Consider the following 72,089-nt stretch of genomic DNA (forward strand, 5'->3'; position numbering starts at 1 on the left):
TCTTTCAAGAAAATGGTCCTCAATACCAGTGTTCTGGTAACCTGCTGCTGCTACCGGCGTGTTACCGGCAGAATCGTCTTATCTTTACCGGTGCCCGATATCCCTGCGTTACTGGGATATTAGGGGTGCCGGCAAAAGCAGTAAATTCCCATTTCATGGAGTCCTTTGGGACTCCATGGAATGGGCTTGCCCCTATCACTGACACCAGTAGTACCAGTGCCAGTGATAGGGGCATTCTTTGTCGGTAGGGGCCTGAACTACCAGCAGGTCAGTCCTGCTGGCAGTTCACTGCCCCTACTGGCAAACTCTGAGTGAGCCGGTCCAGAAAGAATGCTGGATCCGGTATTACCAGAACTACATACTTACTCTATCACACGAATCCTGCAACAAAAGTCCTCCACCTCTATTGGTAATACAACTAAGATTGAATCAAATTTTCCAAAGAAGACCCAACATCAAACATTAGTGAGAGAAAGCCTGCCTCCACTGTCCCACCTTTTCCAGAATGCTCTGATAGTCCATCATCAACACAGATGGCTCTGCCATGGTAGTAACCTGATCTGTACTAGGATTGGCACTTGTCAATGGGTACATGGATCTGAATATCGCCAATGCCAGCAATAGCACGCAGGCTAATAACAAGGATGAAATTAGGCAACTGAAGGTATGCCTTTTAAATACGAGATCATTGTTACGCTCACCTGGTTCCCACGGGGACGTCGATCTGGACCCACCTGGTGCCACGTAGAGCCGAGATAACTGACTGGACACCCCCACTTACTTCGTTTGTCGGTTCGTATGAATATCTTTCTGCAAAGGAGAAAGGGAATTAATCTCCCGTAATTCGAGCGTTAACCCACCTTCCACTCCCGTTGTCTGCCCACTGAGCACTCCGGATGTTCCCTCTTGTTCTCACCTGATGGTTTAGAAAGGTGGGCTCTCCCTCCTGCATCGAGCACAGGGGCGCGTAGACGACCAGTTACTTCACTGGCGTGGAGGACTTGGTGAGTTCCAGTATTGACTCTAGGATCCAATAGTTTGTAAGAGTTCAAATGTCTGATCTTCACTTTTTCCGATTCCTTGTAGGTTGCCGACTTAACCACCACGAAGAGTCCAAAGGGCAGTTGGTGAGAGTCGGGTAAGTCTATAGTGGTTTTCCCCTTAGGGGCCGGGGTACGGTGATGATGCAGAGTTAACTGCGCCGACCCGAGATGAGGTGAGTACCCCCTGTGGCAATCCGGTAAGTCTTTGGGGGTAGCTTGTTATTGCCCTTTTGCATTCCCGTGCTCACCTGGCCTTTCTTGTCCCCTTAGATATCGGAGAGCGGTTTGGAAATGCAGAGTCTGCGATGGAGTGAGGAAAAGCTGCACTGGATGGTGAGTACAGCGCGGCGCTGCGAGGTGCGTGACGATGCGCGTGCGATGACTCCTTCTTCAAGATCGATGGTGCGATGGATCAAGAATTCTGGTAAGGTTTCAAGTTTGAACCTCTTCTCCTTCTTTCTTTTCGTTTCCAGGTGGTCCAGGACTGAAGCGGGCGTGGCTGAAGACTGGAAGATGCTGGAGGCACGGTGAGCGTTACGCTGCTGAATGCAGAATAACGCGAAGCACGTGTGGCTGTCCGGGCGTGGTTTAAATAGCCTAGGGAGAAGTCCCAGGTAAGTATTCTTCCACAGCCCCCATCCGAGAAAAAAGTAGTCCCTTAGGTAAAATAGTCCCTCCTAAGCCCCATTTGGCTTGTGGCTTCGTGCAGCATGGTCTGCACCAGGTGAGTATGCAGCATGGTCTGCATTAGGTAAGTTTTCTGCAATGAGCCTGGCGGCCCATGGTGCCAGGACTGACTTTATCCTTATGATAGGACCGCACCCAAACAGCCCCTAACTGGGGTTTTTGGGCATGCTCCAAATGGCATGATGCCTGCTTCCGGGGTTGCTGGGCCTGGTCTGGCTTCCCGGGGGCAGGCATCATGACAATCGTTAACTAAACACGCCCAAGATGTGCATGATCTCATACAGGACAATAACATATTATTGCATGCCTAACAGAGACATGGTTACAGGAGCCAAAAGGGCCAACATGTTCAAGAGCAGTACCTCAGGCTACGTGATCTATCACAATGACAGGGAGTCTGCTTCGGGGGGAGGAGTGGCAATGATAGTGAGAGAAAGTATCAAACTGTTTCCTGCCACCACCACAAGTGCTGGATGTGAAATATTGCACCTCAAACACACTCCCACAGCTAACAGCTGCATCTATTTAATCTTACTATACAGTCATCTCCCATTTCAATGAGGAAATCTCTCAACAACTTAATGCATTGAAGGGTACAAATACTGCCACAGTAATCCTTGGAGATTTCAACAGATGGCGTGGGAACCCAATAGACAAAGAGGTAATCCATCTGGAGAAGATCTTAAAGAACATAGACTTCTTGGTTATTAATTCACACCCAACCATGGAAAATGGAAATCAGCTCTACTGGACAGTTACTAATAACATAGAAATAAAGGAATTCGAAACCAAGCCATGTGTCTGGTCAGACCACTCTACTGTTACATGCATGCTGACAATAAGCACCACGAAAAAGAAAAATGCAATGAACCAGAAAATGTCAGAAGTAGGAACATGCATAATAATTTAACCCGTATATTTAGAACAATGCAAAATTCTCAGTGAATCCAAGGAAGATGACTCATTTGATTTTACAATCCAGGCAAAACAATTAATAGACCTAAAAGCTCCCTTAAAAAACAAAGTAGTTAGACCCAATAACAATCACCAGAAGTTGTTCACCACAAACCTTGTTGAACTTTAAAAATGAAAAATGAAAAATAAGGACAATTGGCAGAAATATCCATCATTGGATAACAAAGCCAAGTGGAATAAAGTGAAAAATCATACAGAGAAGGCATCAGTAACGCTAAAAAGAATTTCTACAATGAACAAATTAAAACAGCTGAAAATTCAACTAGTAGACTCTTTGAAATTGTTAAAGCCATAGAAAAACCTAAGGTACTAGATCCCTTCTTTCTCTACATCTCAAGAAGACTGTGACAATGTTCAAAATGCCTTCACAGAGAAAATCAGGAAAGCCAAGGTCATCCTAAGAGAAGGCCAAAAACTCATTCCAAATCAGATAAAGCTAGACTTAGAAGCAGAACCTGTGCAACACCAGGAACCATTTCAATTCCAACAAATCACCACTGAAGAAATTATAAAAATATTAACATCAATGAAACCTACTGCTACGCTGAGAACATAATCCCATCTAAACTCATTGTAGAGAAGTAGAGAATGCAACCATCTTTGTACCATTACTCGCCAAAATGTTGAATGCCTCCTCAAGATGGATATGTTCCAACAGATATCAACACAGTCACAATCACATCTCTAGTTAAAATACCTGAACTAGATCAAAGGGACCTGAGCAATCTAAGACCTATCACAAACTGTAATTTCTTATTGAAGGTATTGGATAAGGTCGCCACTAAACAACTCCAGGCTTATGGTGAAGCCAATGAGATTCTCCATAATCAACAGTCAGGCTTTCATCTGGCACACAGCACTGAGAAGGCGTTGATCGACCTCCAGTTTCCCCTGCGGAGCATTGTTGAAGATGGGAAAGCTGGTCTACTTATTTTACTCGACCTTAGCGCAGCCTTTGCTTAGCTAGATCATAAACAACTCAAGCAAGCACTTATGAAGGGAGCAAATTGCTCCTTAGAAGCCATAGACTGGCTAACATCTTTCCTCACGAATAGTTAATCTAAGGTCCATTGGGGGACAGTTTCTCCTTTGAAGAAATAATAAGCTGTGGTGTACCTCAGGGGGCGAGTTTATCACAGTTCCTTTTCAATTTATACATCAGGTACCTCAGCCTGATCCTTGAAAAAATCGACGCATTTTTTACTAATTACACCGATGATACTGAGCTGATCATCAAGCTGAGTGGTGATTATGCCCAAGAAAGCTCCAAAGGTTAAGGAACTATATAAAATCATTAAAACTTGGATGACTAACAACTGGTTGTGTGTAAACACTTAGAAAATAGAACTGATGATCCTTGGGATCCCAAGCACAGGGCCAGTTAGAAACCACCAGGTACAAGAAAACAAATGGCCTAGGCTCAGCTTTCCATACAATAGCGCCCACCATATGGAACGATCTTCTACCGTCCATTAGGCTTGAGACCTCTTATACTACCTTTCGAAAGAAGGTCAAGACTTTTCTGTTTCCATTAAAGACTTTCTGACTAATCCTGGCCCCACTTTTGCCTGAAACCTATTAAGTGTTGTCCTGTAGCCTGTACGCTTTAGTCCCTTCTGTCCATGTTAGGCACCCTGATGCCTGTGGGCTTCGGCATGGTGTTAATAAATAAATAAAATAAATAAAATACATATCACAATTCAATCTGTGAATAATAGGAGGATTATCTTAAAGTTTAATAAAATATGAATTTAATACTCTTGTTATTCTGTTATTCACAGATTGTTTCTGTCCAATACGCATATTTTGGCTACCTATGTTATTCAGTTACAATATTCTCTTGGTTTACTGGACAATGGGCCTCATTACGAGGTTGGAGGTAGCCTTGCCGGTAAAGCCAGCAAGGCTACCTCCAAACCAGCGAGAAAATCCGGCACCCGCAAATTGGCATTTACTGGGGTATTCTGGCCCTGCTGGACCCGGTAATTGTCCTTTCGGTGGTGCCGATATATCCCCATTCCCATTTGAGCTCAATAGGGTTCAATGGGAATGGGGATGCCTGTAGCACTGGCATGGTTCATTACCATGCCGGTGCTACAGGCTTGCTGTGCTCCCGGGTGCCTGGCCTGGCGGAATGAAAGGCACCCGCGAGCACAACTCTGAGTTTGCCGGTTCAGTAACAACATTAACGGTAAACTTACCGGTACCATTGTATTTGGACCGGCAACCTTGTAATGAGGCCCATTGTGTATACACTCCACTTCAAACCCTACATTTTTCTGTTCTCGTTGCAATTTCTGCTGGACATTTTTCAGGACTGTTTGTTAGTCGGTGTACTTCTTGGTGCATAATTGGACCTGAATATTAAAATTCAATATGTGGCTACCAAGAGGATTATTTTAAAGTATTATTAACCCGTAAAAAAAGTTGTGATTTTTAGCATTTCATAAAGTTGCAATTATTGTTACTTGATAATCTCTTTTTGTATTTTTGGGGACTGTATGAATATTATCTTGTAACTTTTGATCATTGTTTTATTTTTAAATATAATATGTAAATTGCTTCAGGATCTTTTAATATGAGCAATAGTGGTTTCTCGCACGTTTCTATAACAACTACGATTAGTACCCAGGCCGTGGGAGATGGCACACTGTAGTTTCCTCGCCTAGCCGTTTTCACATCTATATATATTACTGGGCCTGCGGTAGCGGCCCTGCAGTTATGGTTAAGTTGCTCAACCCCTAGGAAGAGCCCTTTTCATGTGGCTTATATCTTTCCCCCTCTGATGAATCCACACAAAACTTTGCTAAAAAGTATATGGTATATTGCCTGACATTGATTGTGCAATGTCAGGCAAGGTTTCATGCGGGGTGGGGGGCCAAAGATATAGGGGGCATCGCAGAATTTGTGGTTTTTCCATAGATGAAAAGAAAAAAATATATTTGCTCACGTCTACAGCCCAAAACCGCTGGACGGATTTCACCAAATTTGTGGCAGGAGCGGCAGCTTGGTCATGAAAGTGTGGTTTTATAAATATGGTGTAAATCGGTCCAGTATTTTCTTTAAAATGATCAAAAGGTAGGTAAGATAAATTAGTGATATCTGGGTTTGGTCCACGGACTGACTTCCTTGTTCGGTCTGCGGACGGGCTTTCAATTAGTCCAGAGGATGACAAGATGTCAGCGGACATCAGACGTGCCCCCTGACTGAATGGTGAGAGGTGGATCAGATTTTGGAAATTCCTGCCATGTTGGATTCACGGACAGTGCCCGATGTGCATGAACATCGTGGTAAAAACATGTTAAAAAACACAACATTGAACTTTTCAAACTAATGTCTGGAGAGGTGAGGGGTAATGAGGATGGGATATGGCCTTGAAAAGCCCAAAAAACAGGTGGCTTTTCAACTCCAATGTCGCAAACAGTCGCAATGTTTGGGTACATCCATGCCTATTTCTGCAATACATGTTTGGTGAAAAGCAGTTTTTGGATGGCTTATAATTTTGGCACCACTTAATGAAACTGCATGAAATTCTGCAATTCTATTCCAGACCTGACTCTGAATGGTTCTGCAAAGTATGTCGCTGTTTTGTCAAGGGGGATCAAAATTAGAGAGGGGTCTCAAAATTTGCATTTGTGAAGTGTGTCGCCCATGCCAACGGTACAGACTTAATTTCCTGGGCCAATGATGCAGCAGACATGGCAGCAAAACAGGATGCATCTTTACCACGTGTTACAGACCCAATTTCCTTGTTTATCAATATACCACAGCAACAGGTACAACTGACCGATCCACACAATGCTTTGCCTACAGCCCAGATAACACAATTACAAGGACAGGCTCCCCAGGATGAGAAGGATTTATCGACAAAAAGGGGATGCTCCCCATACCTCACATATTTATTATCTAGACATTTCAGGAAAGCTTGTTATGCCAAAATAACTACTTTCAATTGCTCTTGATCAACTGCATTACCCCACACATGTTACTAAATAAAGCATTGCTGCAGAGATACATCCAGATTTGTTTGAATCAAATCTGCAGGAACACGTGGCAGCATTCATAACAAATTGTGTGACATGCCAACAATATATGGCGGGAAATACTTTAAAAACAATTAAGGCAACATTGCCTTGTCTTTCACACCCATTCAGGCATCTCCATATTGATTACGTTGGTCATTGGCTCTGTTTGTAGCCAGTCCTGACTCTTAGTTTCTAGTTCCTGAATTTTGAATTTAGTGTGCTAAGTAGTATTTTCAGTTTAGGAGAGGTTGTTGAAAGCTGCCAGATTTCACGTTGTCCTGTTACGCTGTAAACCTGGTGCAGCTTGACAGCCCGTAGTGTGCAACGTAGCGTTGCTAGGGCCCTTCTTCTAAGGAACTCTGAGCTTCCACCGACACAGGTGTAGCACTGTCCCATGCCGTTTGCTCGCTGCTCCGGCTTACCTGCATTTGGTGTAGGGGACCCGTGATCAGGGGTTGGGGTGGGGTGTCTGTTATCCACCTGGCGGTGGTGGAGCAACGGACAGAGGCTCCACCCAGGCACTGCAAGTAGTTGCCGACTCCAGTCGGTGTATACTGTATGTATGTTTCCCCTGATTGGGGACAGTCTTGTGTGCCGTATATTGGTATCTAGGTATGCAGGTAGCGAGGTAACTCAAGGCTTGGAAGGTGTGAGTGTGCGAGTGGTCTGCCACTCCACTATATAGAGACACAGTGACTGCAGGTCCCTCTTGTACGGCCGCTTTTGAGCTGTGCCAATTTGGTGCTTTTTATATATATATATCCTGTCAGTGCATGGAGTGTCTCAGGCATCTCTGGTGTCTCCTCTAATCTTCTAATCTCTGTGGTTGCCTGCACTTTTGCGAGAAGTGAACTCTCTCTACCAACTCCCATCTCTACTATTTCAGACGCTGGATGAGTCTGTACCTCCTACATATACCTCAGTACACACGAAGCGCGAGGAGTGTTTCAGGCATTTGAGGTGTGGGGTGAGGTTTCCCCGGACAACCGAGTTAGATTTCTAGGACCGGCTTGTCATCTTGGGTATAATATTATCTCCTGTGCTCCCCCACTTTATTGTGGTTAAGACTCTCCATCGTCTCCACAACTAGTTAACTTGTAGTAGCACACTCCGAGACCTCAGTATTGCTATCCTGCACTTTTTACTCTTTCTGCTAGTGTCCTCACTAATTGGATTATTGGATTGTTGACTTTTGGTGCCCTCTGAGACTTGCACTTTCCTTTCCTTTTAATCTTATCATCATCTCCAATATCCCACACCAGACCTTTTAGCATGTTTGGATTACAATGGCATACTCCCTGTGCACTGGTTGACACTGCAAGATGTTACCATGTTGACAAAAATGGAAAGGGTGGCTAAAGATCTGAGTAATAAGACCAGTGATTCTGAGGGAGAATTAGTGAACTTGGACAAAACTCTGATAACAATTGAAACCTGGGTTAACAAGGAAATAAAAACAACGGCCCACATCTTTTTCAGAAATAGTGTCAGGACATTCAAGCAAAGAAGGAATACCATTGTCACCATCATCCCCCAGAAAACTACTCAAAACTATTGCTGATACATGCACAGTCCGACTCGATGTGTCTACCCATAACTTCTTAGCAGCGTCTTGCTCATTGGACCATGTAGATATGGCGGATCTTATAAATCACCCCCATAAATACCGCATCACTGATATTTCTCCCATGAGCTAGCGAAATGGGTTTGGCTGTCTCTGGGTTCGGAGCGGGTTGAGTCACCAGCATGGGACAAACAAGAGAACGTTTGTCTGTTAAGAACTCCGGTAGCCATAGGGGAATCTTCCCCAAATTTGGAAAATAAGGCTCGACCTGAATGTCTAGGCTGTGTACGGCTTGGTTCCCAGTTTTCTATGCCATTCATAGTTGAGAAGAGACACAGTGGGCCTAAGACATGAATCAGTGCCACCAAAAGGTACAAGTCGCTTTGTCACCTGTGGAAGAAATTATATATGCTTTCTCACTTCCTATGCTTTCTCGTCTACTATCCTCAATGGACAGAGGCCAAGAACTGGTGCAATATGAGATGAGAGATGTCAGACACACCCTAAGATATCTTTTGACAAAAATGTGTATTGTGGAAGGGTTCATTCTTGCATCTAATTCACTGTCTAAACTACCTACCCTTGAACAGTTGCCCAAATGCCAGTGTAAAGATTTTGTCAAAAGGGGGTGCCCTCAACCTCATGTGGTGGTCCATAGGATTACAGCCTTGGGCGAGAGAAACTGTTTATCCAAGGGAACACAAACTGAAGAATTGTCTATAAAACCTCTGAATGGTATTTCTATGGCCACCCAAGTGGACGAGAGGGATTTTGATCAGAAATTAAATGAGTACCTTAGTAAAGCCCTCATTTATTTAGAGGATGGGGACCAGATGGCGGAAGAGTTGGTGTTGGACCAGAAAGTCATTATACACTAAAGTCGTTGAGGACAAGCCTACGGCTTTGCAGAAATAATAAAATAATCAGAAAAATCTTACTAGAAAATCACCCAAGGGCTCCTGTATCGTTCTGTGGAAACTTAGATTCCAGTTGTCTGTAAAAAAAGGTGAAGTGACAGAGGAAGAGACCCCTACAGGAAGCAATAATACTTTCTGCCTCATCACGAGTTTGGTGGTAACCCTTAAATGTATGCGACTGAGAGGAGTGATAACCCTGTGGTCCGAGGTCCGAGTTGAGAGTACATTTGTACCAAGAGGTGCTGGTAGGTCAGAGAGAAGTAATACTCATCCAAGGGATGTACTATCACTTAAGGTTGTACCAAAGAAAGGTGTGGAAAACGTTTTCCCTGTATTTCTATCACTAGAAGAATGTACGAGATTGATGCACAAGAAAGTCGGGTATGAGAAAATAAAAGGGGGAAATGTGACCAAAAACCTAATGGTGCTCTAGCAAAGAGAGAGATGCATGCAGCCTCTGAAATGACTCATGGGAAAGAAAAAATGAATGTGCCACTCAAAAAGTTATACTTTTTGGAAGTGGAAAGAAAATTTAAAGTGCAACTAATTTCTTCCTTTAAATAGATCTTACGGATTGGATTTATTCGTAGAAATTACAAAATTGAACCTGGTAAAATCTGGTGGTTTGGCTCAGGTTCAATTTACCTGCCCAGGGAAAATAAATATAGTGAGGCTCGTATTTAAATCAGAACAAATTAGAAATGTGGTGCTGCCTAAAAGACAGGCCTTTATAGAATTGGGATATGAGTTGTACACTTGGGACAAGGGAATGTGCGATGATGATAGTGATCATTTGAAGGAGGTTACACAACAACTACTGATGTTTAAAATTAATTGCAGAGATAAAAACCCTAGCAGGATGGCAAACTCAGTAGGCCCTAAAAGAACTATTACGCATGACTGGTCATTGATCCTGAATACTTTGCATATGAAGAGTTGTGTGTGAGATGGTAGATTCTGATGTAGCAACTTTAAAATTTCGTCATGGAATACAAGGGGCTTTGCCCTTCTGTCCTCTGCCTATTCTCTCTGTTGCTCTTCAGAGTTCATAGTGTTACAGGAAATATGGATCTCACATGAACCAAAATTAGAAGGGTGTACCGTCTGCTATGAGCCAGCACGGAAGTGGCTGACGGTGAGGCCCTTTGGAGGCCTATTGTGTGCCATTCATACTGACTGTAATTTGCTGATGGAAAAACTCCCAGAGGAGAAAAAATATATTCTAGCAGTTAATTTAATGAGGCTGCGGAGGGGCGAAGCGGCACCACATGTTTTTTTGATATTGAATGTATATTTTAACTCCAATTCTGATGATCTAATGAAAGTCTTAGCTAGAATAGACTCCATGCTGGAGTCATATCATATGGAAGATAGCAGCTGTATACTCCTAGTTGATTGAAATAGTGAATGTTTACACAGAAGTACTATCTGGGACAGTATGCAAATGTATGGGAAGCCTGGGAAAGAGGGCATGCATGGAAAGATGTTTTGGGCTCCTGGGATCTTACTTTAGCCAATGGTAATGTTAAGGGGACTGTTCCCCCTAAGATAACAAGGAGGGTGCATGGTGAGGGCTCAATCCTAGATTTTCTTTTTTACCAAAAGACCTTTTTATATCAAACTGAATCCCTTATGATTGTAGATATGGGGAAGTAATCACTGTTGTTTGACCCTTGTACTTCAATTGAGAACTGAATATATACCAACCTTTAATAACCTGTGTGTTGAAATAAATGGTAGTAATAACCAAGTTCTTTGGAGACCAGAATGTGCAGACAGGTTTAATACCATAATGGCAGAGTGCTTATTGCCAAGAAACAGAGAAATACGAACCCCATTGAGATTTGCCCCATTTATTCAAGATACCATGATGGGTTTGATTCTCTGTAACATGCTTGCTGGATGTGGGAGAAAGAATAGACATCAACATGTTTTTGATTCCAGCAGCCATAACGAAAAGAAAAATGATAGACGCACGATTAGGGCTATTAGAAAAATGGGGACTACAGGTTTCCCTCTTTTAAAAAAAGTAAAGCGTAAATACGCCACCCAGGTGAAGGCAAAGCGACACCTGAAGTATCAGCATGATACAGAGATAATGTTGGTCTCTATAAACGCTAACAATGAGGCCTCTTTATGGTGCCTAATAAAGAGGTAATTGCAGGTTAATCCTATTGCAGCTAATCCTTAGTTGACTTCTTCTCCAGACTTAATGGGGATGTTCCCCTCACAGTTGGGGGCATAGAGAGGTCTTGAGAGCGACCATAATTGATTGGGATGGCTTCAATATTACTATAGAGGAGGTTCATTCAGCTATCATGAGATCCAAGAATTCTAATGCTCCAGGACCCTATGGTCTGTCGAACCTTACTATAAAGTCTGATCCTCATCTGTGGTCTCACATACTCCTTGAGGTATTTTATAATGTGAATATAATAATTCCCCCGATGTGGAGAGAGACTATGCTAATACTTATTTTTAAGGTAGGTGACAGACGTGATCCAATTAATTTCTGGCCTATATCTTTATAGGATGGCTCATACAAGATCTTTTCCTCCCTGGTGCTGAATTACCTTCGTAGTGAAACAACAATACCAATGTGGAGCGATATTTACCAGTCATACTTCAAAAAGAATGTGAATGACTAATTGAATTGTTTTACCATCTAGCTCCTAACATCACAGGAGAAGGAGAAAGGGAGACAGATGTTCACAGCCTTTTTGGATATAAAAAGGCATTTGACTGTGTCAATAGGGGACTCTTGTGGTCCAAATTAAAGTCTCAAGGCTGTTCACCTCCTGTACTTGATATGCTGATGGCATTACACAAAGAAGTAAGACTTAGAGTAAGATTGGATGCCATTGGGTATTCATCGGGTTGGATAAAGATTGAGAGGGGCCTGCACCAAGGGCGCGTTTTGGCCCCTTTCCTATTTAATGCCTATATCGCAGACCTGTGTGGCTCCTTCATACAGGTGACCATTCATCCGCCAAAATTTGGAAACTTGGCTATACCGTACCTGTTATGCGTAGATGACCTGGTTTTCCTGGATTACGCTCAAGTAGGTCTTCTGAGAGTATTGCAAGCAGTGAATTCTTATTTTAAGAAGATGGGTTTGGAGATTAATGAGGCCAAGTCCAAAATTCTTGTCCTAAATGAATTAAGAAAAACGAAGACTAAAACTAGAGCAAGTTCAATCCATTAAATATCTGGGAGTCTCTATTGGTAGTACTATGAAACTCTATGAACAATGCTCAGTAACTATGAGAGCATAAATTCTGTGGTAACTACAGCTAAAACAACTGGACAGAAAATTCTGAAGATTCTCCCACCTCCCACTCTTAAAATTTTACAAGCAAAAGATTATTCCTGAGGCCATCCACAGTGTCGAAACAGGTCTTAAAAAGGAACAGTGGCCACTTTTCGAGGGTAAGGTTTGACATAAGGTATAATCCCTCCCTCAAGGTACCCCATTATCAGCTTTAAGGCACATATTAGGTCTTACCTCGATCCAGACGATGGTAGACTGGAGAACTCTACAATTTTGTATAAGCTTTCTGTTGCCTCCAGCTAGATCTCTGTTTTTAAAGCTACAAGATGTGCTATCTTCAGGTAGTTGTAAAGCTTTGAAATCACAATTGTACTAAAATGATGGCGCAGGGTGGCATAACTGAGGAAATGCTGTTGTGTAGACCAAACACAGCCAAGAATCACAGTGTTGCTTGTACTTAGTTACATCGGATGCACCCACCTATTGGATGGTGAAAAGCATGAAGTGCATCAGATTTTTGGAAATGCCTGCTATCTTGGATTTGCGGATATCGGCCGGTGTCCACGGACATCGCGGCAAAAACATATTAAAAAACACGACATTGCACTTGTCAAACTTATCAGATAATCTCTGGGGAGGTGACGTGTGATGAGGATGGGATGGGATGGGATATGTCTGCAAGAAGCAAAAAAACAGGTGTTTTTCACCGCGAGGGTCTGCAAACGGTTTGGATGTTCACGAACAGTCCTGAGAAATTTGTGGACACCTCAACATTACAGGGTTGGTGAAAAGCAGTTCTTGGATGGCTTATAACTTTTCCGCCACTTAATGAAAGTGCATGAAATTTGCAATTTATTCCTGACCTGATACTGAATGAGTTTGCATAGTTTGGTGGGACTTTGTCAGGAGGAGTCAAAATTAGAGGGGTGAGTCCCAAAATAATGTAAAGGCTTATAAATGTTAAATGTTAAATGTTAAAGGTATTTGTACCGCACACCGTCCCCAACGGAATCGGTCCCCAGGCGCTCAGGCGGATCTGTAAACAATAAAGGTGGGATGGGTTAGTAAGGTGAAGAAGGGCGTAGGATAGTGAGAGGAGTGGTGTTTTGTTGGCAGCATCAACTCGGTATACACCAGGTGCTGAGCTTTGGTGCGGGTATCGGATCCGAGTCAGTCCGCGTGTGCTGTTTTTTCCGGCTTATGTGTTGTTGCAGTGTTGTGAAGTGCATGCAGCTTGTTGTGCGAGAGATGGTTGTGTGAGTTTTTTGAGTGAAATAAGTATGCAGAGTTTGAGCTTATATTGGTTAGTGGGTTACCTGACCTTTACCATGCTAACATTCACAGCTCTGTCCGAGTGCGGCACCTGTCAGCCTCCACATTCCCATCCAGGCGCGGCGCAGGCCAGCGCCCAGGACTCCATCCAGGCGTGGTCATGCCAACACTCACACTCCCACCCAGACGCGGCGCAGGCCAGTGTCCAGAGATCTGTCTAGTTGTGGGCATGCTAACATTCACAACTCCATCTGAGCACAGGCCAACGCCCAGGACTCAATCCAGGCGTGGTCATGCCAACACTCACACTCCCACCCAGATGCGGCGCAGGCCAGTGTCCAGAGACCCGTCCACTTGTGGGCATGCCAACATTCACAACTCCATCCGAGCGCGACATAGGCCGCTATTCACAACTCTAGGTGTGGCACATGTTAGCATTCACGTTTCTTCTAAGTGCAGGCATGTTATCATTCAATCGATCCTATCCAGATGCGACGCAGGCCAACGTCTATCTAGATGCGTCTGTCGGTCTGGATATGTTCGTCCGGTAGGTACCAGTGGGGGAGTCAATTGGGCTTTCGTGTGGGTCTAGGTATGTGGTCAGTCTCTGCAGCCTTCCTTTGTGGCTATTTTCCATGATGTTTTATGCTCTGACGAGTGGTTGGTTCTTTGGTTTGAGTGTTTGTCCAATTTGAGAGTGGTTGAGGTTGGAGTTATTTCCATCATTGTTTTGATGTCTTGGCATTCTAGTGCGTCTCCGTTGTGGTTATGCCTTGAAGAGCCATGATTTGAGGAGTTTCCTGAATGCTAGGTGGTTTGTTGCATTCTGTATGTTCTTAGGTAGGTCATTCCAGGTTTTGGGTGCCTGGTGAGAGAAAGACGATCCTCCGAGTTTTTTTCTGTGGTAGGGTTTTGGTTCCAGGCATATGTCGGTGCTTGATCTTAGTGTTCATGTCGGTTGGTGTAGGCGTAGTTTGTCGCTTAGGAATTCTTCGCCTTGTTTGTGTATTGCTCTGTGCGTGATGCACATGGCCTTGAACTTTATTCGCTGTTTCAATGGTAGCCAGTGTAGTATTTATAGCGCTGGTGTGATGTGTTCTCTTCTGGGTAGCTTGAGGAGGAGTCTGGCTGCTGCATTTTGTATGCGTTACAGTTTTTTTAGAAGTCGTTCGGGTATGCCCAGGTATAGGCTATTGGCATAGTCCACTCTGGACATGATCAGAGTGATGATGGAAAGTGTTTTGTTGGCGAATTACAGGAACGGTAGGATTATTTTTGCTGCTCGCAGGAGGAAGAAACATTTCTTGATTACCGAGTTTACTTGTGGCTCCAGAGTGAGGTTGTTATCCATGAAAACCCCTAGGTTTTTTACAGTTGATGATGGTTCTGGTGTGCTGCCGAGCTCTCTTGGCCAGGGGATGGAGGTGATGTCTCCTCCCTTTTTTGAAACAATCATTATCTCTGTTTTGCCTGGGTTGATTTTGAGATGGTTAAGGTTCATTCAGTTGAATATGTCACAAAGGCAGTTCTCTAGTGTGGTGTTTTCTTCTCGGGTGTCTTGTATGTTGAAGATTATTTGAGTATCGTCAGCGTAGTTGTAGCATGTGAGGCCGTGCTTTTTGATGAGTTTGATTAGTAGGTACATGTAGATGTTGAATAGAAGCGGGGAGAAGGATGATCCTTGTGGTACTCCGCACGTGGAGACTCTGGGTTTGGATTTACAAGGTTTCATCCATATTGTTTCTGTTCTGTTTGTTAGGAAGGATTTGATCCATAGTAGGGCAGTGTCTGTTATCCCTAGTCCTTCTAATTTCTTTATGAGGATGGCATGGTTGACAGTGTCGAAGGCTGCAGACAGATCAAGGAGAAACAGGGCTGTGCCGTTGTCTGAGTCTGCGTTTGTTTTTAGGTCATCCCATATTGAGAGGAGAGCCGATTCTGTTCCTCTCATAGGTCTGAAGCCAACTTGTGCCTGGTCTAGTAGGCAGTGCTCTTCTATGAATTCTTTGGTTATTTGGTAGACGTACGTTTCTAGTAGTTTGGCTATGTAGGGTATGTTGGAGATGGGTCTGTAGTTAGATAAGTCTTCTACGTTTCCTGTTGTGTCTTTGAGTAGTGGTTTGATTTAAGCCGATTTTAAGGCCTGCAGTACTTTACCTGTTGAGATTGAGAGGTTGAGGAGGTTCCTGTGGTATTCCATGTGGGTTCCTTGTTTGAGAATTGTTTTGTATATGTCCGGGGACAAGGGTCTTCTGGAGAGCCCGATTTGTTGCTTTGGTTTACCAGTTTGACGAAAGCCTCAACTGATATTTCTGGGAAGTTGCGTAGCTTGTTTGCGTGTTCCTCGTCTGCATTGGTGGGGTTTGAGCTGTGAATGCTTGGTCTGTTTTGTATGGTGTGTTGGATGGAGGTTATTTTGTTTTTGAAGTGGTCTCCGAGGTCCTCGCAAAGTTTTGTCGATGGAATTGGCGTGTTGTTGTAGGCCGATGGGTTTTTTATTTCGTTTATGATTTTGAATAGTTCTTTTTGAGCGTTTGGTGCTCTGAAGATTCGGTTGTCGTAGTATTTCCTCTTTGCTTTTTGTATTTCTTTTTTATGTGCAGGATCTGTTGTAGGTATTTCAATTTGTTTGCGGTGTTGTTGTTGTTCCTCCATTCAGATTCTAGTTTTCGGTTTTTCCTTTTCAAGGCGTTGAGTAGTGGGGTGAACCATTTTGCTGTAGTTTTCATGCGTGATGGGGTGAAGGGCTTTTCTTTGGCGATGTCGTCAAGGGTTGTTGCGATCCAGATATGAAGTAGGGCAACTTTTTTGTCTAGGTCTGCTTCTTCCATGGTTGATGCTTGTGGTTTGCTGAGTTCTATTAGCTCGGTTAAATTGGAGTTTTTTATGGTTCTCCAATTTCTTTTCATCATGATGGGTTGCTTTTCTTGTTGCTTTTTTGTCGGAGCGGCCGTTGTGATTATGAACGGAATAATGAGGTGGTCGCTCCAAAGTATTTGAATTGGGGGTGCCGTGGTGATGAGATCCTTGTTGGCGAAGATTGCGTCAAGTGTGTGCCCTGCTGAGTGGGTTGCTCCCTTGACTAGTTGTTGTAGGTTCATGGCTGCTAGTTGGGCGGTTAAGGATTTTTGTGTGGTTGTGGTTTCTTCGTCGAACCAGATGTTGAAATCTCCGAGGATAATCAGGTGATTGTAGTTGATGGCTAGGGTAGTGATTGCTTCCGTGAAAGCGTCTACGAAGGTCGCATCATAGGTTGGTGGTCTGTATATCAGTATGAATTTCAGGTTGGTTTTGGGGGTTTACTGAAAGTCGTAGTATTAAGGATTCACATTTATCGATGTTTAGTGGATCTTCCATTTTGATGGCCAGTTGTTCTTTGTGGATAATCGCTAGTCCCCCCCCTCGTTTGGATTTTCTGTTTGTTTGGATGCATTTGAAGTCTTCAGGCAGGCAGTTGTTGAGGGTGATCTTGTAGTTGTCGTCTAGTCATATTTCGGTTACAAATAGGATGTCTATGCCTCCTTCTGACAGGAGGTCGTATATTTCCGTTGAGTGTTTGGACATTGACCTTGCGTTCATTAGATTACAGTGGATTCTCTAGGTGAGGTTTTGTTTTGAGGTTATTTGTTGTTTGGGTTTGTAATTGTCTGTTTGTGGAGTTTCCGCATTGATGTCGGTAGGATGAAGAACAGTGAGAGCTGCTTCTTCATTGAAGCGGTCTTGTAAGACGATAACAGGGCTGATTAGTCTTGGTGTTTCTGCTGCGAAGCTACTCGGATGAAGATCAGTGGTGGTTTCTTCATTGGGTCCGGTTGTTAGGTCGGGGGTGGCATTGCTGGTTATTGGTACTTCGCCGATTTGTGCGGGATGTAGTGGAAATCGATGTTGCCCCTCTGTTCTTGTAATGTAAGGGGTAATGGGGTCGGAGCCCTCCCACTCTCTTGTTGAGCGCCCCCCTCTTTTTTCTGCGTGTATCAGGAAATTGTTTGGATGTTTCAAGTTTTCTGTATTGGTGTGTCGGTGTACCGTGGTTGTTGCGAGGTAAGGTGTGAGGTACAAGGATTTTTCTCTTGTGGATTTTATTTCAGTTGTGGCTGTTTTAGGCGTGTTTTCTTCCAATGGGGCTGTTTCTTGTGGGTTCTGTCGGTGTTGTGTGATCGCGTCTCTTGTTGCATGGTCTTGTTCTCTTTCTCTGCGTCCTTTTGTGCTACGGGCCATTTTCCAGTTTAGGTGCAGGCGTGGTATGGTAGTTGGTCCTTTGTGCTGTGCGGTCGCAGTGGCCTCGGTTTTCCTTCTCTGGATACGCTGGGGTGTTCCCTGGCTCAGTGTTGTTTTCTGGCGGAGGGTGGGGTATGTTTCCTAAGGGCGCACTGTCGGTGGGGGGGGTTAGGGTGTTAACGGTCTGCTGGTATGGGATTTAGTTGGGTTAGGTAGTGGTGGGATTCCGGGATTGGAAGAGTATTGAACTAAGCGCAGTTAGATTATTTGAGAGATCTGTATATTGGGTGGGAGTTCTAACGGTGCAATCTAAACATCGCACAGTGCCGTTCAGAGACAAGGCCCCTGCTAAGTTTGAGAGACCTGCACAGTGGGAGAGACGTCTCCCAGCGCAGTTTAAACACCGCCCAGTGCAGTTTGGAGACGGAGCCCCTGTTAAACATGAGAGACCCGCGCAGTGGGGGAGAGGCCTGTCAGTGCAGTCTAAACATCCTACACAGCAGTTTGGGGAGAGAGCCTTGCTAAATTTGAGAGACCTGTATAGTGGGAGAGAGGGCTATCAGTGCAGCCTAGACATCATAAAATGCAAATTAGGAGGCAGAGCCCCTGCTAAGTTTGAGATACCTGTATAGTGAGAGAGAGGCCTATCATTACAACCTAGACATCATACAATGCAATTAGGAGGCAGAACTCCTGCTAAATTTGAGAGACCTGTATAGTGGGAGAGAGGCCTATCAGTGCAGCCTAGACATCATACAATGCAATTAGGAGGCAGAACCCTTGCTAAGTTTGAGATACCTGTATAGTGGGAGAGAGGCCTATCAGTGCAACCTAGACATCATACAATGCAATTAGGAGGCAGAGCCCCTGCTAAATTTGAGAGACCTGTATAGTGGGAGAGAGGCCTATCAGTGCAGCCTAGACATCATACAATGCAATTAGGAGGCAGAACCCCTGCTAAGTTTGAGATACCTGTATAGTGGGAGAGAGGCCTATCAGTGCAACCTAGACATCATACAATGCAATTAGGAGACAGAACTCCTGCTAAATTTGAGAGACCTGTATAGTGGAAGAGAGGCCTATCAGTGAAACCTAGACATCATACAATGCAATTAGGAGACAGAACTCCTGCTGAATTTGAGAGACCTGTATAGTGGGAGAGAGGCCTATCAGTGCAACCTAGACATCATACAATGCAATTAGGAGACAGAACTCCTGCTAAATTTGAGAGACCTGTATAGTGGGAGAAAGGCTTATCAGTGCAGTGTGGGGTCACACAATGTAATTTGGGTGCAGAGGCCCTGCTATTAATGCTGTTTGCGGCAGTTGGCGGTGATTACATTGATCGACATTGGTTTTGCCTAGTGTCCGGTTTCTGGGGTAGAGTTGTACCTCTCCCCAACCCAAGCCACCCTACCTTGCGGGTCCTTGTAGTTGCTGGTTGTCGGCTGGCCACTGGCTTCCCCTGCGGACACCTGCTGACACTTCCCGGAGCCGTTTCTGTTGGAGCCGCCCTTGGCCTCGGGGCCCTTAGCCGAGGGCTGCACGGGCAGAGGGCTGCCCTGGGAGGACCAGTGATAAAGGTCGAGGGGCCTATCAGAGCGGGGGTAGGCGGGGAGGGAGGTGCCATTTGACAAATCTACACTTACTTTGGCAAAATGATAATAGATCTAGATATAAATGTTTTTGCAAAGTTTGGTGGGATTTTGTGAAGAGGGGGCAAAATTAGAGAGGGGTCCCAAAATATTGTAAAGGCTTATAAATGTGGTGTCATTTGACAAATCTACACAAAGTTTTGCAAAAAGATTATAGATCTAGAGATAAATGTTTTCGTAAAGTCTGAATGGATTTTGCCAAGTGGGTGGCTTTCCATGGCAGCATGCAGAAGGCAAAAAGAGAACCCTATGACCATATTACTAGGAGCACATTTTTATTTCCTTTCAAACCTATCCCAATTTTGAATAACTTTACCACAAAGCCAGTCCCAGGTGGACATGGCCACTTTAACCCCATGTTTTGTCCCTCGTAGTCAGTACTTTTTAAAAAAATTATCAAAAAGTGGGTCTAAAAAAATGTGTGATATCTATGTCCTGGTTTTACCAGGCATTAAGGACAGGACCTGCAAATGGACTTTGGAGCTAATAACAGTACCGCAGTTAGCGGTACCGTTATTAGCGCCTTCCCCATTCCCATTGAGCCCTATGGGGGCTCAAATGGGAATGGGAAGGGCCCTGGTGAATGGGGAATTACCGCCCCCGCCAACCTTGGAATGGGGTGGTAATAGCTCCATTCACCAGGGCGGAGTCGGTATGGATTTGGAGGCAGCCATGGTGCTAATAGCGCCATGGTTACCTAAAAACTCGTAATGACCCCCGATGTGTGTTAGTTTGTTTGTTGGATTGTGTTCAGAATGTTGGTATTGAAGACTATAGGCATTTTGGTTTCTATTTATTGGTGAGGTGTTCTTTTGCATGGTTGTGTTAGGTTGCGGTGTTTGAGAGTCCAATCATTATATACTTACTGTTTCCTTTGTTGAGGCTGTATGTAGAGTTTTGGCTGGCCATGCAGTCAAGATTGTAGGGTTTGGCAACAAGCACTGCAGCATAAGATACCCATGGAACCACACATTTTGGATTGTGGTCTGTGGTCAGGTGTTTGCTTGAATGGGTGTGTTATGCTGTGGTGTTTGTGAGTCCAATCATTATATGCTTACTGTTTGACTTTGTGTGGTTGTATGCAGTTTTTTCATGACATGGGAAATTGGAGCAGACTTTCCTTTTCAATCTCTGTAATAAAAGAAAAGATCATATGTTAGTGTAGGTAGTTTATAATGAGTTATTGCATTGCATAGTAGACACTTCTGTATTTTGTCGACCCTCATGGTTAGTACTTTAGAAGTAATATAGTTCAAACCAGTGTACTTGCTCAGTTCCAGTGTTTGTTTATTAAATAATTGGGTCTGTGGGAAAAAAATCCATGCTGGATTTAAAAAAAAAAAACTTTCTATGTTGTGGTACAATATATTTCTTTCATTGATTTCAGTAGGAGAAATTGCATAGGTGTATGGTTTTTTATTTGGATGTGGTTGTAGTATTTTTGCAATTAGATAGCAGTTGGTGTATTCTATGTGCTTATTTCTTTTTCCATTTTAGTGGTATTCATCTATCTGTTGGCTTGTTGCAAATTTTTGGGGGAGTTAGATTTATTTATTTATTTATTTATTTATTTGCATTTGTTGAGTGCACAGCAGACCAAAGGCATCGTGGCGCTAGTTACAGTGTTGCTTGTACTTAGTTACATACAGTTCCTGTCCGTACGGTTACATTGGACGATATATACATTTATGTTTTTTGCTTATTTATTTTACATATGTGTGTTGAGCAGCAGCCAAACACGAGAACAGCTTTAGTTAAATACCTGTTGGCGTATTCTAACTGTTTATTTCTTGTTTAATTTTAGTGGTATTCATTTATCTGTTTGCTTGTTGCAGAATCTTGGGGCAGTTAGATACCTGTTGGCGTATTCTAACTGTTCATAGTTTGAAGTTGAAGTTGTGTTTATGCTCATACACAGATTAGTTATTAAATTTTGGTTTTCAGAATATTAAGTAAGCGTTTACAAGATTTGCTGGTAATCTCTGTTTTAGAGTAATGGTAGTATCATTACATTCGAACCATCCACAATTTTTTTTATATATGCAGTGTTGTGACCTGCATTGGTTGTGGCTCCCGCATGGTAGATTATACCTATTGTTGTGAAGGTTTCCTTACCAAGTGATACTTGATCATGAGTGAATCCAGTCAGCTTGCAGTTGTTTTTGGTACCATCTGCATTGTAACGTAAAAGCATTACTATTAAGTATTTACTATGTGCCTGTATTTGTATGGTGGAGCGATTATCTGAATTGCACGTAGTACATAATCTGCTATGGTTTGCATTTTGTACAAGTTGCTGAAATGGAATGGATTCACAGTTAAATATGGATACATATACGAAGCATTCATTAGGAACTTCTTCTTGTGCTACCTGGCTGCAAAGAGTGCATTTATGTTTTCACATGTATGAAATCTGGAAGACTTCATTTATAGGTATGTTTTTGTTTTCTAGTACTTGTAGTAAGTACATTAGAAATTCTTGTGGATCTTCTTGTGTGTTTATAGTGAATTTGACCATTCCAGCACAGTAGTCCAATTCCTGCCTTATTCCGGAAACACTGTAAGTGTTGTCAGGATTATTGGTTGCATTTATGTGAAGGACTAACATTTGTAAGCACAATTGGCCTGCCCTGTGTAAGTAAATGCTGTCAATAATTGGTGGCAATTGGAATAGAATAATGGTTTCTACATTTGCGCAGCAATTTACACCAGTTGTATTTGAAATTTTTAATGGAACTGACAGTTCTGTGTCCAAATCATTTGTTCGGAGTGTGTGTTGTTTCTTTGAAGAGGTAGTTGAGTTAGTTTGAGCAGTAGATTTTTCTTTGGTTGAGGTCCTTGATGAAGTATTAGCTTCTTTTACTTTCTTTGGAGGAATTGCTGTGAGATCCTGTATAGTTTGAGTCTGAAGTAGTTTTCTTTTACAATGTTTTGCTTTTTGCGGAACAGGATAGGTTTTTAGATGGGGGTGTAGAGTGAACGCAGTCTATTGTATTCTAGAATGCAAGGAATATCAGCATTTACTTTACTTGAATCAAAGTTGATTAGAAATAGTCCCTCAAGTGTACGTAAGCTCATACCTTCTTTAAAGACTGTGCTACCAATATCTATCAATGTTTTATCCAGGGTAAGATCTTGTGATTTGTGAATGGTAACTGTGTATGCTAGAGTTAGAGAAAATTGTTCTCTGCATACATACATGTCTTTGAAAAGACAGAAGCGGGATGTTGAGCATCCTATCCTTTTAACTTCTGATAGTTTGTCAAAGAGAATATTGACAAACTGAAGGTTGTTGTCATGTGGGTATGTTTGTAAGCCAACAACTGTACCAAGTGCTCTTATTAACTTGTCCTTGGTCCACGTCAAGGTTACGTTTAAGCATTACTCTACAGTTTAGAGTTTAAACATAATTTTAATATTTTCTCCAAACCAGCTGTGTTAGAGATAGAGATTTCCAAGGTATTTAGCATTGTTGTGGCTTGTTGACACATGGGTAGTATCATACCATGTACGTACAGTTTGTCTGTGGAGCAAATTTGAATTATTGGTTGCATTTCTTTTTTTAACATTGTTTCATTAAATTTTGAACAGCTTGCAAGAGTTGGCATCAAAGACATACAATTGACATTTTTGTGAGCTAATTGTTCCACATCAGTAGCACATGAGTTATGGCCGTAGAGTGCATGGATGTGCCTGGTTTTTCATATAGATTGTGCTTCTTGAGATAGTACACCAACTCTAATACTTTTTAAAATGTTGCCATATGTGAAGTCTGCAGATTGACGCATGTTTTCAGTTAATTTTCTGTATTTTAAATGTTGCCAAAGGTTGACATTTCCTATTCTGGCAAGAGTTTTACAGCATAGTTTGTGCCTTAAGGTTTTAAAAATATGTTCACCTTTAACTGGTGTTAATTGAAGAAGATCTCCGAAAATTATAATGTGTTTTCCTCCAAAAAGTTCTTCATAGTCTGTTTTCAGTACCTCTCGTAATCTGAGGTGAATGAAGGCTAACATTAGATTGGAAACCATGCTTACCTCATGTATTAGCAGCATTTTCATTTGTTTGAAAACTCTGCGTAATTCCATTGCAGCCTCTGGAGAAAGTTTGTAATAGTCTAATTTGTTTTGGTGTTCTGCTGGAAGGAGTAGTAATTGGTGTAAAGTGACACAGCCTATGTTGTAGGCAGGTAAACCAGTTTGTTGTTTGTCACTTGTTGGAGGAACTTGCTCATGATTTTGATTAAGAACGTTTTGCTTGAACCAGCTTGACCACTCAGGTATAGCAGTATAGGTTTGTAGTCTTGGCAGGTACAATTTTTACTTTCATGTTGCACACCATGTTCAATTTGTTTTGTTACTTCTTGGAAAATGCTATGCTGCTAATTGTTTAGTTTTGATTTTAGTTCAGAAAAGCGTTCTGTAGATTGCTCATACTGACACATGGTGTTTTCTACTTCTGTCATAGCTAATTCTGCCTCATTTGCTATTAGGGGCTGTACAAGTGGTTCTTGGCTTCCTGTTACAGAAGGTTGACTACTGTCAGGAGTGTCCACATCTAGATGGGCCTGGAGTTCTTCTTTGTGTTGCTGTTCATTGTGCAACATTGTTTTGTACTGTGTAAAGTTTACATCTGTTGTAGTGCTTTCATTTCCTTTGAAAGCATCTTCATAGGAGTCATAGGTATCTAGTAAATCTTCTTCTTTTTTCCATGGTTTTAAAAGTTGTAGCAAGGACATGTAATACAGTTCTTTATATTGAGGAGTTTTTAATGACAATTTGATATGATTAATTAAGGCTCATTTGGTAAGTTTCACTAAGCTGCCTTCACGATTTTCCACACTCTATCTACCTTTCCTTTCATCTGGGTTAATATTATTTTTGTATGTGAAGTTTTGGGCTGTGTGGTATAGACACAGGGTTTCCAAAGTGGTACTCCTGTTTGGGTAGTATGTGTCTGGTGAATTGTTTTTCAAAATGTCTTGGCTGTTGCAATCATTTTTGGCTATTATTTCTATGTCTTCATATGATTTGTTTACTTGACCTGTTGTTCAAAGTGGTCTAGGGATACCAAAACAACATTTGGTGTAGTATTTCCCTGTGTTTTTATATTTGCGACAACAATACTTCCCACATTTGTGTCTTTGAAATTGTAGAATTTGTGCATGAAGGTCACTATGTGTCGTTTGTGAAGGGATTTCACAAGTGACATATTTTTGGATGAACTGCAAAACAGTGGTATCACTGTCCTGACCAAATTTAGGAGCATCTTTAATCCACAAAAGCATGTGGATGTGTGGTGCTCCTCTGGCTTGGAATTATTTCAGTGGTTTCCCTCAGGTTTTCGTCAATATTAATTTCTTTGTAGTATTCATTGTTGTTCTTTACTTATTGCAGGGCTTGTCTAAATTTATCTAAGTCCATGAGTTGTTTTTTGTCTTTTGTAGGTATGCCATTTACTAAGATAATTAAAAATTGATCTATTGGACGTTGCATTCCCAGAGTGTGTACATTTTCTTTGAAATCTAATGGCAAAATAAACTACTTTGCCACAAATGCCTTTCACTAATTCAGAGGGAGGTCATTTTGCTGTTTTTGGTTGAAGGCGTATTATTGCTTGAAATTGGTGCACTGTTTGAATTATGATGCTCTCATATAAGTTAAGCTGTTTCAGGGGTTTTGGTAGTGGGAATAATTCCAGGTTATTTGTGATAGCACGTGAAGATGTTTGGTTGTTGTCAAGTTTTGCAGTGCAGTAACTGCAAAGTATTAAGGGGTCAGTAATTTTGTATTTGTTTTCTGCTATAAGATAGAGAGTTAATTTGAACCACTTGGAATCTTCATTGTCTTTTAGTTTGTATGTTATGTCTACAGTTTTTGTGCTATTCTTATAAATAAAGTCCTATGGCAACACACACACACTTGGTTTGGTACTTCAGCAGATGCACTTTTAAACTTTAGTATTTCTTTTTTGTATGTGTGTAGTAGAAGGTTGCCATCTGTACAGTTGTTGCTAGTCTGTTGTAAAGCTATTGCATTTTGTAAGTGGCTTTCACTTACAAAATATTTTCTCTGGATATGCTCTATTTCTTCGAGTAGTTCTTTGGCTGTACCATGTAGAAGATTGTTATTTAAATTGGCTAGTGCTAAAGCAGGACTTTTGGCATAGTACAGTTTATGAACCAGATTTCTTATAGTTGTATGGTGTGTTGATATCAATTTGGTATGATGGAAGGTGTTTTTGCAAATAGGTCTAGAAATGCAGGCTAACAAATGTCTTTGTAGTCCTGTGTATGTGCGCACTGGACAGGAGTCCATATTTTGTAGTAGTTTCACTTTGCCTTTCACATACTGATTGAGGAACTGGCATAAAGATTTGAAAGATCTTTTGGCTATGTTACACATTGATGTGCACGGCCATTTGCAGGCTGGATGTATTGGTTCAGTGGAATGGAGAGTTGATACTAAGTTTTCTGGGGATATTTTTGTGAGTAGCGTTTCTTGTTCCATAATGGTATTATTACGTTTTTCATACCCTCGTCCACTGCTATGTATGGCAATTGCATATTTTGTTTGTATGCTTCTTCATTGAAATGTGGTTCTGCACTCGTGGTGTGACTCCATTCACCTCCACGGATGTTTGTGAAACTATCTTTGTTGATATTCCGTTTATTGAGGATTTTATTTTGTAGTTTAGTACTTACTTTTGTTAGTGGTTTCATTCTGTTTAAAACTAAAATAAATAATTTCCTTTTGAGAAGGATTGCACTGTCTATGAGAGCGTCTATGGTTAATTTTCTATGGTAGGTTTTAAGGTTTGTGCGTGACTGTTCTCCTGTTTTCATAAGGTTCTGAAGGACTCTGTGGTGGAACATTTTTTGTAAAATAATTTTTTTGGTATGCTTACTTGCCGCTACATCAAGATTTATAGGTGCAGTGTTAGCACTAGTTGTAGCTGCAGTCTTGTTAATCATTTTCTGTTTTGTTTTACATTTTGAAATAGGAGGCAAAGTTTCTGTACTGGAAGCTGGTTTTGTTTTTCTTAGTGCATGTATTAGCTGTTTTGTTTGAACTTTTTTTTACAAATTCTGCTAGAGGTGGATGCTTATTTTGGAGACTTTTATTTTGATTTTGTCTACTTCTGCTTTGCTTTCTACTGAGTTGCTTTTTGGTAGGCATTCTTTGGGGTCTGTTGGAGAAAAAAAGAAAGTGTGGGTTGGGATCTTGTGCAGTGTATGTGTGCTTTGTGCGTGAGTGTCTGAGTATGATGGTAAGGATGTATGTAGAGGTGCGTGAGTGTGCAATGGGCTGCTACTTCAGGTTGGGAAGGCTATTCTTGTATTTGTGTGTTACTATACTGGTGTTCAGATGAAAATACAAAGTATGCAGCTGCTGAGGGGAAGCAGTAATACTGAAACTAATGTTGCAGGATTAATACAATTGTTTGTTTTACAATATTAGTATTCTACAGTGTTTGAGTAACAGTTAGAACATTATGGCAGTATTGCACTTACTTTTTTGGATGGAAAGAGTAGGTTTCTACTGAGTTCTGGTTCGTACTTCACATGCTGCTGATTTTCAGGAGAGTGGTCTTCACTGCATTGTGAAAGAAAGAAATGAGTAAACATTTGTGTTAATAGCACTGTTGGTAATGTAGTCAAGAATTTCTTTGTTTTCGCAGTAGTAATGCTTTCTGATAACTGTGCATACTATGTAGATGCACTTTCCTTTGCCTATGTGCATTCTGTATATTTTACTTAGAATCTGTTAGTTCAAAGTGCTTTAGAAATTATTACAATAGTAAGCACACAGAGCACAATTGGCTTTTTAAGGCAGTGTTATTGGATGTTAGGAGGTAGAAGAAATGATTGTATGTTTTTCTTGCTCTTTATACGGGGTAAATGGCAGGAACTTTGGGGAAAAGCATGCAATGTATGCATTTGTGAAGGTGTGGGAAATTAAGCCGAAGGATTTGATGGGTTCAGCAGCTTATTACTCTGCAGGATAGTTGTAGGTGAGAAGGTTCAAATAAGAAAATCTGGAGAAGTGGCAAAGGGACAAAGCAAGTTTACCAGACTGCAGTTGATTATCAAACTACTGGGTGATCCTGTGGTGCTTGGAGATGGGAGAGTCTGAAATAAAGTAAGGCTTGCAATGAAGGGTCTGGTACTTGCGTTGCAGACTGAAGGGATGGGGGAGATGTTGTATGTCTTAGTTTACTACACTGTTTGTACATAGTTGTACATGATGTGAAGACATGACTGCACCTGTGTATAGTTGAATGCTGTTGTAAATTCTAGAATGGAATGGGCAACCAGCTAGAATGAGAGAGCTGTCTAGATTGGAAGAACAGTTGTCGAAGCATTGGTGTAGTTTCAACAGGGAGCCTTTCAAATGATATTGGCTATCTGTGTGCATGAATAAAGATGCAGGTACTCATCCTGGCTGAATGGCATTTTATAACACAATAGAGCACCTTCTCCCATAATTATGCTGTTATTTGTCCCATCTTTTAACATGAAATTACACTTTGTTGGACAGCTGTGTGTGTTTTGTCTGATTACTGTTATAATAATTCCTAAAGGAAGTTCAAATGATAGAATGTATGTTAAATATGCAGAACGTATAGCAAGGAAATTGTATGTACATGCAGTGCACTATAATGCATTGAATGCTATTATGGTTGAAATGTGGATAATAGGTGGAAGTGGTTACACAAATGATGGAATGAATGAAGAAAATAATAGTTTGCACATTACAGTTAGTAATATGGGTAAATAAAAATGAGGAGAGCAGACAGCTTTGCAAGTGACACTTGATCATAGCAGATGGGAGAAATGACAGTAAGCTTTTTTTATATGTTATACAGGGCAAGTGGCAGTTACTCTGTTTTGTATGTATTTATACTAGAGTTGTACATGTACTGTGCAGACAATATTCATACCTGTAGTTTGTGTTCATGCATGTGGATGTGCATGAATCTGCAAGTAGAAATCTTGGAGAGTTTTGTAGTAGTTGCTGTAGATGCGTTGCAATCACAGCCCAATTGTACTCAGAGTGATCAACAGTACATCTAAAGTGCTGAACTGTGATGATGGAGTTAGAGGTAGAGGTCTTGGATGTGATTGGTGGATGGTTGTGTGACTGTTTATCAGTAGGCAATGAGGTAATGGTGCAGAGAGTGAAGTGGAAAGGGTAGAAGGGCTGTCCCATTGTTACGTGCTGCAAAGACACCGCTGCTGTCCGCGGACAGGGTGTGCCCTATCTGGGGCTTCTGAGCATGAAATGACAGTGTATTCTGGGGATTAGCCAATCAGGTGTTGAGGTTCTGCTTTGTATTGAGAGAGGCTATGTGTAGTAAAGATGGCAGAGGTGGAGAAGGTCAGGGTGTCGGTGGTTGTAGATGTGTTTGTGAATGGTTTGGAGCAGTATGCTAAATCTAGGAATGTGGCTAACAATTTTGACATTAAAGGAGTGGAGGTGGTGTGGTGCAATGTGCCTGGTTTTAATTTGCAGGCAATTATAGAAGTTTGTCAGGATATGGCTAGGTTTAATAGTCCACATGTAGTTGTCCTGCACTGTGGTGCTTTGCATTTGGGCTATGTCAGTGCCCCCACTTTGTTGCAAGATCTGGAAAACTTGGTTCAGGCAGTCATGAAAGAACTTCCAAATGCCAAGGTTATTTTTTCTGCTTTGGTACCTAGGGCAGTATGGGACAATAGTTCTGTGTTTTGACCTCAGCAAAATGTTGCCAGGTGTTTAATTAACCAAGGCATGTTTGCTTTTATGATTAGAGCTGGCATGTTCTTTTGCAATAATGACAACATTGATTCTGGTAATGTTGTTTAGTTTAAAGAAGATGGCATGTCTTTATCTTTTATGGGAAATGCCATGCTGTTTTGGAACATAAGGATTGCTTTGGAAAAGCTAATGTGAAGATATTTGGTGGAAAATAAGGAAATAAAAAGTGCAAAATAAAAGGTGTTTCTGAAGCATCTTTAAAACAACAAAAACAAAGGCTCTTTTCAGAGCCAACCTCAAATGGGAAATGGGGAACACTATTTACATTTTTATTCCCCACTATCAGATTTTACGATTTGTCCAAGGACACCACGGTTGTCCGCAGACAGTGTGTATAACATACAGGGATTTTGAGGTTGAGAGGCATGCAGATGAGACTTAGCAGAGCAAGGGATTAGTCAATAAGGTTTACTGGGTGTGATGTATAAAGAGAGAGTTTGTCAGAAAGTCTTTTTCCTGAGAAGAGAGCAGATAGCTATGGCTGTGTGTTTCAGAAAGCGGATTGTGTGGATTTTGGGAGACTCATGGATAAATTGGTTGGAGGTGCATGCAGATCATTGTGGAGTGGCTGCACATCTTGGATTCCCTCATATGGAAGTGCACTGGCATGGAGTGCGTGGAATGAAGTGGTTTGATTTGGCACCTCTTCGTGCTACTTTGGTGACACAGCATCATCCAGACATTATTATTATTCATTGTGGAGGGAACAGTTTAGGATATGTCTCTGGAATCTCTTTGCAATTTGCAATGAAAGAAGGACTTTGGAAAGTCATAGACATGTTTCCAAAGTCTGGAGTAATTCTTTCTCGTATTGCACAGAGAGAAATGTGGCTGCATTCTTCTTCATTTGGTCCACAAATGGAGAAATCGAGGCGCAATGTCAACAAGGCTATTTGTGCCTTTTTGAGAGATGTTGACATGTCCTCTTTTCGCAATGAAAATATTATTTTTCGTAGTACACACATTTTTGGCAGAGATGGAGTACATCTTACCTATGTTGGCAATCAGGCTTTTCTGTGAAATATACAAAATGCATTGCTACCCTTTTTGGGATTAAAGCAATCCATTTTGCAGTAGGTGTTGACCATTTCAAGTTTTCAAAACAAAAAAAAAACACAAAAAGGCTCTTTTCAGAGCCACCACTTCCTCCAAAAGAAAAAAAGTGCAATGGTTCTGATAGGGCAGCACCCCAAACATTTTAGAAGTCTGCGCACTGTTCACAGACTTCTAAAATTGCACAGGGCCCTGCACTATTTATTTGCCAATTCTATTTTGAAACTTTGAAAGGCAGCTCTGAAAAGAGCCTTTTTTATTTTTGTTTTATATTTTTTTGTTTTTTTAAACACGACACACAAGGAAAGGAAGGGAAAGGAGAGTAAAGAAGGGGCAACAACCATGGGGATAAGAAAGGGCAGGTGGAGCGAGGAAGATGTTGGGTGGGCCTTAATCGAATGTTCTCCCCCCTGCAGAGTACTGCATAGCAGTACATGCACAATACTGTGACCCTCGAAAGGTAAGGGTCAACAGCATCACGTATGGCCTGCGAGGCAGATGGAGGGATGCACTGCCCCAGAGGAGTGTCTCTTGTGGTGGAAGGAGCGGAAACGGGGGATGCTGCAGGGGGACTCAACCAACTACATTTATCGCAAGGTACAACCTTACGAATATCCACACTTTGGAACGACCTTCGGTGTCGCTTCATTGAGGTAGTACCGTAGCTGTACAAACACAGTTTGCCACAACTCAGTACCAACTAGCGCTGAGTGCAGCGCACCTTCTTTGCATGAGCTTTCGTTACTCCATCAAGAATGGCGAACAACCTCTACACCCAAGATTCGCTGTGAGAACTAGTAGTAGGGACTTCCACTACCTCATCCTCTTCATCCTCTTCATCACTCTCCTGTGCATCCTCACGCCTGTTCCCCTCTGCAGGCCCTTGGGGAAGTGGTGGTGGTGGAGGGGGTGGGGGTGGTGCTGAGACAGCAGTAGCACCAGCAGCAGCCATGGATGCCATCAGGGCAGCTGTCAGGAATGAGGAATAGCAAAAGCAGGCCCAGCAAGGCTCAATCTCCAGTAGTGCTGTGCCTTAGACAGAAAGACAGAATGAGCATCAGTTCTGGGGTGTGGCCTTTTATAGGGGTGCTGGGGTGCACTTGACAGACACCCACGCTGTCCGTGAACACCAAAAATGGGTATGTAGATCGCCAGGGGCATTGTCTGGGACATGTGCAAGGGTGTACTTTCACAGGAAAATACCTTGGATTTCTCAAAAAATCCCCTTTCAAATGTCTGGGGACCCAGACTGTGTGCGCGAACCAGGAGCGTGGGTGCGGTCATATGATGATGTCGCAGACACGTTCGCGAATGGGACGGGTGTCCGTAGGACACCAAATGTGCGGGGTAGTTGTACGCATGCATGCGGGTATTCTACGGACAGTGTTCGGGTCCCTGAACTATTTAAAAGTGTGACACACGTGCGGCGGACAGTTACAGACAGGTACAATAATTGTAGGACCCAAGGGTGTGATATGCATGCGTGCAAGTGTTCTACGGACAGTGTTCAGGTCCCCGAACAAATTAAATGTGTGTCACAACTTTGCGGATAGGCAGACAGGCTATGTGTTCTACGGACATATTCATTCTGGTTGCGGACAATGCGAACAGGGGGACTGTTCTTAGGACACCTTAATTTGAATAGTTGCAGACAAGCGGACGGATTTAGTGTTCTGCGGACAACCCCCATTTTGACTACGGAGCAGTGCGAACAGGTATAGTGTGCTTAGGACATACCCATTTTAGTTAATTGCGGATGGGCGGACATCTTGTGTGTCTGAAGGACACCTCCATTTTGATTGCGGACAGTGCGAACAGGTATAGTGTCCTTAGGACACCCCAATTTTGGTTAATTGTGGACATTCTGGACACCGGCACTGTCCACGGACACCCTAACAGCCATTTAAAAAAAATTGTAGGACCCAAGGGTGTGATATGCATGCGTGCAAGTGTTCTACGGACAGTGTTCAGGTCCCCGAACAAATTAAATGTGTGTCACAACTTTGCGGATAGGCAGACAGGCTATGTGTTCTACGGACATATTCATTCTGGTTGCGGACAATGCGAACAGGGGGACTGTTCTTAGGACACCTTAATTTGAATAGTTGCAGACAAGCGGACGGATTTAGTGTTCTGCGGACAACCCCCATTTTGACTACGGAGCAGTGCGAACAGGTATAGTGTGCTTAGGGCATACCCATTTTAGTTAATTGCGGACGGGCGGACATCTTGTGTGTCTGAAGGACACCTCCATTTTGATTGCGGACAGTGCGAACAGGTATAGTGTCCTTAGGACACCCCAATTTTGGTTAATTGTGGACATTCTGGACACCGGCACTGTCCACGGACACCCTAACAGCCATTTAAAAAAAAAAAAATAAGACACAGAGGAATATAGTAACAGCACACATAATATTTTATTATTGTATATAAATATATAAATTATGAAAGAAAGGGGGAAGCAGAAACAGATACAAATACAGGGGAATTAGGGATTTGTACATGTTGGATGGTAGGGGACGAAGAGATTGGAGTCTCATCATAATGTTTTTCTTGCTGGGGAGTTTTTGGGGATGGTTGGCTGGGACATGGAGAAGGGGAACAGGTACATGTGGGACAGTGATATTTAATTTTTTCCTTTATATGGTCCTCCACAACGTTTTTTAAAAGAATGAAATGTGTCATTAATGGATCATTTTCTTTTGCTCTAAACACTGCAGATGATTTTCCAAGGTGTCTGTTTATGTATTTTTTTTAATGTCTGTATGGTCTGTTAAAAAAAAATATATTTTAATTACACATAAAGTAATCGTTATTCATTGGTTTATTTAGAGAAGTGTAGTGTCTACGATTAGTATCACTGTTTTCACTCATTTCATTCTGAGGAAAATGTTCTTCTAGCCATTCCAAATTACTAGACATTACTGTGTAAAAAACAAAAAAAATACTTTTAGTGTACCCTAATAAAGAAAGTTTATAAATATATAAAATGAATGCAGTGTACTTACTGGTTTCTTTTTATGTTTTGCTGTAGCTGCTGTGTCGGTGTGCTGATTTTTGCTGTGCAGTTTCTGTGAGGTAATTCTGCTGGAGGCATATTTATTTTGTTTTTGTATGTTCCATTATGTTGCATATGCTATGTAATTGGACTGTTGGTGTCTTACATATACAGTTTCCACTTCTTATTTTTTATTGAATGGCATTTATTTATGTGCTGATTTTTTAACATGTTCAGTGTTTTTATAACATGATACAGAAATGTAAGATACCCCCTGAGTTTTTGGATAGCGTTGTTGTTGAATGTGTCCATCCGCGCACATGCGAATGGTCCGCGGACATCAAAATCACTAGTGTGGGGCAGGGGGTTCAGTATGTTATATGTTAGATGTATTTAAACTAAGGGAATCCTACTAAACACCTATCAAGTTCATGCTATCTATATCTATATATATTCAGTGAAAAAACTTTGTTAAAGGGGCGTTATGGTTAAGTTGGGCTACTAAAAACCTATGAAATTCAGTGAAAAAACCTTCTTAAAGGGACGTTATGATTACAAGTAAAACCGATAAACCCCAGAAATTTGCCAGTTATGGTAAGCTAAGCAACCATAACTCATGCCACCACCGTGTACTGCTAAGACTAACACCCAGGACATCAAAGATGACATCACTGATGACATCACATGTGCATTTACTTTTCATGAAAAGTGTGTACATGGGATTCTTATTGAAATGTTGATAAAAAAAAGTGTCAAGGATCATTTGAATAAATATCATGAGGTACGTAGTGCATTAAGCAATACATTGATACAAATAATATTCTATTATGAAGTTCTTTCCAGTATACTAAGCTACTCATGTAGAAACATAGGCATTGTGTGCAGCATATTTGATAGAGGTGCAATATTAAAAATGTTACCATGTTCACTAGTAAAATTATAAATGCTTTCTTATTAGACTTTTGTGTACTGTGAAACATTTAATAAGTAGCTAATAAAACCCACTTACTACATAATAGATTAGTACAGACAAAACACAAAGAGACAACAGCACATACAGATATAAGAATATACAGGGAAAGTGAAGTAAGCAAAAAAGCAGCAGTACAGCCAGACAATGTTCGTAACCTAACTGATTATCTTCTAGCACAGAAATGATTGCTTTGCTTCAAAGCTGCTACCTCCTCTATTTATATGTATCACATGATGTGACTGGACCGTAAGGAAAGTAGTGTGAGTACAAAGTATACAAATATGAGCATATCCATGGGAAGTACAGTAATAAAAAAACAGCAGAACTATAAAACCTTACGTATTATCTTCATGGATAGAAAGCATTGCTGTCTTTCAAGCCTGTGTCATTCTCTATGTATATGTTTCATATGCTGTGAGTTGACCCTAAGGGAATTACTGTAAGAACATATTTGAAGGATAAATCTACAAATATAGTACCTTTTGAATTTTTAGTTCCTGACTGTTACTGAAGAAAACCATGTGGCCTACATATATCAGTAAAGGAAAAAAGAGGGAGCCAGACATGTGATGTCATCAGTGATGTCATCAATTACATTTGTGATGTCATCTTTGATGTCCTGCGTGTTAGTCTTAGCAGTGCATGGTGGTGGCGCGAGTTATGGTTGCTTAGCGTACCATGACTGGTGAATTTCTTTTTTTTCTCGGTTTTACTCATAACCATAACGTCCCGTTAACAAAGTTTTTTCACAGAATTTCATAGATTTTTAGTAGCGCAACTTAACCATAACGTCCCTTTACCAAAGTTTTTTCCACTGAATATATATATAATTGTGTGGGCCTGTGGAGAAGGCCATTTATGTTTTTGTTTAATTCATTGTGTGGACCTGTGGAGAGGGTCATTGAGGGTTGCATTTGTAGTAATTGTGGGAGTGATTGAAGGTGTGGCTCAGGGAGAGATGGTGCAAGGATTCCATTTGGGGGTTGTCTGCCTTTTGTTTCTGGAGTGGCTAGCTTTCTTGTTCAGGCCTCTTAAAAAAACAGGGGGCCTCATTACGGTTTTGGCAGTAGCCAAGCGGGAGGCATGGCTGCCTCCAAAACCGGGTCCGAGTTCCCTGAATGGGGAATTACCGGGCCATTCAGAGTTTGGAGGGCCCGGTAATTCCTCCCTCAGGGAACCAGGGCCTGGACCTTCCCCATTCCTATTCGAGCCCCCATAGGGCTCAATGGGAATGGGTGCAGGGAGCTAAAAACGGGCTGTTTACGACCAGCCCGTTGTTAGCTCCCTGGTCCCCTCGCGGGACCCGGTAACGACGCCTGATTTTACCAGGCATCCTTACCGGGTCCCACAAGGGGACCTCGTAATCAGGCGGAATGGGTTTAACGGGGACGCATCCATTTGCGGCACCCATTCCGCCAGGGTCGTAATGAGGCCCAGGGTGTTCCGCAAGTGTAATACTTCGAGCAGTGACCCTAAATAAGAAAGAATAGGAATAACAAATAATTTGTCTTTCTGGAATTCTATACAACAATTGCAAGACTCAGTAAACATTTATTTCAGGCACACTTCAGGGGGTGAGTCACTAATTTAGACGGTTCTTAAACACTTGAAATTCAGAATGCAGACAAAAAGCTTTTAGAGTGGAATAAGCATCCATTTCGGAGTATGTATTTTGTTTCTCGCAGGTTGCAGTTATAGCATGTTTTTTTCTGCTGTTGTCTCTGTTACAATCATCACAAGACATTCCATCTTGGTGTCCTCAGTCACTTGACAAAATCCTTGTGCCTGAAAGCTTGTGTATAGTTTTTAAATGCTTGATCATAGCACATATATTTGCCCTTAATTTCATTATGCCGCAGTGCTTTCTTGTAATGTGTCTATCTTTGATATCTCTCTGGCATGCTGTTGAGGATGTTTGTTTGCATAAATGAGGTAACAAATCTATGTGATCACTGCGCTGCCCGTAATTCCACCGACTAAAATGTTGTCGACCATTACGGTGTGGCGCAGTGATCAGATAGATCACTGTGGCCCATATCCCCCAACCTCTCTGCCACCCTGGCCACTTACCTTAATGGTGGCATACACGTAAGTGTGCCGCCGACTTCCCTCGATCCCTGCAGCATCAGTTCCCACCCACTTACGGCGCTAGCGCTGCAGGATCCTTTTCTTTTGTTCTTTACACTTTTGTGTCCTCCGCTCTCCATTTCACAGAAGCAGGGGACGCCCCAGCAACCTCTGATCCCCATTGCCATGACTAAGAGGATCAGGGTCACCCCCACAACCTCTGCTTCCCTTAGTCACAGTAATGGGGGTCAGCATTTTTTTAATGCGCAAAAGCGATGTTCTAGTACCAGGCAACCTTATGTGGTCACAGTGCTGGTACGATTCCTAAGGTAACAAATGCACAGAGTACGGGATGCCTTGTGAGTGCGCTGCCTTCCCTGCACTACGCAATACAAAGTTATGAACCCTCCCAATGGTATGTATTTACCCAACCTCTGGAGCCTGAAAAGTAGATCCACGCAGGCCTGACACATGGCCAACTTTGCACCAGACCTGCAAATGAACTGGCCTGCTGTTCAATCTCAGTTACCAGTTTAAAGGTATCCAGTATAGCATGGGTGCACAACATACGGCCCACGGGCCAGTTGCGGCCCGCCATGCCCTTTTGACCGGCCCGCGAGGCACAAAGACTTTCCTAATGGAGGGCGGCCCACGCGGCCGCCCTCCATTAGGAAAGTCTTTGTTGACTTCCGGGCCGGTGAAAACACTGGCCCTCATTGGCTCAGCACACACACGCATCACGTCTCTCCTACAAGCCACGTAATGCGTGTGTGCTGCACCAATGGAGGGCCAGCACTACGGCTGGCGTGGCCAATAAGGCTTGATGCCGGAAGGCATTTCAGCCTTGGACCATGCCAGCCGTAGTACGATTCCAGCGACTTCCAGGTTACCTGCCTGCCTTCCAGCACATCTCCGGTAAGTGGTCTGTTTGTGTTTGTGTGTCGGGTTTGTTTTGCTTTATGTTTGTGTGTGTATGGGGGGAAGGGGGTGTGTATGAATGTTTGTGTTTGAATGTATTTTGAGTGTATGTTGAGATGCGGGGGTGGGGGGGTGTGTTGGATGTGTATGAATGTTTGTGTTTGAATGTATTTTAAGTGTATGTTGAGATGCGGGGGTGGGGGGGTGTGTCGGATGTGTATGAATGTTTGTGTTTGAATGTATTTTGTGTGTATGTTGAGATGCGTGGGTGGGGGGTGTGTCGGATGTGTATGAATGTTTGTGTTTGAATGTATTTTGAGTGTATGTTGAGATGCGGGGGTGGGGGGGTGTGTCGGATGTGTATGAATGTTTGTGTTTGAATGTATTTTGAGTGTACTGTATGGGTGCATGTTTGTGTGTGTGCTGAGTTGGGGGTGGGGGGTTCGGGTCTGTATGGGTGCATGTTTGTGTGTGTGCTGATTTGGGGGGTGGGGTGGTTCGGGTCTGTATGGGTGCATGCTTGAGTGTGTGTGTGCTGAGTTGGGGGTGGGGGTTTGGAGTTGGGGTGGGTTTGGAGTTCGGGTCTGTATGGGTGCATGTTTGTGTGTGTGCTGATTTGGGGGAGTGGGGGGTTCGGGTCTGTATGGGTGCATGTTTGTGTGTGTGCTGAGTTGGGGGGGTGGGGGGTTCGGGTCTGTATGGGTGCATGCTTGAGTGTGTGTGCTGAGTTGGGGGTTTGGAGTTGGGGGGGTGGGGGGTTCGGGTCTGTATGGGTGCATGTTTGTGTGTGTGCTGAGTTGGGGGTGGGGGGTTCGGGTCTGTATGGGTGCATGTTTGTGTGTGTGCTGATTTGGGGGGTGGGGGGGTTCGGGTCTGTATGGGTGCATGCTTGAGTGTGTGTGTGCTGAGTTGGGGGTGGGGGTTTGGAGTTGGGGTGGGTTTGGAGTTCGGGTCTGTATGGGTGCATGTTTGTGTGTGTGCTGAGTTGGGGGTGGGGGGTTCGGGTCTGTATGGGTGCATGTTTGTGTGTGTGCTGAGTTGGGGGTGGGGGGTTCGGGTCTGTATGGGTGCATGTTTGTGTGTGTGCTGATTTGGGGGGTTCGGGTCTGTATGGGTGCATGTTTGAGTGTGTGCTGAGTTGGGGGGTGGGGGGTTCGGGTCTGTATGGGTGCATGCTTGAGTGTGTGTGTGCTGAGTTGGGGGTGGGGGTTTGGAGTTGGGGTGGGTTTGGAGTTCGGGTCTGTATGGGTGCATGTTTGTGTGTGTGCTGAGTTGGGGGGTGGGGGGGTTCGGGTCTGTATGGGTGCATGTTTGTGTGTGTGCTGAGTTGGGGGGTGGGGGTTCGGGTCTGTATGGGTGCATGTTTGTGTGTGTGCTGAGTTGGGGGGTGGGGGGTTCGGGTCTGTATGGGTACATGTTTGAGAGTGTGTGTGCTGAGTTGGGTGGTGGGGGGTTCAGGTCTGTATGGGTGCATGCTTGAGTGTGTTTGGGGCATAGTGTTTGGTTGGGGGTGGGTGCCATGGGGCATAGTGTTTGGTTGGGGGTTAGGGGGCCACGGGGCATAGTGTTTGTTTGGGGGTGGGAGCCATGGGGCATAGTGTTTGGTTGGGGTGAGGGGGCCATGGGGCATAGTGTTTGGTTGGGGGTGAGGGGGCCATGGGGCATAGTGTTTGGTTGGGGATGGGAGCCATGGGGCATAGTGTTTGGTTGGGGGTGAGGGGGCCATGGGGCATAGTGTTTGGTTGGGGGTGAGGGGGCCATGGGGCATAGTGTTTGGTTGGGGATGGGAGCCATGGGGCATAGTGTTTGGTTGGGGGTGAGGGGGCCATGGGGCATAGTGTTTTTTTGGGGATGGGAGCCATGGGGCATAGTGTTTGGTTGGGAGTGAGGGGGCCATGGGGCATAGTGTTTGGTTGGGGGTGAGGGGGCCATGGGGCATAGTGTTTGGTTGGGGATGGGAGCCATGGGGCATAGTGTTTGGTTGGGGGTGAGGGGGCCATGGGGCATAGTGTTTGGTTGGGGATGGGAGCCATGGGGCATAGTGTTGCACTCCAAGAGTGAACTCAATAATAAAGCTAAAACAGGCACAGTTAGAAATAAATGATAGCAATGGAAAATGTGTAGTACAAAATGTAAGTTTGAAATGCAATAAAAATCGTTACCCCTCAAAAACATATCTTTTTCCATGTGTTTAATACAAATTGGGGGTTGAAAAAGCCTCCTGACATGTCCCGCCTACCGCCCCGCCCACTTTTACTTTTCGGCCCACTATAGCCCTCATGCAAGGTACTTTCGGCCCTCTGTCAAAATCAGTTGTGCACCCCTGCAGTATAGAGTTTAATTTGCTTTCTGACTTTGAGAACTTTTAAACATGTAATTGCTCATTTTACTATAGCTGTTAAGATGGGCTGAGTGCTTGCTGCTGCAATGTGTGTGATCTGCAGGTTTCAGGTTCGAAGCCTGTCAAGGCCAACTCAGCCTTTCATCTTCTGAGGTTGATAAATGAGTACCAACACAGGTTGCGTGATATTGCCAGTATATTTGTTGTATATAAAGCGCCTAAGCATAAGTTTTATATATTAACACATCATTATCATTTGGCCTTGCTCATCTACTTGCATTCACATTAATTTGGTAATATGGGCTGGTACACACTGATATTAATGATACATATAGTGATCCATTCTTGAATGAACTGTATATCGCATTACAGGGATATTTCAACCATATTTTTCGTAATCTACTTAGGACCAATGCTATGTAATGCCAATTCCTGTTTTGTCAAGGGGTAAAAGGTTGTGTCCCATTGCTTCCTGTGATGTCACTTCAGGCTGGGGTCAAATGACATCACTTACTGAGATGTCACCAGAGGTCAACGGTCGTGTGATGTCACTTCCGCTACCCCTGGCATTTTGGTGAAATGACGACTCTGAGATGGTGGGATTATAGGGGTAAATGATAAATTTGTGTTTTGAGGAGTGGGCTGTGGATTGAGGATTTATCGTTGTGTGTATTGTTTATTTTGGTTGATCACTTGGAGACTTGTACAAGTGAAGCAATTGTGATTGCCACTTTTCTTTTTTAAATAAATTGGAAAGGAAGCTAAATTGCACGTGGCCAAGTCGGAGGCAATATTGACCGTGGTAAGCGTGTCAGGGTGAGCAAACGGAGGAAAGCTGGGGTTGTTTGGGATTATGGATACACCCCTGGAGGAAATGTGCACTAAATTGCCCCGATATAGAGATAACATTTTTAAAGTACCATTTTCATTGGGTACAGGACACAGCAGGGCAGTGTTTCCGAGAATGGCCAGGAGAAGGAACGTTTGATAGTGACACAATAGAACACATGTTCACATATGTGTTGGCGACATATAAAGGCAACAAATTGAAGAGCAGGCAAAACAATTTTGGCTTATGGAAGCTGTATGAGGAGAAAAATGAGGAAACTAACAAAAAGGCGGGCAAACGTACTGACAAGGCAGAGCCGACCAGCGCACTGCTCCCTCGCTATGGGCTGTACCCAATGCTGAAGTTAGCAGCGGGGTACAGAAACCCATGATGAGTATCCCCAAGTAGGGATAAGAGAGAAATAGGGAGGGAAAAGCCACAGGCTAGGCCCTCTGCAACTGACAAAACAGCAGCAAGTAACAAGAAGTATTTATCTGACATGGAAAAAAGAGTGCTGCTGCAGTTAGAAACAGTGTTCAAGGCAGCAGAGGATGAAATAGAGAGGATTGTCTGCAAAAGGTAGGCAGAGCTAGGGTCGGTGGGAGTGCCAGATGGCTGGACGTTCGGAGAGATAATGTTTAAATTAGACAAAAAGACCCCAGAATAGGAGGAAGAGGTCTCTGCGGGGATAGAGGGGGACCCCGAGAACATAGACAGAGACAGAGACGTGAGAGGGGATGTGGGATAAAGGGGACTTGGTTGAGGACAGAGATACAGAGAGAGAGGAGGAGAGTAGAAGAAGACATGGCTGAGAGAGGGGGAGGGAGTCCGAGTGGGAGACAGACAGGGATTGGTCCCAGACCCTTAGGAATAGGACAGGAAGGATGTTGGTAGCAAGCACTGCAAAGGGCAGGGCTCCATGGGGCAAAGTCGACCCAGTGCCATTAACTCAAATGCCCCTGTTACAAAAGGGCAGGGGGGAGTGCAATATATACCATGGCAAGGCATGGAAAGAGACAATTTGATACATAGCTTGCCATCCCTCATGGCAGGGGCAGGCAAATGGATATACACATTCGAGAAAGAGACACTAGGGATCATCCTGGTGATCAGTGACACGAAAAGCTTATTCTCAGCCATTATGGGTGACCAGGAAAACAAAATATGGGAACAGGCAGTATATAACAGAGTTAAATAAATGAGTAACATACACGACAGAGCACCCTTTAATAACTGCCAATCACATGTTTTTAGATGGCTGGCCTTTCTCATTTTTTAAGTTGTTTCTTACCTCTTTTGTTGTAGTTCTACTTCCGCTTTGCATCATCTGTGCTTCCAGTTTTAGGAGCACACCTCGCACTGCAATGCTAGCGTGCCTTGCAGACATCGGTGACCTATAGCAAAATGTGCAACGGGACTTGGAACCATTACTCCATTTTGACTGCTAGTTGACCCCGTGGCCACATTTTCTACCTAAAGGTACACTATCAGTCTTGGTGCTCAACCTACACTTTATGGACGCTATGCCTCATCTTCTGACTAATTCCGCTTATGACATCTTTTAGCAGTGCATTATCTGGTAAGGTGCTGCGGCTTATCCGATAACGCAGCACTTTGAGTGGAGGACGAGTAGATACCTCCCTCTTGCATGTCATTACGGGCTGACCAGCAAAATGCCTGTGGTTTCTGTAGAAGGGTAAAACTCTCCCTCTCCACACACTGCGGTGCTCTGTTTCCTTACATGGACTGTGGCACGAATATCCTTCCTTGCGGGGTACTTGTTTGGCATTTTTTTGGGCATGTTCTGGCTATATTCTCTTGTAAATCTCTTACAATTCTTCAACTACTTCTTGGAATTGGTACACATTGTTTGTATTTTGGGTCGGAGTGGCGAGATGCTTTGGCTCGGGTGCCCTCAAACTTCTGCTTTGCTCTTTGTCAAGTGGCGATTTCCCTATCCCCCTCTTTGCAGTGTGCGTGATGTTTCACTCAGGAAATGTTCCTGGTTTATGGAGGTATATTACGTCTCCATAGCACTAAGTGAGTGTCTTGTTACTTTCTTTAGGGTCCAGTAGTGAAATTCGGTCCTGAAGAAGGCAGTTGGCAACTGATAATTCTGCTGAAACGCCACTTTGTTGCTCACGTCCTGGTCGAATAATTTTTAATTCCAGTTCACTATACTGGTGGAAGGCGTTGACCCTAATTTTCATAATTCAACCACTTCTTGGTATTGGTACACATTCGTTGTATTTCGGGTCAGAGTGGTGAGATGCTTTGGCTTGGGTGCACTGACACTTCTGCTTTGCTCTTTTGCAAGTGGTGATTTCACTACCCCCCTCTTTGCAGTGTGCATGAAATTTCACTGGGGAAATGTTCCTGGTTTATGGAGGTATATTAACTCTCCATAGCACTAAGTGAGTTCCTTGTTACTTTCTTTAGGGTCTGGTAGTGAAATTCGGTCCTGAAGAAGGCGGTTAGCAAACGATAATTCCGCTAAAATGCCCCTGTTGTTGTTCACGCCCTGGTCGAATAACTTTTCATTCCACTTCACTGTACTGGTGGAAGGCATTGACCCTAATTTTCATAATTTTCATGATTTTTTTATTTACTTTTTCACTGCCCATTGAGACACTATGTTTTTATAAATCTACTTCACACTACTGTGAAATGTATGTATTGCAGTCAGGGACAGTCAGGTATTTAGTTTGATTAATGCATTTTCTTTGAAAAGCCTGTTGGGAATACATCCCTGTCTGTTTTGTACTGTACTGTGAGTTTTTTATGAACACTCTTCTATTGCTTCAACTGTTTACATGTTTACACCTCTTTATGTTCTTATTGTCCTTTTCACATGTATTTACCTTTTGTATACTCTTGACTTTTGATTTCGCATGTCAAATAAAACTCGTTTTGTTTTTGCAATTTGCCAATGGTTTTATGGTAATCTTTGAATATTTCATGCACACCTCAAATAATGTGATTAAATCCCATGCATTTGTTGATGTTGAATGTACTGCGACTTTGGTTTTAAATCATGTCCAATGGGAAGACTCTTTTGTATGTATACGCACATGTGTGGAAAGATTTGAGCACTATTTCCTGAGATACATCAGATATTCAGATCATTTTAGCACGCAAAATGAAACCAGACAAAAACCCTGCAGAATACATACAATGGACACAGGAGATGTGGACATTAGAGACCCTACAATCATGGGACGTGAACATACAAATATTTGATCACATATTGCTCATGGGGCTCCCCACTCAGGCATCACTAGAGAAGGTGGTAGGAATTGAGGCGAAGGGGTGGCCAGAAATACAGACAAACATTTTTAATTTCTTTAAGAGAAATCAGGAAAGAGAGAAAGACACAATAGATTATGCAGAAAGAAGCAAAATTGGTACAAAAGAAATTAGCACGAATAGCCATGGAAGGGACTGTACTTACTAACATTGTCCCAGGGCAGCTTGAAGTAGCCCCTGCCCAACAGGGGGCACTCCCGCAAGAGGTGTGCCACAGGGTGGTGTAGACCCACAACAAGGAGGAGGGTTCCTGCAGCCAGGAGTGTTTCCTCTACCAGTGGCGCATCAGCAGCAAGGGTATTACAAACCAGGAGGCTACTACCCACATGTTGGATATTATCAAAAGGGCAGAGGATATTTACAGAGAGGAAGGGGTTACAGATACAGGGTGGTGGGACCCAGATTTGGAGGACCATGTTTTATATGTGGACAGAGGGGACACTGTGCACAAACATGCCAACATGGACAACAGCTGCTGTATGCCCAAGGGGGGTTCCAGGTATATATACAACTCATGCAGCAACAGATACAACCCATGCAGAAATATATACAACTCATGAAGCAACAGATACAAACAATGCAGCAACATGTACAAGCCCAGCAAATGCCATTCACAGAGATTACGCATTCTGTAGGACCCAGAGTTGCGCAGACACAATAGACAAACACACAGCAGCAAGCTATATTAATACAGAACACCTTATAGGCTCAAGCACAGATACATACACAGGGGGATTGCACCTTTTTAGCACAATACAAAGTACCACACTACACAGGGTGACCAAACTTGGAGATAACCCATTCCCAGGACAAGGTCCAACTGCCCAATAGGACAGCCCACAGAGTACACATGTTTGCCTAATCCTTTCGGTAACTGAAGACCCCAAAGAGGGATCTGAGGTAGCATTGAAGATTGGACAAAAAGATGTATCTTTTTTGATCGATAAAGGAGCCACCAAATCCCGCATTAAGGAGGGTGCCTTTCCCTTGTCAAACAAAGTAATGGACACTCAGAGATTTTCTGTGGCTGTTGTAACAGTTCCTATTACAGAAGACTTGCCACTCACCATAGGTACAAAGCAAATTGCAGTGCCCCCATTGTAATCAAAGGACACACACATTAACATACTAGGGAGAGACATAATAAGCAAGTTAAACATGACAATTTCATTTTCGGAGAAAGGCATTTTATGTTCAACAGCTGGCGTCTTTTATTCGTCAGTTTCAGCAATTATCCAAGCATTTTGTGCACACATCACCCTGCGAGGTTCGCCACGGTATCCCGAGATAGTCCTCTATAGGGAAAAAGTATTGTTAGGACGGGTACCCAAATGAAAGAAAAGGTATTCCAACCAGCAGTATTCTAAGAAGTGAAGCCAGGAACGACACATACAATACACTTAGAAGCAGCACTCACAAGGAAGGACATGGCAATATTGCATAGAATAGACAAAGAGGGGACAGAGTGGCACACAATCCTATGTATTGAGCCGACATTAAGACTAAAAGACTTAACAGATGAACAACGGTTTTCAGAGGTCGAAGTGGAGGGGGATATGGTATTCCAGGTATGCATCCCATGCCAGTTTGATATAGAAGAGAAACAGGTCCCCGAGAGGATACAGATAGTGGGCACATTATCAGCTCACTTGGAAGATGATTTGAAAAAAGTACCAGCGGCACTATGTGCCAGTGGATACCCTGATGTGGGGTTATTGAAGGGAGCATGGGTGGTCCACGTGACATTAAACAAAGGGGCACTGTTGCCCCAGGTTAAACAATACCCACTATCATGAGAAGCAGGTGAGGGAATATATGACCCACTTCTCGCGCTATGGTGACAGTGTACAATACAGCCATTTGCCTGGTCAAGAAATTGAAAGACGGTGCGTGGAGATTTATTCAAAATCTCCGCCCTTTGAACAACATAGTGGAATCAGAGTTTCCACAAGTACCTAATCCAGCAACCATACTCTGTAACAGACCCACTAATGGAACGTATTTCACAATTAGAGATTTGAAGAATGCTTTATTCTCATCCCTTTGCCTCCAGTTTCACAACATCTCACCACGTTTATGTATCGCTGGACCCAGTTCCAGCATACTTGCTTACCACAAGGGTATTGCGAGTCACCCAGTGTGTTTAATAGGGTGATCCAGGTGGACCTAAGCAACTTGTAAATGCCCAGCATAGTAAACCAGCAGGTGGATAACCTCTTTTGTGCAGCACAACAGAAGACCAGTGCTGCCGTGACTAGCAGACTAGCAGAAACAGGATACAAGATGGATAAAGAGACATTACAGTAGTTTCAAAAGGAAGTAGTGTACTTAGGGCAGATAACATCAGTGGATGGCAGGAGGAACACTTGTGAAAGGGCAGACACAATAAACAGCGCACCAAAGCCATAAATGGTCAAGAGGGTGCAGCAGTTCTTACGTCTGTGCAATTATTGCAGGGTCTGGGACTTCAACTATTGCACATATTCAGAGACATTCCTTCAGGGACTAAAAGAAGCACAGAAGGCAAAGGCACCATAAGAAGGACACCCGAAATGATTGCCTCATTTGCAGAGCTCAATGAAGCATTAGCACACACCAGTTTTAGCAACACCACATTACAGGAAAACAATCTATTTGTTTTCACATTCGGATGGCACAGTGATGACAGCTGTCCTCACTCAAAAGGTGCCGCAAGCACACAATGCCCTGGCATATTACAGTGTTATTCTAGACCCATTAATGCAAGGCACTTGCTGCAGTAACATTTGCCATTGGGAAATCAGCAGCAATAACCTTGGGCTGTGCAGTGAAACTCTAAGTGGAGCATTTTCTTTTTGCGATATTAGATAAATCAAAGTCCACATTAACAACCAAGAGAGGGAAAGGGTATGAGATAGTATTTCCTAACCCTTCCATTTAACTTGCAAAGAGTTTGCAATAACAACAATTACTGGTCTTAGAAATCATCCGAAAGACTGGATGCCATTCCATCAGAATTCCACCTGTTCAGCAAGGCAGCTAAATTTGTTTGGTCCTTATTACTGCTAGGGGTCCAAGCGGCATCCAATTCAAAGTGGCTGCAGATGATACGTTATGAAGTACTACAACTAGCAAATTCAACAGAGAGGTGGCTGAGGCATTGAGGTTGGTGGCTACCCAGAACAGGTTGTTCTGGACCTCTTGACAGCTATGGATGGGGGAGTGTGTAAGAAGATCAGCAGCAGATGTACTTTTGCACCTGCAAATGATTAAACTAATGGAACTTTATCTGGGCTATAGATGAACTGCACATGCTCCATGAGACTATGATAAAAGAAACAAGCCCAATACCAACTGACAACTGGTTCAATAACTTGATTGCCTGGGTCCCTATGTGGTTAGCTGATATTTTAAAGAGAACCTTCCCAATCCACATTCTGGTACTCATCACCTTTTGTGCATTTCAAATAGGGTTGAGGGTTTGTAAGGGGAGCTGGTGAGGGGGAAATATATGTTGTCTCTGAATGCTGATCAGGCAAGGGAAGCGACACCACAGGTACGACACAGACAATCACAAACAGGCATGCTAAATATGGCCCCGTGGGAATATTTACAATGCTAGCCCTGTATATAGACAACTATGGGGCATTCGGGGCAGATTGTTCAGCTGAGGAGGAGGCTTGCTTGATATTGGATTATGCCCTGAAAGAGTATGAGGCACAATGAGGGAGCCTCTGCAGGGTAACAAGGATATGGCTACCAAAGGGTAACAGCAAGGAAGGGCTAGAAAAAGATGTCTCAATCAATAAATGGATCAAAGGGGGGAATGTTGTGAGGGTCCAGGCCCAGAATTGTCAAAGTGGGCGCACTTACCAGCTATGTAAGGGACATGGCGACGTCCACAGTGATGTGGTAGGTGACATAGGGAAAGGTGCCATCACTGCACAAGGCACAGGTAGTACAGATATAGTTGCAAAGACATAGGTGATGGCATGGCGCAAGAAGGCACACGGGGGAGTGGGGAAATGTATGTGCAGCTTGTTTAGATATGGGGTAGCTGTTGTAGCATGGGCATAGCGGTAGGGGCGTAATGTACTTTATGGGGTATTGTGGGAGGTTGCTGTGGTGCTGGGTGAGAAATATGTGTGACAATAGAGAAAGCATTTTGCATAGGCCCATGTAGGAAAGACATTTGTGTAAACAGATCATAATAACAGGTTGTAGGCTTTAGTAACAGCAGTGGTCATTTCTTGATGCAGCAGAAACAGTGTTCAGTAATACTAAAAGACCGTAATTTTCCAGGAGAATGCAGTCTCATCAAAATTATTTGAGGAGATACTTTCGAGGCCACTGAGCTAGTCTCTTGGGTCTGTGAGGAGAATTGGCAGAGAAATAGAAATCAAATACAGTTAACTAGAATCCAGCCATTGTGTGGTACAGTTTTTTCAGAGCACATTTGGCAGTAAGGCATGAGAAGGGAGCTTGGGGGCCAGAGCCCTAGAAGACCTTAGGGTGTGACATTGTAAAGTGTCCTTGCTGATATCCGCTAGGCACATCATTGGTCGAACACAGGAAGAATGTATCACCCCAATTCATCTCAAGATGCTATATCCAAGCATTACACAGCAGTTCATCCAGTTGTACATTGAATAGTGCCAACCAATCACAAATTAGTATTTTTGACTGATCAGCTCAATCACGTAATTGTGCGGTGGTATGGGAAGTGTTGTGATATCATGAGGGGTGTTCAAGTTTATTTGGTTCCAAGAAATGTTTTGACCTGTGAGGGTCAAGTATGTTATAGCTTTCTATAGTGTCTGATGCAGTTACACCAATCAGCTCCTCTAACCTGTCCCAAAGTTGTAACTGAAATGTTGTCTGTATGTTTTTGCATGTTATGTATAAAGATACAGCCACAGTGGGCTTTGTTCATCTCATTTCATTCAGTTCAGTTCCACTGGGCTATGTGAACCCTATTTCTCAGCTGTGTGAGTTCAATAACTCTGTGTTAATTCTTGCTTGTTGTATGATCCTTTTTGGATGACTTTTTCTTTCTTTTTGGCAGAGGCCCCTTGGTACATTGTGGAGGACCCAGCGGAATCCTCAGTTCCCACAGCAAGCTGAGGGTATTCTCTCCACACTCCTGAGAGCACTGAGCGGGTGAGCTAAAACCAGTTCAAAGTACACTAACGATGAGGACCAGCAGACACCGAGTTTGCAAAGGTCTGCCTGGTCCTGAGCACCACCCACACTCAAAGGGAGGTCCAGGCCATGGTGGAAGACCCAGCATCAAGGGGACTCGAGGATCTCTAGAGCATGTGAGTGTACATTTGAATGAACATACAACACCATGCATGTGCGCACACTGTGGGGGGTTTTATGGTGTATTGAATACACCCTACAGGGGGCAGGACGATCGGCCTTAGTAGTCATAGATATTAGGTCCACCACTGTGATAGGGAGAGTGTGTGTGACGGGCACATTATTGGAGAATAGATGATTATGTATATGGTGGCAGACTTCTGTCTCGGGATACCCGTCCCACTAGGGTTGACTACAGTAAAACAAAAGAGGTGATGGCTTAGGAATTAGGTTTAGAATTAATTTTAACCTCTGGCATTGTTCTAGCAATCCTCCAGACCATCGCTCTTTGCCTGCCAAGCTACTACAAAAGGGGAAAGACCATATCCAAACCAGGCTTGGTCCCACACCAAAAGGACCAGTCCAGCACAAACTACTTAGTCCGATCCCTTCTACACGAGACCACAAGCATCCCCAGACATGTTTCAGCCTCTGTCTGCTGTTGGTTGGCCAGCCATGAAGATCTGTGGCCTGAAGTGGATGCAGCATTTCTTTAATAAAGTATTCAACTCCAAGAAGTGGTTGGCAGCACAGAATGTTCCATTTACATTTTTCATATAACAACAAAACAACTGTTTGCCTTTGACTATCATTTACTGTTTTTCATAGTTCTTTCACTTGGGTAAGCATCACATTTGAAATTGAGAACTGAACAGGATATCCCAACATTGTCTGAGACAACTACTTGACTCCTTGTTCGACTCGGCACTACATCCAATGTCTGCATCATCTTAGCTTATTATGGTCACGTATTGTTTTCTGGACATAGCTGACTTTATTTCAATTTGCTTATCAAGGGTATATTTTTTTCAGAGACATCCCTCAATCTGGTCACCTGCATCCCTAGAAATCTGTACATATTTCACTACCCCATGCTTGCAGAGCAGATTTGACTCCAACAAGCAAATAGAGGAAGAAATATGTTGAGACCTTTGGGTCTCCCTATGGGTTATTTGAATCCCCTGAGCACAGGCGGCAGCAATAATACAATAGAGAAGAATTGAAGAGCCCTAACCAGGGCTAATGGGAACATCCCTACACTGGAAAGACGCTTGAGGTATTTTGCAAAATGGGGTAGAGACCTTGTTTGGGTCCCTTCGGGGGATAAACCACCAGCACAATTAGAGCTATTAGAACCTTCTGTCCTTTCTCTGACCCTTTTTCTCCCACTTCCCCCTTTTCTTCCACACTCTCCTCACCTGAGCTGCTTGAGTCGAAGCCTTCGGTGGACAGGTTTCGCCTGGCGAGGTAGTCTTTCTCCTTTTTTGGTGGTAATTGCCTGTCACGGAGGGAAGCCACAGTGAACGCTGATGGAACAGCATGCCTGTGGCTCCCTCCCCGGGAGCAAGCCGATACACAAGGGAAAAAGCCAAGCGGCAGAAAAAACCCTTGTCAGGCGCCGAACTGCACTCTGTCCGACTCCAAGTATGAACTTCCGAAGTGATGTAGCAGGAAGAGGTGCAGACTCAAAACGGCAGGGAGCCATAGCAAACGTGAAGCCAGAAGGCGTGGCTGGTATTCAATGCAGCCCGGCAGGACACAGGAAGAAAAGGACTCAGGTAAGAGAAGAGAAAGCTGAATAATAGGAAGTAGACTGGAATCCAATTGGAGAGGAGCCCAGGGTAGTAAACAGAGAGGAGAAAGCAGAAAGAGCAAAGGCACCAGGTCTCGAAGGAGGGAGACGCGACCCGGACGAAGGAACCGGAATGAAACCGGGAAGAGGCAAAGTAACGAAGAGAAGGAAAACTTCGTGCAGAGGATGAAGTTAGTAACAGAATAAAAGCACTGATGATCCAGACCGAGTGTCAGCAGCAAGCGTAAACCCGGAAGCTGCGAACACTATCCAGAGGGGTTGCAACACAGCGTCCAACGGAAGGAGGAGGAATAAATACTCCCGGTGGGCTCTGCGCTGAGGGAACTGGGATGGCTGCTAGAGCCGTAAAATAGAGAAAGGACTACCAGTCTCTAAACCCATACTGCCAGTGATACCGCAGAAGTATCCGCCAGTCTCGGCGGCGGCGGATGACACCTTAAAATAGATTTCGTTCCCTGGAATCCATGGAATGTGATGATTGAATTCCTGGGGTCGGGGTGGCACTGGAGAGGTAAGTGTGGCAGTAAGATGGCTGGTAACAACTTAGCCCTATTCCTAATGTCCCAGGTCATACAGCTTCCATTGGTTAAAGAAGATGGTCATGGAGTGATAATTGATAAGGACCAGGCAAATCTGTCATCTCTCTGTGTAACCCCATGATATATGTCCATCATTAACTGGAATACTGCAAGGTGGACAAATAAATGTGATGATCATGAATGGAGTGATTTTCTTCTGGGTTATGATATTATTCTGTACCAAGAAATGGGGAACATTGAATCCGTCAATTTGAAAGGATTTACTTCCATTTTATTGTAACGACTATGAACAGGCACTGTGGGAAAAATTCTGGTGTATTGTGGATTGGCCTGTCTTAAACATTACCCTTTACTTTTGAGTCTATTGAGACAGGGTTTTCCGAAAATTAGGTTATGAAATGCTACTATAATCATAGTCATTGCTTAATCTTTGTCAATATATAAAATAACTGATTTGGCCGTACCATGCCAGATGTGATATTCCTAGATTGGAAAGCTCTCTCAACTGTTGAGAAGAAGAACGGTACAAGTGAAGAAATGTGCCCATCATTATTGCCAGGGATGTTAAGCTAATCTAGGGTAACTACAGTTGAATGACCAGTGGGATACCCTGGAGATTGAGATTTTGGGGTATAGTGATGTTAGGAGGGACGAGGAAGGCAAATGCATCCTTAGGTTTTCATATTCAATGAGGATGAGGATCATCAATGGCCGTGTCCCCAAGTATTTCCCAGCAGAAGTTACCTATTCCACCAGAGGTTCATTGTCCTGCATTGATTATATCTTTATGAGTATACAGTAGGGATGGGCAATCCTTAGATGTGTAGAGTAATCCCTGAATGCTCACACCAGAAAAAATACATCCCACTAGGGAAAAAGACCCAGCACTACTCATGCAAGAAGAACAAAGTTTAACCTCATAAAAATACAGGTATGTGCAACAAAGAACTCTGCTGCCATGGAACGCTCTGAAAAAAACAGCATGAGCAATAGCTTTTAAAGGTACACAACGTCACAAGTGACCTATAACACACAGGTTACAAATACAAGTAACTGGTTGGTGTGACCCTATAAAGATATAGCCTGCTCTATATAGGATGCCAGTCAATTGGTCCCATCACCTTCAGTCCATTTTCTTCCACATGGGGATCTTCTTCTTTCATCAGCGAAGTACAAAGAATTAATTGGCAATTGAGTTACAAACACACAACCCATTATTTCACAGTTCTACAGTGTACCTGGCACCAAGGACATGAGCGAGGCAGATACTTTAGAGGTTGTGATAACTTTCTCAGAACTGCGTGTACCCACGCTCCTTTCCCAGACATGTTGACACCTCCACATCTTTCCCACCCATGTAAATCATTTGTTTCCTTCTCACCTGGCACCTCACAGCACAAATCCCATGGGCTAGGGGTGGGAGAAGCCAGTCTCTGTTCTCTGATCTTCCTGATCTATTGGTCACATTACAGTTTTATGGCCAGGGGACTTAGGCTGGTCAGTGTACTTGAATGTCTATGTCTAAAACTTGGGGGGTCTTCGGTTGCTATAACTTAATGATCTGGACTGGCGAGGGCTTAAAGCCCTCACCCCTTGTCTTGTGCGATTGCTCTTTGAAGAGTCATTCGGGCCTCTCTTGGCCTAGCTGGGTACATTCCTTCTGGGTTGCATGCACTACTGATAAGATACAATAAAGGACTGTGTGTGTTTCAGGAAATCAACCTTCGGCAGAGCTGCCAGGGCTGCGAGTGAAGCACACACACACACCCTTCCAACCCTCTGGACTAACTGTAAGCATACTAGCAAAGACATAGCACCAGGCCTCAATTTCAAAATGGTGTCTACCCTCTAAAATGGGTTTTCGCTACACACTTAGTTTTAAAGCTATTATTTGCTACGTTTCGATTACAATCTAACTTCTACGAGTGGGTCTCCCTCCCCCTTCGATCTCCTAACTCTCCTGCAATGCTTCCTTCTACAATCGCCCTGACCTGAATTGCCGCCGGGTCTAGGACTTTCGCCCCAGCCTCCCAATACAAGCTTGACTCAAATTATGTTTTGAGCCTTTAAAGAAAAGATTAAAATCATCTTGAGCAATTCAAACCTTTATGGAAATGGTTTGCCAGTCCAATCGAGCTGAGTCAGTAAATGTTCGACTCAGCTCTTAGTGACTCGATCAAATTTGAGCCATAGAGTAAGGAAACGGGAAAGAAATCTGAAGGCATGCCGCTGTATGTCGATGAATATGGCACCAAATATAAAAGGCAATTTTAAAACATAGATGTAAATGGGATACTGATGTATAAATAAATAATTTTGCAACAAAACAGCAAATCTCGATATGACAGCCAACTATTTGGAAAAAAATTCAAATGATACGGCGTCCAATATTTAAAAAAAAATGTTATTTGTTTAAAAGTTTGTCTCCCTATGTGAGAGAAGTATTCCCAGGCGTAGGTACCTTGCTGACTCACTATTGGGAACTAGGCTGCACATCACTGATGAGGCCCAACATGCCTGGGTTGCTTGTGTTTCTGTGCAGTGGTAACATGGCCTAGCAGTTCAGTCTGTATTGCTCCTGTGGGTGGCAGGACCCAGACTGATTTGTATATAACTTGTCCCCTTCTGCAATGGTGTAGACAGGGTCAACAACAATAGTATGGAAGGTTGCCCAGAACAATGTCAGTGGTTGATAACACATTGATAACTGATATAAAGGTATGATGCCATGCAGTGAGTTCTTAATACAGGATCAGAATACAACAGATCTCCTTTTCTCTTCACCACCCCTTTCCTGATCCTCACCCAATCTCCACCCTCTACCTTCAATTCCTTCTTCCCACTCTTCTCATTCTTGCGCAACACCCATTTCCTTTGTCCTTTTTTATTTTCCTTTTCAGTTCATCCACCACACAATCTTACTCTCTCACCCTTCCAAGCCACAGCAGGATCACCTTTGTGTGGCCTTTCGACCTCTCATCAATTCAAACAGGCTGATCCCCATGACGGCATGTGGTGACATTCGCAATGCATACAATCTCTCCTAGATAACCACCTTCTTATCTTTACTACACACACCGGCCATGCTAATGGCATCCATGATGCATCTATTAACTCTCTCCACAATGCCATTTACTTCTGGATGGTATAACGCTGCCCTTTTATGTTTTATACTACACTTCTTCACATACTCAACAAACCACCCTCCGGTAAATTGCATACCATTATCGGTAAGAAAACTTCCACGAACACCTTCTCTCAGAAACACCTCCTGAATAAATTCCACTGTGGTTTCCCCATTAGTTTCACATGCAATTTTGTACTCCATCGACCGTGACAACAAATAAATCAACACAATGAAAAACTTTCCTCGTCCTCTGCCTAAATTCACAGGCCCTAAAATGTCCATTGCCACATCATCCCAAACCTGTATGGCTATGTCTACCTCCACTATAGTTTGCTTTTTAGCTACTTCACCCATTCCTACCTTACCACACTCGATACAATCAGCCAAACTCCCCTCCACATCATCCCGATCAACACCAGGCCACCAATAATCACTTCTTAAACTTGCTTTGGTCCGCGTTACTCCCACATGACCTTCATGTGCTAAATCTATCATTATTTTATGAATCGATAAGGGACCAACCACATGCTCCCACTGAAATAATAAAACTTTAACCACGCATAACTCATCAGGCACCTCCCAGAAAAACCTCTCTCCCTGACCGAGTGTGCCCTTTCCCAGCCACTTCTATAACACATATCCTTTGATGCATATCAAAACGTCATCATTATTCACAGCCTCCCACCACTCTTCCTTGCCCATGATCCCATCATGGTTCACAAGAACCATGTCTGAAACATCCTCCTCACCTTCATCTTCCTTTTGTCCACCCAACCTCGATAAAGAAGATGCCAAAACATTTTCCTTTCCAGGTATGACTTGAACTTGAAACTTGTGACTCTGCATTCTTGTCACCCAACTCGCTACACGCCTTCAACACCTTATTTAAACCCTTCGATTCAGATATGCATTTAAGAGGTCTAGGGTCAGTCCTTATAACAAAATCTGTAGCACATACGAAACTGCGAAACTTTTCACAGTGCAATGGCATGCCAATGCCTCGTTTTCCAATACATTATAATTCCTCTCAGGGCCCTTTAACGCTCTTCATGCATGAACGATTATCTCCTCATCAGCACCTCTCTTAATATGAGATAAGACAGCTCCTATACAATTATCACTGGTAGGCACTGTAATCAAACTTTTTCTATGCATATCAAATTTTTTCATGACATTCTTTTTTGCACCTTCATTCCAGACAAATTCTTTTCCTTTTTGAATTTTTATGTTACCTTATCTGCAACATTTTTAACACATTTTTGGTAAAACTATTTCATGCCTAAAAATGAGCACAGTTCACCTTTAAATACTGGTCTCTCAACCCTTTTTATAGCATCCACCATTTCACTTTTTGGCTTTATGCCATATCCTGACACTTCATGACCCAAATATTCCACACCTCTTTGTTTCAAAATCTCCATCACCTGCTCTAAGATCATATTGTGCTCGCTTTCAGTTTCTCCGCAAATAAACACATCATCCTGAAAACAAAATACTCCCTTCATACCTCTAAACAACTTATCCATAACCTTTTGAGATACAGAGGATGCCAACACTAGTCCAAATGGCATCCTCTTAAATTGGAAGATGACCTCATGTGTTAAAAACACTCTCAATTTCCTACACTCCGCTTCCAGTTCTATCTGGTGGTATGCCAAAGCCATATCCAATAGTCAACATTTCATTCATATTTGATAATAGGTACCTATCAGCCACAACACACTTATTCAACTCAAAGTAGATCATACAAAATCTCAACTCTCCACTTGGCTTCTTCACAACCACTGCAGGTGAAATCCATTGGACCCCACTTGCCCTTTCAATTATACCAAAACTGTGTAATATATCACGTCCATTCTTTACACCATCTCTCAACACCAATGGGACTGAATGTAATTTTGCAGCCACAGGCACAATTCCTCTTTTCAGAATAATCTGATGTTGTACTCCTTTAAATGTACCTACACCCTTCCTGAATATCTTCTTACATTTTCCGCAAATGGAAGTATTCACATGTAATAACTGCTCCTGCGTGTTTGGGTCAAGTCTAATTCACAGTCTTTTTTGGTCACGCCATCCTCACAAGATTGCACCCATTCTTGTTACATATATTTTCCCGTGGGTGCTTCTTCCCTTAACATCAAGTTGGTCATTGAAGTATCCTAACAATTCAAACTTGTCAAAATTGTATCTACTAGCATTTACATCTGGCACAATCAAATTTCACACATAACCTCCCACTACATGTTGGAACACCTCTTCATGCATAAGTGATATTTCTGCACCTGAATCAGCCATCATTGATACTTCTTTACCATTCACACCAATACAGTCATAAGGGCTCTCACCCATTCCTAATCAACATCATGGACAACATTAATTGTGATGTTGTCAATGTGTCAGTCTCCTTCTTCTTCAGAAGAGGCTTGATCCTCCTCCTCTGTTAGATATAGTACTTTCCTTGTTTTACACTTTGAGCATATTATGACGATCCATGCCCCTGACCCCCTCAGGTATAACAGCCCCCTGGCAGCAGTGGGGCTGAAGCCCTTCACACCGGCCCCAAGGGCCTTAAAACTCCATCAGAAAAATACATGGAGTCAGTCCTGGTGCCTTTGGAATAAAGCAATACCAGTTTTGGACCTTAATCCAACATGGAGGCCTATTGCACAGCTCAGTTCTTTAGAACCAACCATGCGGTCTAGTGTTTTGGGTTTGGCTGGGCCTGGAACTACTTGGCCTGGAACTACTTTACCTAGACTATTTAAACCACACCCCAACAGCAGAACACGCTTTGTGTTATTCTGCACTCCTGCAGTGTAATGCTCACCGTGCCCAGCTCCTGCTCATCTGCTTCTCCGGTGGCCCGATCCTGAAGCCCTAGATCCGGATTCCATTAATAATCTGGAAGAACAAGAACAGCATTAGTGAGCAAGAACACTTACCTGTGAAGTAACCAGCCTTGAATCCATCCTGCGCTTCGCTTACCTCGCCCATCTCCGGAGTTCACCGCAACCTGCAAAGGTAAAGAACCAAGGACAGCATTAATAACAATTCTTACCTGGGCAAGCAGCGAGTCCTGGCAACACCCTGCGCTTCTCTTACCTCGCCCATCTCCGGGTTTCACCGCAACCTGCAAGGGAGAAGGAACAAGGTCAGCACTAACAAAGCATTTACCTGGGCAAGCAACGCTTCAATCGCTCATCACTCCGGAACATCACCTCAACCTGTACAAAGAAGAGAAGAGAACACAGGTTAGCAATTAACACCAATAAACAGCGCAGCGCTCTGCGCATCAATAACTCCCCGTGGTCTTCGCCATTGGCGCGGCAACTCCGAGATCGCAACCATCCCTGTGAAAACAAAAAGAGACATTGTTAGGGAACAGCGTAATGGAGCAAGACGCTAAGAAGACAGAGAAAACAGAGGGCAAGAAAGAGACAGAATAAAGATGGAAAAGACATTATAACTCCCGCACTAACCACTCACCCCTGCACAGAGACGCAGGACAGAGAGTTCAACGCACAAAAACCTAAGTTGAGCAATAACCCCAAGGTGGGGGATTTGGACCAGAGTGAGGTGGGAGTCCACCCGTCACAGAACCAGTAACTTAAACCTCCATTCTCCTGTTATAGGTGCTACCCAATGTCTGGCACATAATCAAGCAGAGAGGGGTCCGGGATAGCGCTCAGACCTCCATCCAGTATCGTGTGGCACCACTGAAGATACCAGGTGAGCGTAACACATATCACCTTACGCCCAGGACACGTCGCTGATCCGACAAAATGTGTGCTGTTAGCACAATGAAAACACAAATGCTCCTCAATTTTCTGTCTTGTTACTTGACTACCTTTATGCTCTGCGCTATTTTTGGCTGCCACTTTTTCCTTCACCACCTTCTTTTGCTTCCCATCTGACACTCTCAACACTTCTACCTTGGATTCTTTATTCTCGTTTTATGATATCTTTGCCACAAATGCCAAGGAAAGTTCTACTTGCTTAGAGATATCCAACACTTCATCTAAAGTTAGTTTGTCCTTCAGCCACAATTACTCTCTGATTGTGTTGCTATTGCAATGGATCATAAATTGATCCTGAATATGTTCATCAAAAGAGTCTCTGAATTTGCAGGACAATACTAGATGGTAAAGACCCATTACATATTCTTCAACACGTTCGCCTTGTTCCTGAACCCACACACCAACGGTGTAGTGCTCTACAATAGTGTTTGTCTTAGGGTTGAAATGCAAATCGAACTTGAGAAGGGCTATATCCAATCAATTTGCAGTATCACCCTTACCATCACCAACTAATGGAGGAAGAGTATCATAAATAAGTGGCCCATAATAGCACAGAAAGTGCATTAATATAGAGAGCTTCCTGTCATTGGTGTATGTGTTTCCACATGCAGCTTTCATGTAATGAAGAAAACCCTTCTTCCATGTGCCCCATTTGAATTTAACTGGACCTGGAGTAGCCATACATGTGGGAGGACCTGGCACACCAGGCATTGCCATTTTATTTTTATTTGATATGTTTTGAAGTTGTACTCCCTCAGCGCTGTGGTATAACACTGCAATGCGTACTGCGATGCGTGTGTTGCCACAGAGTGCAGTACCCGGCAACAAAGGCTTATTGGCATACAATAGAAAAAAACACGTTTATAATGATGAGTCTTATCATCAGAGTCTTCTTTTCTTTTGAGTGCACACTGACACTGGCACGCTAGAATGCAAGATGTGCCAGTTTTTATCTTTTATCTTTATGGTTGAGCGACGCTGTGAGCATGGTGGTCATGGCAAGCCCAATCACCAAGCCACAATGATGTTTTTCTCGTGCGTGCATGTTGAGACATTGTCCCAGCAACTCAAAAGTCAACAAAATGGCTGCACTTAGATGAACGTCATAAGTTCCTTTTCCGTTAAGGATCGAAATAAATGCGCTTGCTATGGCAGTTCAAAAGAATATAATACAGAGAGTTCGAGAGAAAGCATCACTACCATGAACACATCATAACAATAGCATTCCAAAGCATCTGAACTCAAGGCCTGGGTCAAAGAGTCATGGCACTGAAAGACCTGAAAATCTCTCTCACACAACAAACACCAAGAAGATGAGGATACAACTTACAGACTAGGTAGTCGTTGCATATCTACATGACTAATGGAGAGGTTTAGGGCAGTCTATCTCTTGTGTATATAGGAATGTTGGTTGTGAGGTTTGTAAGAGCATTTTGTCCTAACAACTTGACCCAGTTCTAAGGAGCCCAGCCTGACAAATCTGTTTCTACTCTCCAATCTAGTGTGTTTGTGTTATTCTTGGGGAACCACTGTGCATGCAAGGCGGGCAAATGGAATGTGCTAACCTTTTGGTGCCATGACTCGAATTCCCACAGACCCAAACAATATTGGAGGTGACTGATATGTTATCCACTTCACCTACTATTGCATACAGCACAGAAGTGGATGTGCTGTTGGTGTTAGAATGGCTCCTTGAAATAAAAGGAGGGGTGGAAGAAAGGCTAAGATAACAGTGAGCTAAATTGATAAAGGACAAAAGGGTACAAGCTAAAGTGATGAAGTAGTACTCTGCTACATTGACTATATGGAAAGGAGGGTGTTGCATAGGTAGGAACAATTATTTTTTGGGCACGATTTTAAAGGCATATGATAGAGTGGGGCAGGGCCAATGGCATCCACCTCTGTCACTCCTCTGACAAGTAGAAGAGGAGGAACTAGGAGAGGTGTACAGAATAACAAAAGAAAGAGGTGGGAAAAGTACAACGGAACAGTTCCGATAACTCACCAAACAAAGAGGAAGACATTCTAGATGAGTTAATACACCTGGGAAGTGTAAAATACCCCCAGCCCCAAAGGGGCCACAGATGGACCAAAGGTAAATATAAAAACATGGGTGATAAAGGGGTCAGTGTGAGGGATCCAAGGGATGTTCTTTACTATGAATGAAATGCAGGAAACATGCATGCAAATGACCAAAACTGTCGTCACCTGCACTGAGGAATACTCTGAATGGAGAGAAAGGGTAGAGGAATTGTATAACAAAATGCACATCTTAGAAAATGATTTTGAACAATACAAAGCAGGACATGCGCACATGGCAGCCATCACCCACAAAGGGATAAATACCCTTAGAAGCTCTGAGAGACAAGAGTTCCAGGGAATATGACCAGCCGCCAGAAAAATGGAAGACAGCAGGAGGTGCACATGAATTTGCAACTCGGGTGAATCAGATAAAAGGGTGGGCAGACCAAGACAATAGTGTGTCATAGGTAAATATAGATGACATCAAAGAAAAGTGGGTTTGCACTGGCCAATTACTAAACGCAAAGGATTTGGATGAGACGAATTGATTTAATACAGCATAATAAAATGAAGTGAGAAAGGTCAGTACTGACCAGCAAAACAGCAACACATGAGCAAATACTGACGGAGACGATTAGACCAAAACGAGGTGGTTTGCCAGATAATAGAGGGGCAATGGAAATTGGTGAATTACGATAGGATAGCTACCACATCCCTACACATGGCATCAATTTCTGAGAGGAGAAATACAGTGGTATATGATTTGGACAAAGAACATTCAATGAATACAGGAAACAGTTCATACTTGAGATATGCTCAACATAAACTGATAGTGGACGATTTCCAGGATATAGTTTACGAAACAATACCAATGAGTCCATGGGTAGAGGCAGTACGAAGATACAGATGCAGTTCAACTGTATGTTCACGCTTGGGGAGTGATGCAGCAACCACTACAAGTGCTCCAAATTGGAAGGAGGACAAGGCAATAAATATGTTCAATGTTTTGGCCTGGACAAAACTGCCTTTCACTGCGCAACACTTGGATCTCTCAAAGGTCCCATTGACACACTCGGAGGTGCAAGAGCAAGCGGCCAAGATCAATCCTTACAGAAAACTTGGGGCTCCAGATGAGTGACTTTTTATGAACTGCGAAAAGGACGCAGGTTGACAGTAATATTAAGAACTGTCATGATGAAAATGACTGCAATAAATCTGTCATTTGCGAGATTTGAATGAAAAGAAAAAAAGAAAAGAAAAAATACAAGGTAGCTTGCAGCCCCTACAAATCTGGACGAAAGACGTACCAAGCTGTCGGATGAATCTTTCTTAATGTCCCCAAGCATACATAGTGAACTACAGATCAAAAGTAAAAAAGCATCATATTTGGGAAGAATAGACTTCTTGTTAAATCAGTTTCGTTGTCCTGAAGATGGCCTATAAACCAAATTAGACCAACAGCATATGAGAGTATGCAGTATGAGTCTAGAAGGCCGCATCCAATGTCGACAAATCATTTGTTTCCTTTCTCTCTACTTACAACTGTATTTTGTGGGTTGTTCTATATGAGTTACAATATTGAACTGAACCAAAAAATGGAATGAAGAAATACAGATAGGCTGCATCAAATAAAGAAAGAAACAGTTGTTTCTCTATTGTTAATAGAGGTATTGACTTGCGAAGGTTAGACCATATGAGTCACTGGTGTATTACCATTCCTACATTTGTAGAAAGTATTTGTCGCAAAAAAATGCTTTATTGTGTGTTTTTTAGCACTGTTTTTCATTGATGTTCATTGATGTATGCCACATTTAGATTTTTTTATTGAAACAATTGGAGAATGTGTGTATTAGATGATTTTTCTGATGTTTTGTATATGTACACTATACTCTTTTAGTGTTTTTAAGTCTGTTCTAGAAATGTATTAAATTGAATAAAACCGTATAAAGGCTATGTACTGAATGATCTATTATGTGAATAGATTGTCAATTGACTGACAGGTAGACACTTGGGCACACAAAGAAAGGGGTAGTCGACCTGTCTTCTTTCTGCTATTTTGCTCCGTCGGAAGTGCCACCATTTAAGGTCGTTCAAGGAACACTTAGCATACTGGTGTGGGATGAGCCTGTTGTAGTCATAAGCCATTGAACATGGAATTCCAACACATTGACCTTATTGATATTGATATTTTATTTCTATCGCGCTCGTACACAAGTGTTTCCACTCACTTTCTTTAAGCTAGGCAAGAGAGCAAGAAGACATATCATGGTAGCCTGTTCCAAATGCCAGGACAACACGTACCTATGTAGCTATTTATTGTCAGAGAATAATCAATGCTTGGATAACTATGTATAGCTTTCACCCACCATCCCCATGTGCATAGTGAGAGTAAATAACACTGTTTACTCACAATAACATTTGGAGGAGGAAAGTAGGAAAAGAAAACATCACCTTGTTCATAATGGGAGAAGCATTACTGCATGATGAATGCACTGTGCTACACATAGTCAACTGCTACCTCTGAGCCATTACAAGGAAAATAGATCCATCGCCTGAAAGCTTTCAAAAAACATTTTTTGACAAAGAGTATGAAGCTGTTCTCTCAATGTCTGCTTTTGGGAAATTTAACAGGTGAGCAAAGTGTTTGGAGCAGCAGGAGCAGATCGTTGTGTCTCACTTTTTTCAATGGTCCGAGGAAGTTGCTGTGTGACTTTAACAACTTGGAGGCGGAACATATGAATTCACAGGGCAGCACAAAACGTAGGGGAAAAGTGCGTGAGCAAAGTGTTTGGTGTTCTGTGGGCAGTCGGTGGGGGGCCACTATAGACCAGGCACATCAAAGAATTCAACACTGGAAGTGGACCTGTAGATGCACCTTTGGTGGGGAGGGAGCACTGATCCTTGTGTGTAGGTAAGGACAAAGCGGTGAAAAGAAACAAGTAACTTTAAAGTAAACAGCATTCATTCTGAAATTAACTTCAATAGTGTGCTGCCGCACACGCCATACAAAGTAACCCCGACTAAACAGGCACAGAGAGCCTCACAGGCTGATGTCAACATGGGTTCACGGTGCGTATGATGACAAGCCTTTATAGATTGCCTGGGCTACTAGCAGGGCCTGTGGGGAATAGTACCCTTTGAGCTGTGAGTGCCCTAAGGCATAAGGCAAAGCTAACAAGTACCACAGGTTTGAGACATAAAGAGTTACTGGTAAAAGCATAGCCTACCGGCCAGTGGAGCCGGTGTGTATGGAGTGTAGAGCCCAAGAGTGAGTGACCAAATTACAGGCAGTGACTGTGTGGAACATTCCCCTGGAGATGCCTGTTCCCTTAAGGCGCAAAATGGAATTTGAGATTGGAAAACCCAAAGAAACATCAGCAGAAACAAATCTATTAAATAAGGAATTAACATCTGTGGTAGTTAGGTGCTGAACACTGACTGAACAGCAATTTTTACGGAAAATTTCAAAACAACCAGTGTCACTTGAGCCAGTATACTGAAAGCATAAACGGGATGAAAGGCAGGGAAAGTAGATATTATTTAAGAAGCGGTAACCCAACCCCTTTAGACAAGGAAATGGAAAACAACTTAATGGTTCAGTTCAAATAATATAGTCATGGGGCTGAAGTGGGACTGTCAATCCCCGACTCAATGATGGCAGAGTCAGCCATGGAATACAATGATGGAATCAAGAGTTTGTGTCCAGTCCTACGAGATGTAGAAAAACAGGTGAGTACATCTCTGTTGGACGTATGCACAAGTCTTGAAGATGAAATGCACACGCTTGATGGACCAGCATATAGACTGAGCATCTCGCCCAGACTGTTTGACTCCCTAGGTATAATGGAAAGTATGAACCAAGCCTTAGAAGAAGGAATCATAAATGAACATCTTGGTATCCCTGACCGTACCTCACTTTCCTTTCAGGTCAGTGACACATTCAGTAGAGATTCCTTTGAGTTCGGGAACAACCCGATGGATGCCTTGAACATTGTACTTCAATCGTTTATACGTTTGTATGATACCGTTGTTATGGAAGTAAGAGAGAACTCTTGTATCTTTAGAAAAATGAAGACAAGACTATTATTGGATGATCAGGCACATACTCGAGTGCAAAAACCATCAGAAAATGACGAAGACCTTATAGTGAAAGTAAATGAGATAAAAACATCTGACAAGGTCGAAGGTAACTTGAACGTAAGACAATAGATCCTAAATGGAGTTCATCTAGAGGTGGTAAGACCATCATTAATGTAGGGGTGAGAAAGAAATCCAAACAAATCGAAGGACAAGTTAAGTCCACGAATAGAGGAGCCAGAACATTTTGGAGAAATATCTTAGTGGCAACCATGAGGAGAGAATAAATAGGCTTATACGGGAAAAATGTAGGAGGAACGTCACAGACTTTAATAGAAATAAAAGGCAGTCTGACGAAGGAAACAAAAAACAAGATATGTAAGAAGGATAAGGTACAACTTGAGCAAGTTACATCAAACGTATCAAGACGGACAACGTCTGGGCCCCAGAAAACATTCAATCAAGGTACAAAAAAGAGTGAGACGTATTGCTTAATGAGAGTGTTGTCAAAATCAAATCAGCTAGATTGGGGAGAAAAAAAGCTGCAAAAAGTCAGATATTGCAGAAATTTAAGAGCTGGTTGAAACATCATAAGATTCAGAAATACATAGGTGAGAATCAGCACCTCTTAGAGCAGATCATGAACAAGGATGTTCGATCAATATTGTGGAGGCTAAATCAGAAAAATTAGGCACAGCCAATACAACAGTCTTTGTGTGTTGCAGAAGGTGTATGAGTTGACTACTTTACTGTATAGTTTAAGGATAACAAAAGTAATTTTACTGAACCTTTCTATGTGAATAGTACCACACTCACTAAATGGATCTTTCAATTTGACAGGCTGGACATTTTGAACATCATAAGTAAATTAAAATATGGGTGAGCGTGTGGACTGGATGTATTACTAACCTTTTGTTAAAAGACAAGATCGAGTTGTGGGCACAGATATTATTTCTATTATTCACACAAGTAGTTGCCTCAGGGACCTGTCCAGCTTCTTCGAAACAGGCTACACTGGTGCTAATTTTTTTAAAAAAAGGTCTAAAAGAAGATCTGGCTAGTTACTGGCCTATTGCACTAATTGACACATCATCGCAAATATTAGCAACACTAGTCTTGAAAGATCTGACGCAGTGGGTGGAGAACCTACTGTTATATGGTCCTCTACAGAAAGGCTACAGAAAAGGCACAGGAACTATACTATGCTTGTACGTTCTTAGTGGGGGGAAGATCATTGCAAACATTGTATATGTCAGCCCCAAAATCTTTCCTCTGCTTTCAACAACGCAGACACATGAAGGTTATGGAGTAAGATAACTGGTTGGGGCATTGACAATGACCTGTAAAGCATGTTACAGCTCCTGTACTTGATTAACATAGCCAGAGTCAGGTTAAATATGGAAGGAGATATGATTAGAAGTATACTATTTAAGAAAGGAGTCTGACAAGGCTGCATACTCGCCCCAACCCTTTTCAACTTATATATGGCAGATCGATGAAATCTGAGTAGCGGTTGGGGTGGGTCAATAAACAAATGAAAAGGGTCAATCTTGCCTATTCGATTATCCCAACATTATCATCAATATAATATCATAGACAAACTTTTTTTTCCAATCAATGTTTATATTGAAAAGGCTGGAGACCTACTAGTGTAATAGCACACGAAATACACAGAACATTTCATTGATGGCTGAACATGAACCAAATGCGGTTGGTTTGGGTACCCACAAAATGCTGTGATTTATGAATGAACGGCATTGCCTATGCTGATGACCTATTTCTTGAAGACTTTACTCCTTCAGGTCTACAGGGCATTTTGAACTGTGTAGAAGCTTATATATGTGAAAATGGGCTGATAATAAATCTGTTAAAATCCTACACGATGATGGTTAGTGTCAAAAGGAAGAGTTAGATGTATGTGGGGGGGTCATAAATGAGACTAAAGATGCAGAAGTGGTCTTGGTAAATTATCTGGGACAAAAGGTGTTATTAAGTCACAAAAACATGTTAGAGGAGAAGGTCAGATCGTGTGTAACATTAATGGAGGTGGTAAAAGCAGAGTATGTGCATTAACTTTAGATCCCCTTATAGATTGGTTTCGTTTGAAGTGTTTCCACATGATGTTGTATGGCAAAGAGCTGATACATTTTTCTACCAGGAAATATTTAGACACTCCGGAGGGAACAATGTTGACGCAAGCATTAGGTTTGTCTAAATCAGTGCCTATATGATTTGTTCATTTAGAACTAAGCCTACAAGTCTGGTGGGTAAATTATATAAATAACTCGATGTCCTTGAGGTAATTGTACCAAGACGTAGTATTCTACGGTACACCCCTTTTTGGCGCCGCCGTTTCGACAAGGGCCGGTTCGGCACGACCGCTTCGGCGCGGCGGCCAGTTCGGCGCGCCCATTTTTGCGCAGAAGCCTTTCTGGCACCGTCGATTTGGCATGAGGGACGTTTGGACGTGGCTGACATTGCAGCCACGTCCAAACGTCCCTCGCGCCAAACTATCTGAGTGTGTTGCATTATCTTCTACTGGTGGCGGCACTCGCATGCAACCTTGAATAATAACCGCAATGATTTTTTGTAAAACTCTTTGTAGAGTCTGGACAGAGTGCCTGCCTGAGCAGAACCCCTCATGTCATGCTAAAATGTCCTGAAACTGTTTCTTTTACACTTACGACATTGGCACCTTTTGTACACTCCACATTGTCAATTATATCAAAGGATCTTTGTACAAGACTAATGTCGGGTACACATACATCTCTCCTACTGGCATTAATAAGACACTTAAAGAAAATATTTGCAGTACTTTAAAGCGTGACAGATCAGGATGAAGAGTTACTTGCTGAAATGATGGCCAAGGCACCTAATTGAGAAATATTCCTGCTCTGCACAAGATACGTTTTCATATTTTAGATTATGAATTGGTTTTTTGTGACGAGTAGGTAAGGAACTTGTTGAAGCGATGTACAAGGAAAGCACTTTCAGAACATTAAAGCGTGATAGATTAGGGTAAGAGTGATTTGTTTTACCTTTTTAGATGATTAATTGGTTTGATCAGGTGTTGGTAGGAATTTTGTGATGTGACATTTTAAGTCTTCATTGTAAATATTGATTTGAAATGCAGAATTTAGGGAACAGAATTAAGAATGGACGAATACGACATGGTTGCAATTTGCACATTTTGCCTGCTCAAGTATACATTTGTCTTTTTTGTTATTTTTCTCTTTTTCTTTTGTTGTGCAAGGTAAAAACACTGAAATAAATACAAATGCTATATATATATATATATATATATATATTTGTAAACTGAGGCATTTTTGGAGCAGTCCAGGGTGCTATATACGCTTGCAACAGGAAAGGCAGTAGAAAACATATGGGATTTTTCTTGTCATCAATTTCTAGCCCTCATGTACTATGGATATGAAACATGTTGTCTGCAGTAATGTCAGGTCTAAATTTAGGGTCATTCATTCTATGGGTAGTAGCACTTTGCATGGTGAAAGGCTTATTTCGGACGCTTGGCAAGAGGAAACGTGCATGCAATACTGCTACCTGTAGTAATTAGAGTTAGCTTCAGAGTGTGAAGGCTCGCGGCTGTACCAGCTCGTGGCCTCCAGCTAGAATGTATGTGTTAGAATGTGGAGACGGGTGACGTGGGGGAGGACGGTTGAGAAAGGGATGTCGAGTGAGGCTGGAGGTTGCTGTACGGGGCGCCGGACAAATACTTATGAAGAAGTGCGTGTACAATTAAAGGAAGTTTAAATAACATTTGTCTCGCGGTCAATTACATCAAATGGCGACGAGGATGCCGGCGCCCTGAGAACCCAGGGGCCGAATCGGGTGAAAAAAAAAAAAAGAAAAACTACGAAGAGCGGACGCTCCGAGCTACTGCATCACGCGGTGCAGGCTTGTGCTGGAAAGGTGAACAGGATCACCTTACTACGCAAGAGCGGACGCTCCGAGCAGCTGTGCCACACGGCGCAGGCTTGTGCGGTGAAGGAGAGCAAACGCTCCGAATCAATGTGCTGGCATGACGTTGGTTTGTGCTGAGAAGGTCGTATTTTCATGAATTGCTTCCCCACCCCGTGTGACAGGTTATATATATATTAAACATACAGTAAAGTAGAAGAAAGGACCCATACAAAAGCACAAATCACATGACATATTGACATTGAGGCAGAATAAGGAATAGACAGTGATCCACTCTTCCTCCTCACAGTATTTAAAGATTAAATTGCAGAATTTAGAAAATTCCAACAACTGTACAGGGAACAACTGTATAACAAGGATATACAATTAAATTTGAGAATGTTGCAAGGCATCACTATACAACCTCCGGCAAGTTTCCTTCCAACTCCTGGTCAACCAGTGGTCTTGTGGTCAGAATGGAAAGAATTCTGGTTAAATTATATTCAGGCTGTAGAACAGGAGGAGCTCACATCCCGGAAAAAGAAATTATTACTGTTACACGCATTGGGGTTGGAAGGACAAAGGAAGTTCAGAGAATTGCCAGAATTAACTGTGGATGAAGCTGGTGATGCAGATGAACATGACAGAGCTATTTGACAATTGGATAAATATTATGCTCCAGAAACCAATGTAGCTATAAATAGGTACAAGTTCTACACCAGGGTGCAAAAAGAACAGGAGAGCATTGAAGAATATGTTTTTGCATTGCAAATACTGTCAAGAACGTGCCAATTTGGAAATGGCTTCACTTTGGATGAGTTAATCAGAGATCAAATCATTATCCACTCGAAAGATAATATTATTCAGGATAGGTTATGGATGGTGGGCAACCCATCCCTACCAGAAACTATAGCCATAGCAAAGCGAGTGGAACACACTCAATTGTGTTCGAGAGAGATGAAAAACAAGAAAGAAGAAGCTGCACAGAGTTTGCAGAAACATAGCCAGGGCAACAAGGAGATGCAAGAGAAGGAAACTGAGGAGCAAGGTCAGGTGAATGTAATTCGACCCAAAGACAGAGGTGGGACGAATATCAAGAATAAAGAGAAAAGTGAAATTAATGCAGGACGGAACAACAGAATGAAGAATTTTGACCAGAAGGGGAACTCATACAGAGGAAAGAACTGGATGAAGAATGAAACCAGGGTTCAAAATGATCAAAAGGGTCAGTACTACCAACAGAAGGATGGAGACAGATGTTATAATTGTGGCAGAACTGGCCATTATGCTTATGCTAAGCAATGTCCTGCATTGGGACAAAAATGTGGAAATTGCGGGAGAAGAGGCCATTTTGCGGTTACGTGTAGAAGGAGGAAGAAAGTTTCTGCCATAATGGAAGAAGAAGAAGAATCGGATGAAGAAAGAGTGTTCCTTATACGAGAACCACCTGATGGAGAATTCAAATGCCCAAGTTGTGAGGTATTATTGGACAATTGGAAACTCAAGGTGAAGGTGGATAGTTGTTCACCATGGACAATTATCACAATGAAAACTTGGAAAAATTTAACAAAACGTGGTCTAAAAACTAAGATGGAAGTATCAGTATCATCCAACCTGATTCTCAGTCCAGCTTGATCTCTCCACCCCAAAACATTTACGCCTTTTTCAGCAACATATACCTTAACTTGAGATCGTCTGTCTCTGAATTGAATAATACTCGGGAACCAACCAATCATTTTGATTCTGGATCCTTCAAATCCTCCAGGATTTATTATGTCTGATACTTCCATCTTAGTTTTTAGACCATGTTTTGTTAAATTTTTCCAAGGTTTCATTGTGATAATTGTCCATGGTGAACAACTATCCACCTTCACCTTGAGTTTCCAATTGTCCAATAATACCTCACAACTTGGGCATTTGAATTCTCCATCAGGTGGTTCTCGTATAAGGAACACTCTTTCTTCATCCGATTCTTCTTCTTCTTCCATTATGGCAGAAACTTTCTTCCTCCTTCTACACGTAACCGCAAAATGGCCTCTTATCCCGCAATTTCCACATTTTTGTCCCAATGCAGGACATTGCTTAGCATAAGCATAATGGCCAGTTCTGCCACAATTATAACATCTGTCTCCATCCTTCTGTTGGTAGTACTGACCCTTTTGATCATTTTGAACCCTGGTTTCATTCTTCATCCAGTTCTTTCCTCTGTATGAGTTCCCCTTCTGGTCAAAATTCCTCATTCTGTTGTTCCGTCCTGCATTAATTTCACTTTTCTCTTTATTCTTGATATTCGTCCCACCTCTGTCTTTGGGTCGAATTACATTCACCTGACCTTGCTCCTCAGTTTCCTTCTCTTGCATCTCCTTGTTGCCCTGGCTATGTTTCTGCAAACTCTGTGCAGCTTCTTCTTTCTTGTTTTTCATCTCTCTCGAACACAATTGAGTGTGTTCCACTCGCTTTGCTATGGCTATAGTTTCTGGTAGGGATGGGTTGCCCACCATCCATAACCTATCCTGAATAATATTATCTTTCGAGTGGATAATGATTTGATCTCTGATTAATTCATCCAAAGTGATGCCATTTCCAAATTGGCACGTTCTTGACAGTATTCGCAATGCAGAAACATATTCTTCAATGCTCTCCTGTTCTTTTTGCACCCTGGTGTAGAACTTGTACCTATTTATAGCTACATTGGTTTCTGGAGCATAATATTTATCCAATTGTCTAATAGCTCTGTCATGTTCATCTGCATCACCAGCTTCATCCACAGTTAATTCTGGCAATTCTCTGAACTTCCTTTGTCCTTCCAACCCCAATGCGTGTAACAGTAATAATTTCTTTTTCCGGGATGTGAGCTCCTCCTGTTCTACAGCCTGAATATAATTTAACCAGAATTCTTTCCATTCTGACCACAAGACCACTGGTTGACCAGGAGTTGGAAGGAAACTTGCCGGAGGTTGTATAGTGATGCCTTGCAACATTCTAAAATTTAATTGTATATCCTTGTTATACAGTTGTTCCTTGTACAGTTGTTGGAATGTTCTAAATTCTGCAATTTAATCTTTAAATACTGTGAGGAGGAAGAGTGGATAACTGTCTATTCCTTATTCTGCCTCAATGTCAATATGTCATGTGATTTGTGCTTTTGTATGGGTCCTTTCTTCTACTTTACTGTATGTTTAATATATATATAACCTATCACACGGGGTGGGGAAGCAATTCATGAAAATACGACCTCAGCACAAACCAACGTCATGCCAGCACATTGATTCGGAGCGTCTGCTCTCCTTCACCGCACAAGCCTGCGCCGTGTGGCACAGCTGCTCGGAGCGTCCGCTCTTGCGTAGTAAGTGTGATCCTGTTCACCTTTCCAGCACAAACCTGCACAGCGTGATGCAGTAGCTCGGAGCGTCCGCTCTTCGTAGTTTTTCTTTTTTTTTTTTTTCACCCGATTCGGCCCATGGGTTCTCAGGGCGCCGGCATCCTCGTCGCCATTTGATGTAATTGACCGCGAGACAAATGTTATTTAAACTTCCTTTAATTGTACATTTGGACTAGCGTCTGCAGCCGCAGTATTTCAAAGAATTATGACGAATGTGTTGAAAGGTCTGAGTGGAGTGCTGGTATATCAAGATGACATAATAGTATTTGGCAAAGGGTCAGTAGAGCATGATGGGAGATTGAAGGAAGTGTTGAAAAGATTGGAAGAAGTTGGATTGAAAATTGAGATGAACAAATGTAAATTTGGGGTAGAGGAAGT

Source organism: Ambystoma mexicanum, chromosome 4q (assembly GCF_040938575.1).
Source record: "Ambystoma mexicanum isolate Mex_15411 chromosome 4q, UKY_AmexF1_1, whole genome shotgun sequence".
In the NCBI taxonomy this organism is placed as follows: domain Eukaryota; kingdom Metazoa; phylum Chordata; class Amphibia; order Caudata; family Ambystomatidae; genus Ambystoma; species Ambystoma mexicanum.